The sequence below is a fragment of the Chenopodium quinoa genome, unplaced genomic scaffold (genome assembly GCF_001683475.1).
Source record: "Chenopodium quinoa cultivar QQ74 unplaced genomic scaffold, ASM168347v1, whole genome shotgun sequence".
NCBI classification, from domain to species: domain Eukaryota; kingdom Viridiplantae; phylum Streptophyta; class Magnoliopsida; order Caryophyllales; family Amaranthaceae; genus Chenopodium; species Chenopodium quinoa.
Window position 1 is genome coordinate 2,074,454 of NW_018744821.1, and position 72,089 is coordinate 2,146,542.

At 35.9% G+C, this 72,089-nt stretch overlaps 5 protein-coding genes across 5 annotated transcripts; 3 read left to right on the plus strand and 2 right to left on the minus strand.

The window, feature by feature from the left end:
- Window positions 1–6,256: 6,256 nt before the first annotated feature.
- Window positions 6,257–7,465, minus strand: LOC110704128. The gene has a single exon (XM_021881906.1). It carries the CDS (start codon window positions 7,463–7,465, stop codon window positions 6,257–6,259), a length of 1,209 nt encoding a protein of 402 aa, XP_021737598.1.
- A 5,723-nt stretch (window positions 7,466–13,188) lies between these two features.
- Window positions 13,189–19,885, plus strand: LOC110704168. Its single transcript, XM_021881952.1, has 3 exons — window positions 13,189–13,502; window positions 15,126–15,206; window positions 18,846–19,885. The coding sequence occupies exons 1-3, from the start codon at window positions 13,344–13,346 to the stop codon at window positions 19,239–19,241; spliced, it is 636 nt and encodes a 211-aa protein (XP_021737644.1). The 5' UTR covers window positions 13,189–13,343; the 3' UTR covers window positions 19,242–19,885.
- Window positions 19,886–25,825: 5,940 nt separating this feature from the next.
- Window positions 25,826–32,066, plus strand: LOC110704169. The gene is made up of 3 exons (XM_021881953.1): window positions 25,826–25,997; window positions 27,125–27,785; window positions 31,525–32,066. The coding sequence occupies exons 2-3, from the start codon at window positions 27,226–27,228 to the stop codon at window positions 31,592–31,594; spliced, it is 630 nt and encodes a 209-aa protein (XP_021737645.1). The 5' UTR covers window positions 25,826–25,997; window positions 27,125–27,225; the 3' UTR covers window positions 31,595–32,066.
- Window positions 32,067–32,701: 635 nt separating this feature from the next.
- On the plus strand, window positions 32,702–38,355 carry LOC110704170 (light-harvesting complex-like protein OHP2, chloroplastic). Its single transcript, XM_021881954.1, has 2 exons — window positions 32,702–33,243; window positions 38,023–38,355. Exons 1-2 carry the CDS (start codon window positions 32,825–32,827, stop codon window positions 38,135–38,137), a joined length of 534 nt encoding a protein of 177 aa, XP_021737646.1. The 5' UTR covers window positions 32,702–32,824; the 3' UTR covers window positions 38,138–38,355.
- Window positions 38,356–45,719: 7,364 nt separating this feature from the next.
- On the minus strand, window positions 45,720–47,207 carry LOC110704129. The gene is made up of 2 exons (XM_021881907.1): window positions 46,268–47,207; window positions 45,720–45,967 (listed from the first exon to the last, which is right to left on the minus strand). Exons 1-2 carry the CDS (start codon window positions 47,205–47,207, stop codon window positions 45,720–45,722), a joined length of 1,188 nt encoding a protein of 395 aa, XP_021737599.1.
- Between the last annotated feature and the right edge of the window lie 24,882 nt (window positions 47,208–72,089).

Below are 72,089 nucleotides of genomic sequence, written 5' to 3' on the forward strand. Positions count from 1 at the left end.
AAAAATACGGGTTGCCTCCCGCAAAGCGCTGGTTTATCTCGGTCCCGCACGACCTTATTACCAAGTACAAGAACTAGGACCCTTGGCCTAACGCTTGATCGGGCGGTTTCTCACCCAGTCTAGTGGTGTTTTGGCTACGACGCAGCTTCCTGACATGCCCTGTGGGGCGCCAATTCACTTTGTCTAGTGGATCCTCCTTGACTTGGATTGGGGGTTTTTCAATGCTACGCACCAAAGATCCTTCTTTTATCGAGGGTTGCTTCAAATTGTCATTGCATTCAACACTTGCAACTCAATCTGGCGGAACACTTACCGTGGGCTCAAGTTGCACAACTTGCTTGATTGATTCCACCTTTTCGTCCTCAAAACCAAGACCAACAGTGTAGAGTGCTCTTTCTATTGCATCAACTTCCTTATGCCATTTGTCTATCTCATCTGAAAGGGATGCAACACAAGATACCGCCTCCAAGGGATCTTTTTCAAGAGCTTGGGGCTTGTTAGAATAATTCTCAACCACATTGACACTAAAACATTTCTCCTCAGTCATGGAGCTTTTAGGGGTATTATTAAGATTAAAAATAACTTTATCATCCCCTTCTGATAGTGTTAAATTACCACTTCTCACATCTGTTATAGCTCTTGTAGTGTTAAGGAATGGTCTACCCAAAATAATTGGGGTTTGCATATCCTCAGCCATATCAAGAACAACAAAATCCACAGGTATATAAATTTTACCTACTCTAACGGGAACATCCTCTAAAATGCCTAAAGGGTATTTGAAAGAACGGTCGGCCATTTGTAGAGTAATATTAGTAGCTTTTAATTTACCCATATTCAATTTGGAACACATAGATAATGGCATGACACTAACGCTAGCACCCAAATCACACAATGCATTATCAATCATTAGGTTGCCTATATGACAAGGGATAGAAAAGCTACCCGGATCTTTTAATTTAGGTGGAGATTTATTCTGAAGTACGGCACTACACTCTGCAGTGAAAGCTACTGTCTCTACCTCACTAATAGACCTTTTTCTTGTCAATATTTCTTTCATAAATTTTTCATATGAAGGAATTTGTGTGATTAATTCAGTGAACGGAACTGTTACCTTCAAATCTTTCACCATCTCCAAGAACTTACCAAACTACTTATCCAAATTTGTCTTCAAGTGACGATTGGAGAATGGAAGTTTGATAATTAGCTTTGGAGCATTATTGCTCTTATCTGGAGTGGCCACCTTCTCCGGAGTCGTACCCTGCAATGTAGAATTAGATGTATTAGTACTATGCTTTAGCCCTGCAGGGCTATTAACTACATTGTCAGGTTTAACGGAATCAAGATTAGCATTATTTAATAAAATAGGTTCATCAACTCTGGGCATAGGGGGCCTTTCATAGTTTGAACCATTCCTTAGAGTAATTGCATATGCTTGATCCGTAGGCCTGGTCGGCTGTGCTGGCAGAGCTCCCTGTTGGCGGGCTTGTAGAGTAGCGGAGAGTTGCGCAATCTGATTATCTACAATTTTGTTATGCGCTAGAATTGAATCAATTGTTGCATCTCTAGTCTCCATGTGCTTCTTCATATTAACCAACATCGCTCTAATTTCCACCAAGGAAGGGTCGGAAGATGAGGAAGGTTGTTGTGGTTGGTTTTTCTGGCCAGCATTGGGATGGTAATATTTCTACTGTTGTCGCTGTGGCGCCTGTGGTTCTTGTGGTGATGGATTCTGAACATTAGTACTCCGGTAGGAAAGGTACGGATGATTCCGATACCCAGGATTGTAGGTGTTGGAGTATGGGTTATTCTGCCTATAAGCTTGAAAGGCATTAACTTGCTCCACGCAACTCCTACAATCTTGTTCCCAATGACCTATAATACCATAATTTTCACAGAAAGCCTCATTAGAATTATTAATTGCAGAAACATTAGCTACATTAGCAGTGCTCAGATTATCTAATTTTTGGCAGATAGAGGTCAATTGAGCTTCCAAAAATGATACAGAGTCAACACTATGCTTCCCCTTGTTAGAAAAGCCTCTAGGATTCCCATATTGGGAATTGTGTATCGTCATATCTTCAATAACCTGACCTGCATCATCAACATTAAGATTCATAAATCTCCCACTAGCTGCAGAATCTAAAATTATTCTAGAAGAATTTCCAATGCCATTGTAAAAGGCTTGGATTAACTGCCATTGTGCTAAATTGTGGTGGGGGCATTCTCTTTGTAAGTCCTTGAACCTCTCCCAAGCCTCATATAAGGATTCATCGGCTTCTTTGGCAAAGTTCTGAATCGCACTCTATAGTACGGTTGTTCTCTCTGCAGGATAATACTTATTATAAAAATTCAAAACAAGAGTTTCCCAGTCAGTTAAACCAAGCGCAGTTCTATTTAAGCCATTAAACCACAATTTAGCTTTTCCAGTTAAAGAGAAGGGAAAGAGAATCTCCCTGATTTGGTCTTGAGTGACTCCGGCTTGCCTGATGGTATTACAGTATTGACAATAGTCGGCAATGTGAAGATTCGGGTCTTCACCCTTAGCTCCACTAAATTGCTTCCTCTCTATCATCGTTATAAATTGAGGTTTAATTTCGAATTGTACCCCATCAAGAGCCGGAGTGGGGGTGAGATGTGGAAAATCTGTAAGCTTTGGTTGTGAGTAATCACTAAGCTTCTTTGGAACTGCCATCTCTGATTCTGCGTCTGATGATACCTCTGAATCGCTAGAACCAGTTGGAGGATCGCGGTGATTATTATTATTATCACCAGAATCCGCTAGGATTTGCTTATAGAGATTTTTCTGCCTATGGAAGGAACGTTCGATCTCAGGATCGAATGGGATGTACCCTGATCTGGAACACGTGGGCATAAACAAAAAAACTAAAAGCAAATATGAGATTTGCCTCAAAGAACTAACGTTCTCTGAGACAAAAAAAGAAAATAACCTAGACTACAAAAATAATTAGAAATAAAAATAAGACTGTTTCCCCAGCTACGGCGCCGAAATTTTGACAGGGTAAAGTCGTATCCCCAAATCAAAAGTAATACCTAAATCCTCTAACTAATGCAGATAGGGAAGTAGGGTCGAATCCACAGGGAAACAAGTCTTTCTATTCCTAATTAATTAATATAATCTAGATTATTAGGTAACCAATATATGAGTTGAATGTGAAACTAAACTACGAAGATTAAGAATAGGGAGAAAACAATATATAAAAGGATCTAGGGCATAGGTTCACCAATAAATAATATTCCAGGGTAGAATATAATAATCATTCATCAATGCATATATTAATCAGATTATAAAGGGATTTTGCTACGTATTATAATCACACAATTAATTTACCGGTATTAAATCTCATCTTTCGAATCTCGACCTAACCATTTATAAATAAACCTGCCTATTGAAACAAGACCTAAACATCAATTCTCATCTGTCGAATCTCGAATCAATATTGTCAAACTCATGCATAAAAGATCAGGCCTAATCTAGTCACAGAGCATTAAATCAATCAATAGGAAATTAATCTAGCATTGATAATTAACAACAATAAATTACCCCTTCATATTATTTATGGATCCCCATAAACCCTAGAAATAGAACTACTCACACATAATAAGAACTAAACAAATCAAAGCAATAAAACAAGACATAATTAAGGGAATAAAATAAACAACTAAGATTAAGAGAAGAGAAATAGTGACCAAACGAATCTGGAATTAAGAATGGATTAATAACAAAGGTTTAAGAGAGAGAAAATCTAAGAAAACAATTAAGAGATTAAAGAGAGAGATAGAGAGAGAGAGATCCTAAAATCGTATTACGGAGGAGTATTTATACTCCGTAAAAATCCTAACATAAAACAAACTAAAACGACGCTAATTGTCTCCTAACAATTACACGCGCCCGATCGGGCGAGGCATCGCCCGATCGGGCGCGCCTTTTTGCTCTTCATGTAGACTCTCGCGCCCGGCCGGGCGCGTCACCGGGCGCCGACCTTAGCTTCTCCTGCCCGGCCGGGCGCGCCTCCGGGCGCCAGCCTCTTTGGCCGGGCGGCTCTCCTGGGCCACTAATTGGACTACAATTGGGCTTCAATCCTTCGGGCCAATCTGGGTTTCCTCTTCGGGTCTTGAATACTCGGTCCAACTGCCCCGGTATCACCTATACCGAGCCCTTAATCACCGGTTCGATGGCTCTAACCGGCCCTGGGCTATAAAATCTTATCATGCTTCTCCAATGTTCGTGATTGCTCCAAAATATCTCGGGAAAATACTCCAAAAGTGTAAATCCCTGCAAAAGTCAACCAAATCTATGAAAACACTAGAAAACACCAATTAGTAATAAAAGTGGCTCTAAAGAGCCAAAAACATTACTAAATATGACCAAGGGACGGGGGTAAAATACTATATAAAATAGACATATCACCTTACACATTCTAAGGCCGGCCAAGAGAGCTTCATACTCGGCTTCATTATTAGAGGCTTGGAAATGAAATCTCAGAGCATACTTAAACTTATCTCCCTCGGGAGACTGACATATGATACATGCGCCACACCCGGTAGTTGTTGCACTACCGTCCACGAACACTTTCCAGTCCTAGTCTCCGACCGGCTGAAGATCAGGCCGAGTCATCTCAGCTAAAAAATCTGCAAAGGTTTGTCCCTTGATTGCTTTTCTTGGCTCAAACGTAATGTCAAAACCTCTCATTTCCAAGGCCTACTTGAGCATACGGCCACTTGCCTCTAAGGTTGAGGATGGCTTCTTTAGAGGTTGGTATGTGTAGACCACCATTGAATGTGCCAAGCAGTACGGCCGCAGATTTTTTGATGCCATGTACAATGCCAGGCCAAATTTTTCAATAGGGGGATACCTCTGCTCGGCGTTGTGAAGTACATGGATGATAAAATAGACTGGGATCTGGTGGCCGTCCCGTTCAGTAAGCAGGACGACACTTAGAGAGTGTTCAGAGATGGCGAGATAGATAAATAGCTTCTCATTCTTGAGTAGACTAACAAGCCGAGGCAATGTATGAAGATGGCTCTTTAGCTATACGAACACTTCCTCGGCCTCTTCTGTCCACTCAAACATGGCTTTCTTCTTGATGGTTTGAAAGAAATAACGGCACTTATCCCCTAACCTTGACAGAAATCTACCAAGTGTTGCTAAACAGCCGGTCAGTCTTTGTACTTCCTTAATCGTCCTTAGTGACTTCATGTCCAGGACAGCTTGAATCTTTTCAGGGTTGGCCTCAATTCCACGTTGATCAATAAAAAATCTGAGAAACTTACCGGACTCAACACCAAAGACACATTTCTTTGGATTTAACATCATCTTATGCCGCCTGAGTTCGGTAAAAGTTTCTCACAGATCCTTCAGGTGGTCGGCCGGCTTTTTTTACTTGACAATCATGTCATCAATGTACGCCTCCATATTCTGGCCGAGCTAATCTCTGAAGACTGTATTAACAAGTCATTGAAAGGTAGCTGGGGCAGTCTTGAGACCGAACGACATAACTTTGTAACAGTACAACCCCTGCTCCGTTACGAACGCTGTTTTTTCTTGATCTTCTTCCCATAAGGGAATTTGATGGAATCCGGAGTATGCGTCCATAAAACTCATCAGGCAATGTCCAACCGTTGAATCAACCAGGCGGTCGATTTTGGGCAAAGGAAAGCTATCCTTAGGGCATGCCTTGTTCAGATCAGTGTAATCCACACACATTCTCTAAGTTCCATTCGGCTTCTTCACGAGAACTACATTAGCTACCCAGTCTGGGTAATAACATTGCCAAATGAAACCGGCGTCCAGCAGATTTTTTACCTCAGCTGCGGCCGCCTGATTCCTCTCTTCTCCATGATTTCTTTTCTTCTGGCGGACAGGCTTAACGGCTGGGTTTACAGCCAACTTATGCACGGCCAGGTCAGGGCTTATTTCTGGCATCTCACCAACGTCAAATGCAAATACATCCTTGAATTCTCTCAGCAGTTGAACTAACTCATCCCCAAGCATACCCAAAACTATAGTGCCCACACTAACCGTCCGATCTGGTTGATCGGGGTCAAGCACTATATCTTGGTGACTACTGGCCGGCTGGGGCCGTAACTCTTCTGGCCGGCCGACAGTCATTAGCTTCTATGCTTGCTCTTTCTTGGCCGCCTTACGCTTCTGGTCGACCTGGTATGCTGGGAGTGAGGTTCCTTCTTCTTTTGGCTCGGACGCTTTTGGTCCGCGTGCTGTAGGCTTAACGGCCAATTAATTACATTCCTTAGCCATCTTCTTACTCCCTTGGATTGTCCTAATTTTTCCGTCCGTCCTCTCGAACTTTAGCATCATTAGATGAGGTACAATGACTACTTTGGCTGTATTCAGCGTAGGACGGCCGAGTATGAAATTATATCCAATCAGCTCTTTTACGACCAGGAAGCGGACAACCATATCTCTTCCTTCCCCTTTCTGCCCAAAGCGGACGGGTAGGTCTATCCGTCCCACCGGGTGGATAACATTCCCCCCAAATCCTACCAACGGGTGAGTGATGTCCTGAAGAGCATCCTCTGGGAAGCTTAAATTCTTCAAGGCGGCCAGGCTGATGATGTCAGCCGAACTACCCGTACCAATCAATATTCGTCCGACCTTCAAATTGGCTATCTTCATAATGAATACCATGGGATCATTGTGCAGGGCTTTGACCTCCCCCCGGTCGGCCTCACTGATGATTACTTCGGGAAAGGGTTCGGGCTTTACTGTACCCACTTGCATCACCTTTCCCAAGTTCCAGGCGTCCTGCTTGATCCCTTTCATAGTTAGGCCGCCTGAGGCGAATCCTCCTGATATCAAGGCCACAAAGCCTGAATCAGTGATATTCCCATCATCTTCCTTGTCTTTGTTCTTATCATTTTTCTGTCTTTTCTCGGACGTGTTGTTTGTCCGTGTGTAAGTGAATTTGGACTTCATCACATAAGAGTTCAGCATGCCCTTCTCGGCTAGCTTGTCTAACAGTCTCTTCAAATTGATACAATCGTTTGTGTCATGTCCCACGTCCTTGTGGTAATGACAGTACTTGTTCTTGTTCCTGTATTGAGCCGGGCCTCTCAGCGGCTGTGTCTTTTTGAACTTAAACTTATCCTTGATTTCCATCAAGATAGAATAACAGTCCTTGTTAAACTTATACTGGGGCTCGTACGTCTTGACCTTCTTGGACTTCTGCGGCTGGCCATCGGCCACCCAAACTTCTTTTCTCTTTTTTCCTTCTTTCTTTTGGCCGGCCGAGTCTTGCTGAGAAGATTGTTTCTTCTCAGCCCCCTTGGCCGGTGCTTCTGATTTTGTGAGCGAACAAAATTCCGCCGCTTCAATATAAGCTTCGGCTTCTCGCAAAACACCTGTGTATGTCCGAATCTTTTTCCTTACCAGGTCAAATTTAAAACCATTATGTCTTAATCCCCGGAGAAATTCAGAGTAAGCCATTTCATCTGGCAGATTATGAATTTGGGCTTTTCTTGGTTAAATCGTTGGACATACGACCGTAGGCCCTCATTCTTCCCTTGAACGATTGTTCCCAAATTAAGGCTAGTCTTTCGAGGTGGTATGTTGTATGAAAAATTTCCCACAAATAGCAAACTAAGATTAGTAAAACAATTGATACATCCGGCCGCGAGGCTATTGAACCAATCCTGTGCCACACCTTTCAAAGTGGTCGGAAAGCATTTGCACCAGGTAGCATCATCTACACTTTGCAAGTACATCAGGTTTCTGTACGAGGTGATGTGTTCTTCTAGGTTGCCCGTACCATCATAAGCTCCCACAAGTACACTCTTCACCTTCGGCAGCTGAGGGGCAATTAAAATATCTTGCAAAAATGGAGGCAGCTTATCTCCCAGAGTCAGCAGGTGCATCTGCCAATCAATTGGTTGTGGCTGCACGGACGGTCCAGCCAGGTAGGGAGCCTGACCGTACGTCTGCCCGCATTGCCCATATTGTCCAAAGACTTGAGGATTCGACTGCATCAAGCCATTGAATCCCTGGGGAGGTTGATATTGAAGTGATTGGACTGGAATAGGAGTTGGAGTGCGGACGACTGAAATAGGAGTTGGAGTGCGGACAACTTGACTTCGGCTTGAGATGGCCGTGTTGGTATGCTCGGAGAGAGAATGATTTGAAAAATCATCCGGCATAGTTGGGGTTGAGGCCGTGTCCGAGTAAGCGGCGCGTTCCCGCTGCTTATGCCGAAGGTAATCCCTTGCGTCCTTCCATCGTCTAGACGACTCAGGATCCTCTCTTCGAGGCTGCCTACTCCTCCCCCCAGCCGACTGTGTTTTCCCCAACAGATCAGAGAAATTTGTCCGCGGTACCCTTGGGGACCTTCCAGTCGGCCTATGAAAAGGGGTGTTCCCAGCGTCCGTTGCATTAGCCGCTTTGCTTTGTGCTTTCTTCGGAGCCCTCTCCCCCTCTCTCCTCGGTGGCTGCCTAGAGGTAGAGGCCCCGTTGCTCTCAAACTCCTTCCGTAGCTTGTTGAGTGCGGCCTTCAGAGAGGCTGTGGTAACAGGAGGGTCATCAGCTTCTTGAAATGTGGCAATCAGCGGATCGTTGGTACGGATTGTAGGGATTATATCCTATACATGTCCGTCCTCGCCTGGATTAGGTGTCTGATCATCTATTGCCATAACGGACGAGTATCCCCATAGACGACGCCAAATGTTTCGGGTGTTTTTTGGATTTCCTCATATACTGCTCACGCTCTTCTAGCAACGAGACGGACACACATGCAAAACAACGAATATTCCGTTTGTCAGAATATTCGCCTCCGACGATCAAGTCAGTGATCAGAAACTAGAGTGAGAAAGTAGAGAGAAGTTGGAGCTATTAATGCTCTTTTTCTTGTAATGTCTTAATTCACCCCTCCCATCATAAATGATTGGGGCATTTATAGGGGTGGAGCTTATGTCCTTTTTAGGGTTTGTTCCCTAAAATTGCGTAACGTGATTGGCTGCGCAATCGAAGAACGCCACGTGTCGTTTTGGGGGCGCCGCTTTGCGGCCTTCAATGATATCTCTCGGGATTTGGGCCTTGATGCAATTAAGCCTCTTTTGCGGGCTGATCTGAGGGGTCATGTATGCCCTAAACACGTGGCATCTTCCTGTAACGACGTGTGTCACCCTCTCATTGGGCCACGTGTCGCTACAGGATTGGCCTGATCCCTTTGAGCGCTTTTAAGCTGGACGTGTGGCATCTTCCCATAGTGACACGTGTCGCCCACTAACTGGGCCACATGTCGCTACGGGACTGGTCCACGTGTACGGGGTATTTTTACCCTCAACAATCATAATATCAATAAATAAATTAAAGCACTTACTTGGATGCCTCGTACCTCTTTCTAATAACAAAATACAGGCGTTAGTAACTTCAAGGAAAATAATAAAACAAAACAATTAAATTAATTAATTGAAATGATTTGGGACCAACCCTCAGAAATTAAAACCTTTCACGTCTAGGGCGAAGACAACTTCGAATTTGGCGTGTCTAGATCTTGTGAATGCGGAATTTTGTATGAGAAAAGGTAGTTTAGAAAAGAGAGAGAGAAGATATCAAGAATTTCTTGATGAGAATTGATATTTGTTCGTGATTAAAAACGGAGGTCTAACGACGCTATTTATAATAAAAATCAGCCTGATATGATAAAAAAATGAATCAGAGTTTCAAAAAGAATAAAACATGACCGCAGCGCCAAACACGCCCCTGTCGCCAGGCGCTGCACTCTGTCGCCAGGCGATAGAGCTGTCGTATGGCGCTGGAAATAATTTTCCACGCGTTTTCTTATTTCGATAAAATTTAGTCGTACGAGAGGGCAAAATCGTATTTTCCTTAAAAACACTTCTTTTATTCTGATTAAAACTCTAAAAAGTCAATGAAAGTCAATATATCAATGCTAATTAAATTAGGATTCAAAAGAACATTCTAGAAGACTCTAGAAAACTATAATCAATCCTAATTGCATTAGGAATGATAAATCATAATAGGCCCTCCTCTAGATCATTGGGCCGCATATAAAGATCAAACCGGACCCAGATTAGTAATTTAGCCATAACTTCCTCATTATTCATCGAAATTGGGCTTAAAATATATCGTTGGAAATCTCTTTTCGAACCCTACCCAACTATATCATTATTGGACCCTTGCCATGGACCAAACCAAACTTGATTGGTTGTTTTCATAAAATAGGTTTTCAAAAATAGAGAGAAAGAAAAGAAATAAAACTAACCGCAACACTAGACTTTCCACACTTTTACTTCATTCGATTATGATTCGACGTGAAAGGTACTCATCACTGGGTTTGGTTTTGGGGAGACACAAATGGGTGTCTACAACGGGGAGGGGGGAGGGGTGGCAGTGGCAGTGGCTGGGATTTTTTTTTTTTAAAAAAAAAAAAGTTTTTTCAAAAAAAATAAATTATTAATTATTAGATAATGGGCCCCATTAACGGAAAATTTAACGGAAGTTGGACGGAAGTACCAAAACCTATATTTTGAAATTTTAATGAGTACCAAAATAAAATAAAATTTTAGATGGGTACCAACAGTCAACGACCCCCATTTTTAAGGTATCAAATTCCAAAATTTACTAACAATAAAGCAAATTAACCATTCACCGTCACCAACGATCCAGCCACCTCCACCACCGTACCTCCCCTCAGCCACCTCCCCAACCCAACATCCACCCCGGCCCTACCACAACCAACGTAACATGTGTGCGTCGCAAAAGCCCAAGAACAAGTCATAATAATATTAGCGATCTCCTCGAATCAAGAAACATTATTGACGTGGACAAGGCGACTATAACAAACTCAACGGTGCGGTCAATTAGCCCACCGAGCACGGATCAAGCTGCCATGCCATGGACAAAGCCGACGTTGGGCGGCGTGTGGGAGGGAAACGAAGGAGTGTGCGTCAATGGTGGACGACGGGATTTTAAAGGGTTTCGTGGAGGAGGAAGGTTGGTGGTTCAGATAAAGGGGGGCGACGTGGTGTCGGCTCGTGGGGAGGTAATTTGTGCAAGGCCAAAGTTGGGGTGCAGGGAGTCTAGGCGGAGTAGGCGGCATAAGGGGTGGTCGGGGCTGGTGGGGTAATTTTTTTTAAGAATTTTTTTTTTTAGTTTTTAATTAATAATTTTTAAAAAATTAACTTTTTATGATTTTTTTTATTTCTATTTTTTTCACCAACCAGGTGTTGACACGTGCCATCTAACTTGTTATAACAAGTTAAATGACTGGTTGAGATCAATTTAAGCAAATTCATATCAAAGTTCGGATTATTTAAAAATAATCCAAAGTTGGGATTATTTTGGGCGAATGAGACAAAGTTGAGATTATTTTTATCAGATTTTCCTTTTGAACGCCCCTAAATGTTTGTCACATTTTCATAATTATTATCATACATAAAAATATTTTTATACCCTCATTTTTTTTTGTCCAAGTCTTGTTCCTATTTTACCCTAACATATGGTATAAAATTTGTGCTAACTTTTGACTAATTTAATGTTTTACATTCTTGAATCTAACAATTTCTATAGCAGATGTACTTTAATTGAAAATGTCTTTTTCCTATGCACTTTTATTACTTTATTGGTTGAAAATTTCACTTTCCTATATAATTTCGGAAAAATTGACAAGAATAATCCCAACTTTGCCTCATTCGCCCAAAATAATCCCAACTTTGGATTATTGTTTAATAATCCGAACTTTGATGTGAGTTTGCTTCCAATAGTCTCAACCGGTCTTCTGACTTGTTATCACAAGTTACCTGACACGTGTCAATATATGACTGGTTCAAAAAAATAAAATTAAAATAAAATTAAAAAAATTGAAAGAGTATTTAATTAATTAACTAAAAAAATCTCACCACCCTTTCTCACCAGCCAAACCACCCTCCCCGTCCCCACCCCTGAAAGTGACCGGCCACGCCGGCGCCCAACCTCCCAATTAACCTCTAACGCCGGCTGACCAATCCCCTTCCTCTCTCCTTACCCCAACCCTCCTCCTTCCCCCGCTGCTTGACCACCTAGCCAAAACCTTGCTCCGGGAGTTGGTTCATTTTATACATTGGTGTTTTTAATCATTGAACGAATGTGGCATGTAGTGTGTATTTTTTTAATAATGAAGTTAGTATAAATAAATTTATTTTAGAAGTCATGGTAGTAATAATGGTCTCAACCACTGTGATTTGGATCACTATGATTTCAAAAAAATTAAAAATTAATCACTGTGATTTGGTTTGGATGGGCGGTCACTCGATAGGGAAGAGGGGGGGTCGGGGTAAGGGGGAAGGGAGGAGGTAGGTCGGCTAATGATAGACCTGGTGAAGCTGGGCACGCCGACGCCGATAGGAGGCCTAGGGGTGGGGCGAGAGCGGGGGGCAGGGATGATTGGGACTAGTGGTGGTGGAGGAATGGTGGAGGTGGTGTTTTTTTTTTTTGTTGTTGTTGTGGAAATAGTTTAAAAATTATTAGTTAAATGCTAACTAGTAATTAATAATCATTTTTTTTAAAAAAAATTAAAATTAAAATATATTTTTTGATAAATCACATGGTGATACGTGTAAATTAAACTATTTTTTTCCTATTAACCAAGTTACAGGTCACTTATTGAGACCATTAAAAGCAAATTAACATTAGAGTTCGGATTAAAGTTGAGATTATTTTGGGCGAATGAGGCAAAGTTGAGATTATTCTTGTTAATTTTTTCTATAATTTCATTACTTCTCATTTTTCTCCATAATTCCCTTGATTTTCCTTTGAAGTGACAAACAAAAGGGGACGAAAGAGAGTATATATTTCGATATGCACAATAATACACCATTTGATATATTTTTTTTTCCTAAATGGGAAAAGATATTTTCAATAAATATTCAAACACAATTTTGTTTTCTCATGTATTACCAATAACTTAATTTTGATTACTTCCAAAATTAAATTTCCAAAAGAGCAAAAAGTATCTACACCCCTCTCATAGGTTTGCTATCTTTCTTCCCCTTTCCTCTTTTCTCTCATATATACATCCAAACACTTTACCTTTACCTCTTCCAATCACATCTCCCCAACCTTGAACCTAAATCCAATAAAAATAATTATAATTATAATTATAATTACAATACAATTATAATTCTAATTAAATTATAATTATAATTATTTTCATCCCTTATATATATACTCTCACACACACCCTTATATAATTTTCCTTCTTATTTTTTCATAATTTGCCGACGCCGCAAAACTAATTATATAAAACTCCGGCCACCGTGCACCGCCCGTGCGATTGTTAATATATAGGAATCGGTCGTGCGAGATAAAAACGATGGCGAAAAAGAGGAAGTCGATAGCAACAAGCCTTGATGAGGTGGATCGAACCATGTATACATCGTTTTGTAGTGCGGCTAATTCTCTTTCACAGCTTTATACCCAAGCCATGAACCATCAGAAGCTCTCCTTTCAAGCCGGTGAACGTCATGGACTTGTATGAATTTCTCTCTCAATTTTTTTGAATTGGGTTTTTTGTATTTTGGTTGAATTGATTAGGGTTTTTTCTTTATTTAATTTGATTGATTAATTAATTATTTTGTTGGATATGAGGGTTTTCTGATTTGGGTTTTTTTTAATTTGTAATGTTTTATGGATTTATTTTGTCGGTATGATTTTTTAAATTAATTTTTAAATTTGTGAATTTTAATGATGAGGGTTTTTTTATTTTGTGTAGGTTTTTTAATTTTTAGTTTGAGTGTGTGACAACGGTGTTTTTTCAATTTGTTAAAATGTTTTTTTTTTTTTTTTTTTTTTTTTTTTTTTTTTAACATGTTTTTAAATTTCAAATATAAGATTCTTGTTTGGAATGTAGTATTTGTTTCATCCAAATTTTGCCTTTTAAAAATTTACTTTCTTGTTGTACTTTCTGGGGCTGTAATTTGGTTTAGGATTGTAATCTGATTGTTTTATGAACTTTAGTATTGGAGAAATGTATTGAATTGGATATACTGGGATAGCTTTTGTTGTCCATGTTTTGAAGGTGGTGAACAATTTTTTGGGATATTGTTTACTTGATGTTGGAGCAAAGAATATCTTCTTGTTGAGGTTATATGGTTAATTGTTAGTGATGGCGTATAGGTGTCATGTGTCGTAATGGATGATGGTGAATGATTATGTGCTACGGTGGGCATTCGGTTTATGGAAACATGTTATTTGAGGATTTTGTTGAGGAGAGTAAATTGAGGGCATTGTTGATTGGCAATTTCAATGTTGGAAAATTGGAAGTTGACGATGATTTATTCATATTTTCATTTGTTTTGAGGAAAGTTTAGCAACACTTCTCAACTTATTTGGGGAATTTGTCTGCTTCAATTATTAGGATGGAACCGTAAAGTTGTCGTTTTTTGTTCTAGGTCACGAGTTAATTCACAGCATTAAATGATGCATGAACGTGATTTGAGAGGATGCTATGTATTATGTAGTCAGTAATGATGAGAGCTTGATGACTTAGGGCTTCAAAAAGGCAATTGTGTTATTTTGTGACACAATAGTAGTTTTAGTACTTTGATCTATTGGTCAGTAATTGTTTAAAATGAACCGTGTGATAGTGGGTTACAGTCGCTGTTTTCATGTTCAGATAGCAATGATGTGTATCTGCAAGTGCATTAATCGTCTATTGATGTATGAACACTCATTTGCACGAGAAGCCCCTTCATTTCTGTCAATTTTGGTATAAAAAAATTGTGTACACCGGGTTTACATTGAACACTTTTGTGCAACTTTGGGGGTAAAACCTAACCTGATGATTTGAAATGATTTTAATGTCAATAGGCCATGGGATAAGTTCTATACAAATAATAAGTTTACATTCACACACTGGGATTTGATTTTTACTCTTTTAAAGAGAGCAAGTTTATCGATAAACACAAGGTTACATATATTTTATATCGGGGTAACTTTTACTCATTTTACAGTAACTTTACAAGTTGGTCAGATATTATTTCCTAGTGCATAGATAGTAATTTTTATCTGATTTACTTTGTTGGTTTGTTGATATTCTTTTCTTTGCAAGTCTACATAAGATACAATCATCATAGTATTGCTTTCACTTCTTTAGGAAAAGCTTTACCAGTGGATTTTGAGACAGCAAGAGGCAGGAGGGAGAGCAGGAACAGTTGACATTCTAACTTACATCCAGGTTTATATATGAATCTATTTTTCTTTTTCACTCTATTTTGCTTTCCATAATCTCTTTATCTTTGTTTTGTAATGGAAGCGACCATCATTGTTAGTAGAAATATAGACACTTTGAAATTGCCTGAGTTTTCTTCTATAACTCGATTACTTTGTCGCTCTCACTGTGCAACTGTGCAAGCTTTCTTGAATGGCTGCAACCTGCAGTGATCTTTGAAATTTATGCTAGCTTTTCATGCTTATTTCCACATGATCCATTAATTTTAAAATGTTTGTTAGACTTTTTGTTGCTTTGCCACTTTAAGTTTCTGAAGTTTCATTTATGATCGCAGGCTGCAATATCTTTGTCTTACATAATAATTATATTGTTTGCTAAGGGTGTCTTGGCATGACAAACTCAAATGTTAGGGTTTTTTATTTTTTCTAAAAAGTGGTAAAGCCTTTGCGAGAGTTTATGTTATGGAAATTTCACCAAAAATTTCACCAAATGTCCCTGAGTTATTTTTTTATTCATCATATACCCATGAAAATTTTCAAATTCACCGTATACACTTGAGTTTCACAAAAATGTCACCAAATGCCCTTAATGACTAGCAACAGTTAATTCCGTTAGTCATTAAGTTAATTATGCCACATGGCAGCATTTGGTTGGTTGTTTTTTTTAATAGATTAAATTACTTAATTAATTTAACAAACTTAAAAAAAAACCCACCCTAGCCCCCCCTCCCCCACCAAACCAACCACCTGCTAGGGTCCACCGATTGCCGGCGCCGCCGGCCCCCCCTCCACCCTCGACACCCTGGCCTCAATTCCCAAACCCCACAACAACCTTTCTCCTCCCCTAAAACCACCCCCATCCGCCTACTTCTTCCTCGAAACAACCCTCGTTCCCTATCCCCCACCCTAAATCGACCCCTCTCCCTTTCCCCCACCCTTAATTGGCCTACCTGATGCGCCCTTAACCCTGGAAACACATTTCGGAAAATCTAACCCCCAAATCAAAACCCTAAATTTTCGATTTGGGGTATTTAGGGTTTCTAGGTGGCTGATTAAGGGTGGGGGAAGGGAGGTGGATCGATTTAGGGTGGGGGTATGGGACGAGGGTTGTTTTCGAGAAGACGTCGGTGGATAGGGGTGGTTTTAAGGGAGGAGAAAGGGTGCGGGGGGTTAGGGAATTGAGGAGGGGTGTTGAGGGTGGGGGCTAGCCTCGCCGGCAGATAGGGACCACCGGCGCCGGTTCCGACTTGGGATGGGGGACCACCGTCGCGGGAAAGGGGTTGGTTTGGTAGGGGAAGGGGTGAGTTTAATTTTTTTTATATTAATTAAATTAATTAAGTAATTAATTTAAGAGAACCAATTGCAGCATGCCACGTGACACAATTAAGCTTAATGACTAACGGAGTTAACCGCCGTAAGTCATTAAGGGAATTTGGTGACATTTTTGTGAAACTCAAGTGTATACGTTGAATTTGAAAATTTTCATGGGTATATGGCGGATAAAAAAATAACTTAGGGCCATTTGGTGAAATTTCCGTTTATTTTATAACAACATAATTTTTGTGCTTGATAATATTTTACTGCTTACCTATTAAAAGTCATGGTTGATTTAGATATATAAGTATCATGTTTTTGGATTGGATCATGTAGATCTAAATGACACTAGTTGGGATTCATTGTCTTGGGGTTTGTGAGTGTTGATGGGAATAGTAAAACGTTAGTCCCAAAGTGATTTGGGGTTGGCTAACATGAATCATCTTAAGGAACCGCCCGAAAAGGATAAGGGGCATAGCAAGACACTCGATTGAATAAAAAAATAAATAACAAAAAAAAAGGTGTGTAAAGAAAGAAACAAAAAGAGCATCCTAATAGTATTTAAGAGAGTTTAAAAAAGAGGTAAGGGGATAAAAAGGAGAGGAAAGACGTGTAAAAATAAATAAATAATTAAATGTTTGAAAAAGCTTTAGCAAAGGTAATAACTAAAATAACTTTTCAAGTCTCCTTACCGAAGCCTTACTTGGTCGCCTTTTTACATGGCCAAATTTTTTTAGGTGACTCTCCCTCATTTTGTATTCAATAGATGTAACCCTTATGTTCTTCTTAATTATCTTATTTTGTGACTGATCCTTTCCTGTATAGCCACAAATCCATTGCAACATATGCATCTGCGTCACATTCAGCTTATGTGCGTGACAATGCTTCATAACCCAACATTCTGTACCATATAACAATGCAGGCCTAATTGCCTTTCGGTAGAATTTATCCTAGAAGACATAAAACTCTGTCACACACTTCCACCTCAACCAACCTTTTTAAATCCTATGAGATACACCTCAAGCAGAGAGAATGTAGGAGATGATTCCCATAACGGTGCGGTAGGGTAGCCAACCAAGAGGTCTAATATTTTGTGAAGAGAGAAGAGAGTTATTGGTTGTTTGGATGACAATCAATGCTCTGTTTACCCAAATAGTTGTGCTTATCTTGCTGGGATTTTGGAATGAGAAGCATAAATTGTTTCGTTCTATTGCATTGTTTTAGCATCTGTTTCTAGTTTTATTTTATTTATTTTATTTGTCCGTCTGTGTGTCACTTTAACTTTTCCTTGTGATACGTGAAGTTGATTGTATTGGCATTTTTTTTGCTTGATCAAATGTGGAAGTAATATTTGAGGAAGCTTATGCATGCAGTTAAAGATCTGATGATTCTAATTAACTGTGGGATAAATAACTTAATTGGCTTCCTCATGGGCTACAGTGTTGGGTTGTTTTTTTAAAAAAAATTTAAAAAAAATTTATATGCTTTCTCTGTTAGAACATATTGTCCACTTAATGTATTTTTTCTTGTGAAGTTTCAATAAAATTATTCCTTCTAAAAAAGTATGATGTTTATAGAATGTGTGGCCAAACTGTTGCAGTGTGTAGGGTTTTTTCTTTTTTAATTTTTACGTTATTAGCCGACAGATTATGCAAAACTGAAAAGTTTGTATGACCGTAAAGTTTGTAGGATTTCCTGTACGCCATTTGTTACTGGTGATATTAGTTAGAAAGTTACATCGTGGGCTTGTGGCTATGATATAACACCAATTCCTGTAACACTATCTTCTAGCTGTATCCGTTCAAAAAAAAAAAAAAAAAAAAAAAAAAAAAAAAAAACAAAACAAAAACTGTGAAGTTGAATTTCTAATCCTTGTCTCACACTCTCAGCTTGACTGCTTTGAAAAGCAACGGTACTGCCAAATGCTGTGCTTGCCTTATGGGACTTCTTGTGCTTCTTACTTTTCTTTTCTTTTGTCTTTCTTGATGTGTTTACCTGTCTTCATGCATCTTATAAATATTTCCTGCTGCTTTATGTTAAACATATGGATTAGGGTGTGTGCAGTTGTTATTAATGGCTTAAATTTACAATGATCATAGATTATGCTTAGTTTTGTGTGAATATGCTGTTTTCTAACTTGGCATGCAGTTTCTTTGGTAAACTGATGTCTATCCCAGTTGCTCTAGTGTAAATGTTATTCCCTTGATCCCACAACAATGAAGAGAAGAAAGAAAAAGAACTGTGTTTCAGGAATTTGATTATTTTTAAATTTTAAATTGTTTGCTATCATGACTTTCTTATTACTTACTCACTAGTCACTGGTATCATGTAGAACGAGCTTGATTATTGTGGAGATGAATCGTCTATGTCCCCACGAGCTCCGGTCCCGCATCACAATTCCCAAGCTCCGGCAAATTTTGCAAATACAGGATTCCTTGTTTCTGGGCCATCAGCTCAAACACCTGCTCAGTCAACTAGATCTGAGCAATTTGATAATCAGACTAAGAATTCAGTCTTCTCCAATGCTTTGGCAAGTCCTGTCCGCAGGACTCTACAGCACTATCATCTTGCCCAAGGAGGATATTGCCCCAGTGGTGGACCCCCATCTGGTAATGGTGCAAGAAGTAATGAAAACAATTATGCAAATAACCAGGTCAGGGATTCAAATTCAAATGATTCGTCAATGGACATGCATCAAGATAGCCCAGGTCCAGAATCTAACTACTGATTGTTCTTTATCTGTCCCATAAGATGCTTGTCATGGCTGAATATTTTATTCCTTGTGGGATAGTTTGGGGTCGTTGTTTGTTGTTCTGATGCAACATAGTTTCCCTGGTGAAGAGAGCAACAGATTGGGTGAATATGGTTTCGGGACAAAAAATAAACATTTGTGCTATTCACTGGCTTGAGGTGTGTGAATAGGATGGAAGGGTTGTGTGTTTGTATGTCGGACGCATGACTGAGGTTGTCAGTGCAGTCCAATGAATTTAGTGTTTTGTCTATGAAATGGAGGTGTTAAAGTAGTATACAGTTTTTTTTTTTTTGTTTTTTTTTTCCTTTTTTTGCTCAAGTAGTTTATTGATGTCGAATTGTCTAATTTGGTAATGTTTACTGTTGATTAATCAAGGGTGAATGTATTTACTGCTCTCTTTTAGTTTGTTTATCTGTACATCATTCATGTTAACTAGGGGGTATAGTACTATAGTGTGTGTTTTTCACTGCAGAGCCACATTCATAATTCTGAGTGGCTTTTTTGCTTTTGGATTTTCACAACATTGTATTTGGCTGATAGATGATTGCCTGATAACATTGTATTTGGCTGATAGATGATTGCCTGATATAGGTATTTAAGAATAGCATTTGAAATTTCTGATCCTCGTTTGAGGTTATTAAAAATACCTCTACTTATATTCAAATGAAGTTTTACTTATATTGGTTTCACTTGAGCTCATAATGTTATTTATATTTATGTTCAGTTTTGTCAATCCTGCTGCTTTCTATTAAATTTAGTTCAAATTTTCAGTTGATTATTAGGGAAAATTTGCAAATTGCAACAATTTAAAGTTAGTATTTTGCAAATTGCAGACATTTAAAAAAAAAATTGTAAATCGCATCCCAAAAGTTCATCTAAATTGTAAATTATAGTCTGATTTAACTTTTTCATCGATTTATGTGTCAAAAAATATTCGGTTAAGGTTTTAGGAGCCATTTTAGTCCTTAAGGTTCTGAATTGAGCTCGGAATTAGCCAAAAAATAAGGTGACACAATTCACACAAACACCTCCCCCCCCCCCCCCACACTCCACACCACACACTCACATACACAATTTGGTCAAGACGGGAGAAATCAAGTTCATACTCGAGTTGAAAAAAACCTTTAGAATTGCACTTTTTATGGATTGGAATGGACTTATTTGGTCCATTCTAATTTAAATCAAGTTTAGTTTTTATCCATGTTTATTTTTGTACATCTGTAGCAACATCTTTACCCAATTCTCTTTACATCAATTCGTGTTTCTTAATTTCTCACCCATCCAAAAAAAATTCAATTTATTTTTTTTTTTACAAAAAATTCCAACTCAAGAATATCTCGAATTATACTCCTTTAGCAATAAGTTTCTTGCATTTTGTCCATATTAGCAGGTGACTTACGCAATAACTTTTATTAATGGATCAACACCGATCCGTTAATTGAACTGAAATTTTTATGAAAAGTGATATCCCTAACTTAATTAAGGACTTGACTTGAATCAATAAAGAAACCATAAGTATAATATCATAACATTCAGGATGTATAATATTAATTTTGATCAATCGAAATTTCTAAATAGATTCAATTAGCAATTTTATATATACAATCGTACATAAATTAAAAAACCAAAATTTAAGGTAACCTTGTGGTTGTGAAGACTCTAACCTCCACTACTGCTTTGCTAGTAGGGGAGCCGTCATTGGTATGGAGGAATTGGAGGGAAAGAAGATGGAGAGTGGCAGCAATGGACGTTAGTTGCTCACCGGGGGGAGGGGGTCAAGTACTAAAACTCTAACCTCCATCCCCCCCGGCCAACCACCCCTAACCCCGGCGACGCCCCAGATCTCTTCCCGTTGCCGGCGCACCACCTAACCCCTTCTCGTGACACCGCTAGGGCCGTCCCAACCTTTTTGGAGGTCCTGTGCAAAAATAGAATATAAAATTTGGCTTATAAATTTTCTCTACTCGCGATATTTTTTTAATACAAGAAACAAAATCGTTGTTCTTCACAAATATGGAATATATAAAATTTGTAATTACTCCCTCCGTTTCATATTACTCGCAACAAACGGAGGGAGTGCGGACTCCTAGGCAAAAGATTGGAGGAGGATTAATTAAAGGAAGGGCTTTGTAATTAAAGAGAGAGAAAGTGGAGGGAAAGTTAGTGGTCCCCAAAAAAGAAGTGGGAACATGTGATTATTTGAAAAAAGGGATTAATGTTCCCTCCCTTTTTTTTTCCTAACTTTGGTGGCTGAATAAAATTGGACAGCCACTTAAGGGATTAAAAAATTTTCCCTCCAAACTTTTCATGAAAATTTTAAAAAAGTTTTGAACTTTAACAATTTTTGAAACATGCCAATTTTCAACCAAAAGCCCCATATAAAAGGCACAAATCTGATTCATTCCCCCCTATTCATTCATAGCAAATGTTTGGGAATTAGGGGGGGGGAGGGAAATTGAAATCCACCATTAATTACATAAATCCAAGCCAAACTGTTTCCAAAATTACAAAATCCTTCATCGACCTAAATTAATCCTAATTCCTAAATGTTGAGTTAGTTGCAGCAGTTGATCTTTGTACAGAATTGGGCTCCACTGAAAGCTTCCAAAAAAAAAAACTAGGCACCTCCACTTCATCACCTACCACCAGATCTGAAAAAAAAAAATAGGGGACTCATGGAAGAAATCTTTGATGATTTTTTCGATATCAACCAACTGTTAATGGAAGACAGAGATATGGCATCACAGTACAGCAACACAGTATCAGGGTCAGATTCAAACGAATCAAATCATCAACACAACAATGAAGGCAGTGATGTTGAGGAATCACAGTCAGAATCAGAAGATGAACAGGAGCATGCAATGAATGGCAGGCAGAGCAGAGAACTCAACATAGAAGAAAAAAGGCAAATAGTAGATGACATATTGCTGAATATGGAAGGGGACTCACTTCCAAGAGGCATGCTTACATCATTGGCAATCAAGCACCAAGTACACAGATCAACCACAAGCAGGTGGTTCAAAGAAATCAAAAAACAGATTCAATTAGGCAACTTAGTGGATGTAAGGAGTAAGAAGTTAGGGAAGACAGGACCCAAGCCTAAACAATACTCAGATGAGTGGCTGATGTCTGTCCCAATGTACAAGAGAACCACAAATAAGAGTTATGCTGCAGCATTGAAGGTTCCACATGTTCTCATACGTGAATTGAATGTCTTCCCCCTTCCCTTCGTTTACTAACTGTAACTAAATGCCGGTTAAAAAAAAGGGAAGACTCAGGGCTGTGACAGCAACAAATCACCCTGCACTCAGTGATAACCACAAAGTGGCAAGGCTGAAATGGGTCCTTAACCATGTGAACCCCCTGCCTAGTGAAGGTGACCCTAGTTTTAGGGATTTTAGCCCCAAAATGCCGTCGAAGATACCTGGTGAACACCAGAGAGCAGCGACGAACTGGTTTAATTTCTCCAGTTCCTCGCCGCGCTGTGTACAGTGAGAAGGGAGGGTCAGTATCCTCCTTCTTCTGGGCAGGAGAATCGTTCTCATTTGGAGGGGAACTCATTTAGGAATTTTTTAGGGTTTCAGAGAGAGAACGACGTAGAGATGAAAGAGTGTAGAGGAGAGAGAAGACAAACTGTGAAGGTAGATCTAGGGTTTATAAAGGAATTCTGGAGAATTCCATCCAATTTGTTCAAACTGGGCAGCATAATCAAGACGAATTGAATGAGAAGTAATGAATGAGTTAGTTGGGGAGATGAATGATCTCTGATGAAATAAGTAGAGGGGGGATTAATTTTGGTGGGAATGGTTACACTTAATTGATTAGATTTAGGATTAACTGAATGTGTTTAATTTCTGTTAAAACAAATTAAACAAAATAAGTAAGGGCAATATAGACATTTCCCCCCTAGAAACTTACTAAAAAAGGAAAAAAAAAACTTGTTGCGGGTAATGTGAAACACCCATATTTAGTAATTGTTGCGAGTAATATGAAACGGAGGGAGTATAAAAAATGAAATACTTTGTAAATAGAGTTTAGTCATTTATTATATATTGCAGAAAAAGAAATGCATCAATGGTTTTGGAAATAGTAAACATTAAATAAGCATAGGCATTAAATACATTTTGTAAAAAAGAAAAAAAAATACATTTTGTAAAAAAAAGACTTTAGCGAGAATTGAACCAAGGACCGCTTGCAAGTGAAGATGGTAGAGCTCATGAAACCATTAAGCCATTATTAATATACATGAATAATTTTACAACATATATCAGTTATACATTTTTAATGATCTGAGGCTCCAACTAAAGTTGGGCCCTGTGCGGCAGCTCATGCTGCACACCCTAATGGTCGGCCATGGATACCGCCCTTCTCCTCTAGCCCCCGCGGCACCACCCTTCTCCCCTAGCCCCTAACCACGATCCCCTGGACCGAAACCCCTTTCCCTCCTATGAAAACCCTAGAAAAAACCCTCCCCTAAGCTTAAATTAAACCTCTCAATCGCTCCTCGCCCAGCCCCGAAACCCTAGTGACTAGGGTTTTCGAGGGTGGAGGAGGAACGATTTGGGGGTTTCAAGGGTAGAAGATGGGTTTTTCTAGGGTTTCGTGGGAAGGAAAGGGGCTTCGGGTAGGGGATTGTGTTCCAAGGGCAAGGAGAGCTAGTCGCCGACGAGGAGAATGGGTTGGCCGGTGAGGGGAGGGGGTGGCGTCGAGGTTTCGGCCTTCGGGGGCAGTGTTGATAGGGAAAGACAGGTGGCTAGAAGGTGGCAGTGAGGTGTCTGGGGATGAAGAGGTGGTTAGGCCCCACTAACGGAAATAGTAACGACATAAGTCATCTGATAGTGAGATATATATTTTTAGGATTTAGGTGGTACTCCATCCGTCCCTAAATTACATTCCTGTTTGGAAATTTACACGGGAATTAAGGAGGAAAGAATAAGACAAATAACAATAATTAGATAATGAAATGGGAAGTACAAAACATTTAATAATGTTTTTGAGTAAAACAAAGATAGATTAGTGATTACTCATGACATGTCATCAATCCTTTGCAAAAAAAAAGGACCAATCACATGCTCCCAATTGAAAATTTTTAACCAATTATATTCATTGTAATTTGGCACAAGGATTCTGAAAAATTAAAGGCTGAAAAAGTACATCAGCCAACCAAACATTAAAAATGGAATGTAAATACATTAATTATACTCCGTACATTAAAAGTACAACTGAAAAAGAGAGTGTATTTGGGATATTTAGAAAAAACTTACTAAAAATAGAATGGTGGAATGTAATTTTGAAATACCCAAAATATAAAGAGAAATATAATTTAGGGACAGAAGGAGTAGTAAAGTAAAATCTAATATATATATATATAAATAATTATTTTTTTTACATTTATGGATGCAAATTTTTAATCGCAAATATCTTTAATCTCTCCCTAGACAATATTGTAAAAGTTTGATTTTAATAATGTACTCATCGAGACGAATAAAACTAAATCTCATATGACTAATTTCCCATGATATTTTATAGTTAAACGATTATAAATGAGACTAAATTTTAAATAGAACGAGTATATTAAATAAACGCATAGGCAAAAGACTTATTTTGATCAATAAAAAAAATGAGATTTGTTATTTCTTTTTTGAATTAAAAATATAAATTGTCACATTAGCAAAATTAGTGAATAAGGTTTGAGATTTTAAATTCAAGCGTCATATAAAATAAATAAATAAAACAACAAAAGATAACTTTAGTGTTAAAATTAAAAAATTATCTTATGATATTAGGAATTTTAGGATGATTTACAAAAATATAGCTTTTAAGAAACTTATTTACGTTGCATTGGAATGAAACTTATTTACGAAAATATATTCCACATAGGCTTGGAGATACATTTGGGGTAATTTTTTTCTTTAGAGACAAACCGCTACCTTAAGTAGCGGTTATAGTCTAAAACCGCTACTTGAGGTAGCAGTTTGTCATTAGTACTCTAAGTAAAGAGACATTTAATCAATCTATGAAGGGTAAAACCGCTACCTCAAGTAGCGGTTTTAGTACATAAACCGCTACTTGAGGTAGCGGTTTTACTTTGAAAAATAAAAAAATAAAATAAAAACTTATCCGAGCCTACGTGGATAGTAATTTCGTAATTAAGTTTCATTCCGACGCAAAAGTGTAAATAAGTTTTAAAATAACCATACTTTCGTAAATCATCCGGAATTTTATCCATATATTTAATGAATGATCTTCATAAATATACTTAATTTTAAATTAAATAAAATAATTACTAGAACGGGCTTATATCTAGTAAAATATTAAATAGGTAACAAATACTATGACACAAATTTCGTTTGCTTGTGGGAAATGTGACACAAAGTTTTTTCAATGATAGTAAATATCAATTTTTTTTTTTTTTTTTTTTTAAATAGTAACGTTCAGAAATGAAACCCGAAAAAGATTATATAAAAAAAAAAAAAAAAAAAAAAAGGCAGCAGCCCCCACAGGCACACCGAGTCTCCCCCACACTCCACTTTGATTATAATCAATCGTATAGCTGTGTCTCGTTTTTTAGAGTGTTCATCAATCTCCATCTTTCTCTCTCCTCTTTTTCTTCATCTCTCTCTTTCTTTTTTCCCCTTTTCTCTTTCAACTCAAATCTCTTCGCAAATCCCACCATCAATTTACTCGCCGGAGATCTCTCTGCTTCAGATCTACTTTCTTCTCTCTCCTCAGGTATAGTTAATTTCTCTACTCCATTTTGACTCATTACACTTTCAATTTCTATTTGCTATTTCTGGGTTTTTTATTTGATTTTTTTTTTAATTAGTATTCATCTGCATTTCTTTTGAACTTTTGACAATTTAATCAACTTGGGATTTTAATCATCGGTAATGGGTACTAAACCCATTTTTGGGTTTTTAATGTTATTTTACTTTAACTTGAATCGCTGCATGTTCTCAATTTTTTTGATTTATTTCTGATTATTATTTTTAAAATTTTTGAACTTATTTATTGTTTAGTTTGTTTGCTAAATTTCTCATTTTATAGTTGATTGTAATTTTTTCAGTGATCAACCCAAAAAGGTTCATGATTTTTGTGTTGGATTACTTTTTCTGCAATTAAAATTAAGTGTACGATCTCTTATATTTGTTTCCCAAAATGAGAATATCACTTTTTTTTGGGGGGTTCTTTTTCTTTTATACTTATGATTTGTTTAGAGTAAGCTTTTGTGCTTTTTTTGATTTTTTATTTAGTGAAGAGTGTTCTGATATAAGTTTACTGGACTGAGACTTTAATTTTCAGTTTAGGGTTAGTTGCATTGATGGGTTGCTATAATTTTGGATAAGAACATGCTTATCGGGTGGCGTACAATGAGTTTGTATAGTGATTTATGCCAATTTTTGCTGAGTATTAGACTTTGGAAAAAAAATTAAAGGAGCACTTTACATTTGATGTTGTATTTTACACTTAAAGGTATATGTATGATCATACACTTATTGGCATAGAAGCTAAACGATTGTGGGGAGGCGGGAATGATCTGTTTTTGTCAATTGTAGTGGGTTTAAAGCAATCCTAAAATTATAGGAAGGGGCTGTTGCTTGTTGCTGAAATTTTGTTTGTGTGGACTAGGCCACTAGGGAGCTAGACAAAATCTACCAAAGAGATATAAAGGCTTAGAATTATAAAGTATACGACTTCATGCTGATAACTAGGCAGATAATTAGTCAAGCTTATAATAGTCACAAGCTGGACATTTAAGCTTGTAGTTAGTGCTTCAATAGCTATATTGACTTTTTCAATTTTGTGAATTTACAAACTGTAGTTCTTTTTCCCTGATACCTTTTTACTACACTTTTCAGTTGATTGGGTGACAATTTGGATCGGAAATTTGCAGAATCAGACTTTGATGGGTCTGGAACTAAAACTGTAAATAGTTCTGGTGCCCAGATGAGAAGAACTGATGTTATTAGCAGTCGAAGGAGGGGGGTTTTTCTCTTCTTCAGCTACTGGGTATAGCAAGGGTCTGACCCTTTTACTCTTGGGTCAGAAGAGTGATGATAAGCACATGAAAGTTGCACCTTGGAATCAATACCAGTTGGTGGACCAGGAAACTGAAAGTAACCTCCAGCTGGCTTCTGGAAAGAATAGACTTTCCCGCGGGTGCGCTACCTTTGTCTGTTTTGGTCGCGCTTCCGCAGGACTTGATGGGCAGTCGCCTCTTAAAGTAGGTCCTACCCAGCCACAGGATATTTTGCCGAGTGGTCTGGCAAACGATAGGGAAAAGGAACAGACTCAACAGAGCACTGTTGTTGACGATGATAACAATGCTAGAAATATCACCCTCAAGAGTAGCCTGAAGAAACCATTGCATAATACTTCACAAACTACTAAAAATGATGATGAGCAGAAGCCCCTGGCTGAAGAGGATAGTGATCTCTCTGGACACACAGAAACGAGAAAAGTGCAGTGGACAGATGCATGTGGGAAAGAGCTTGCAGAGATCAGGGAATTTGAGCTCAGGTATATAACTGTAAAGGCTATTAAATTTGATGTCTCTTACTAATTTTGTGTTGTGTAGAAATGCTGGATATAGAATGTTACTTTCTTGCTATCACTGTCTTCTATGTACTTACAATATTTAAGAGTATCCTGCAACAAGAAATTTTTGGTTTGGTATTTGTCCTGGTCTACATTTGTTGGTGCCTTAAGTGATTATAATATGATGTAATTTTATAAGGACCACATGTCATAAGTTTTGTTTTTAATCACTCTTATCACACTTCGGTATTATACTGACTTCACGCAGAGACAATGCTAGGCACTGTTACTTGTGTCTATGTGGTGATTTTTGCTGCACGTACTGAAAGATAGTACTATATTACCTACTAGTCCTACTTCATCAAAGATTTGGAAATTATGAAACTGGATTTGATATTAACTTAAGCTAACATACTTCTTTGACCAAGTTGGAAATTGTACTCAAGTTAAACTTGAACAGAGTCCTTATGATCCTCTGGCAATGCAGCATAAGGACTTTAGTTTATAGTTTTATTAACAAAAGACATTCTTTTTGTATTTTAGAATGAGCTTCAACTATTTTATTCCTTCAAATCCTGATCCAGATAGGTTTTTTCAACTTAATGAGTTATCATTGTATCATAGTCAAAATGGAGTAATTTTAGCTTAGTTTGATTGGAGGGAATCAGGTTCATGGACTCTGTCTCATCTCCAAAATATTTTAGAGCTGAATGTATGTTTGATAGTTCTTAGCTTTACATTGGTTGTTACCTAGCTAATACCACCCCCCCTTAAATGTTCCCGCTAAAATCATAAATGTTCACAATAACTGATGTTTTGTGTCCTGCAATGTGTTTGATAGAATTTCTTAGGATGGTATTGGTTGATTGATGAAACTTCTGGTGACATGTACGGACCAACATTTGGCATTGAACATATTTAATCCTATGCTTGGTTCTCTCTCTGCATGAAGTCAACAGAAGTGCTATTAAGCTCAATGTGTGCTCCCTCTATCCCATCCAGTTAGTGAAATTATATATCATATACTGTCTCAGTATCTGGTAAAAGTTGCATTGGCATTAATCCTATAGCAAGTAATGTATATATGAGCTGTAAATGTGGTAGCCAAAGTTATATCTGCATTTACTTGCTGCCAACCTTCGTAGGACGTAGTAGTATTCATTATTAAACAATTCTTATTGTATTTGTGTTTATTGATTTATTGTAAGGGAGGGTTGGTGTTTGGATGCTGGGAGTCTAACCTGTATGAGTTTGAGGCTCTTTTAGCCTAGTACTATAGCAAAAGAGTTGTTCCTCTTGATCACAAAGACCAACTGGCTTACAGTCTTGTAGGAAGATAAGCATTGTTAAGTAACACATTTATGTAAATTTAAGCAGAGCTTAGAAAATTTATGCTTAATTGATATAGTAAAACCTATTATTACATTGAATGTTTTCTGTTTAACATCTGATATTTCAGACAGGATATAAACTTGTCATCTGTGATGCTTAGGAAACTCTTTGTCTTGATTCAGGGATGCCTTATAAGTGCATGTGAACAAGTTTGATTATCCGTGGAAAATAATTTTTAACATAATACTGCAAAAGTGCAAATGCTATTTTAGCATTAGTAATTTGACAAAATTGTAATAAGTTGCTAGTGTTCATACTGGCTATGGACTTGGGAGGATTGTGGGCAAAACAGTGATGACTAGTGTCTGATTTCTCTGTAGATATCCTTTGTAATGTTTAAGGAATAAGTTGGCATGGTATTGATTATGCACTACGTTTGATTACTTTCTGATAAGGAGAATCTATGATTTCATTCTGGGAATTTGCATGGCCCAATTTGATTCTAAATATGATTTATGATATAAAAATGGGTTCTACCACTTTATAAAGACAAGCATGGGTGGATAAAAATGTCACACACATCCTTGCAAAGTTTTAGATTTGTAAAGCTGGTCAGAATTCGCAGCCATCATCAATAAGAATGTCTCTTTCCAGCTAATCTCAAAGACCTCCTCAATACTTGCTTTGGTTTTCATGCTAATGCAGCTGATTTGAAATATGCTTTAAGTATAGATTGTATCTTCCTTACTTTACCTTTCTGGCAATACCCTATACAAAGTGGTCATATAGATTGTATCATCAGTGTGCCTGTTCTGTGCCATATTCTTCATGGAGATTTTTTATTAGGAAACAGGTGAAACCTATCTTTGAAGTATTTCATCTCACGACTCTACTTAATAAGACAGCCTTTCTTATTTAGATAAAAGACCATAAGGCATGGGAGTATGGGATCACTTAGACAGTCAGCTTTTACATTTATGCACCGTGTAAGATATCTCAACTGTCACTGGAAACTGTCTCTGGAAGAACAGTGATATTCTGATAGGGGAACCATAGATATCCCAATCTACAAAGAAACTGAGAATTTATCAAAAGGAAACCACAACACTGGCACCAAACCATGAGGTTGGGAGACGATAATCAAACCCACAACCCCTTGGTTTGGATCCCAATTGACTCTTTGAAGTAGTTGAACAGTATTTTTCCCACCTTGAAAATCTCACAGATTGTTCATGTGTGTTCAAAAGTGGCCATCTATATTTCTAAAACTGAAATTACTGTGCTTGTGGTATCTCTGTTACAGAACAGTTGTAAAGAATTCGATAACCATTAGCTTATCACATTCACCTGTACAAGCCTACTAATTGAAAAGGAGAAAAGAATAACTAACATTTATTGGATAGAGATTCATGCAAGAATCGCTTACTTGTAGTTTGTGTGAAGTACTTACAATTTTTGTCGAGGCAGAGTTTAGTGAAATATATGAGCTGATTCCCTTTGACTCTTTTAATTAATCTATCTTTTTTAGTTCTTTTCCTTCTTCTTCTTCTTCCATTTTTTTTTTCTCCCTGTGCATTCTCTCTCTTTCTCTCTTTGGGGCCATGGGGTTAGGGTTGTTGCGTTTGTCTAAGCATTTTGTGCAAAAAAGAATCAAGCCCAAACAATGCACACCATTTCTAGATTTAATTCAGAAGTCTCAAATTAATATGATTTGTCCACTTCTTTCATTGATATTATTACCTAATTCACTTTATAAAAAGAGACTCATGAAGCTGTTGATGCAGAGCTTCCCTGAGAGCTTTGAATATAAGGGTTACACAATCTGCTGATGGTCATTTCTTTCAATTATAACTGCTACATGCTTGCTGTGCTGGAGCTTGAGCACTTCTATGCCCCATTAACTTGCATAACCATTGTCTAAGCCCTTTAAGGCTATCACTTGCCATACTAGTATATGGTACTCACCAAGAATTGCATCTGCCTTTCCTAGAAGTATTAGTTTCGGCAGTCTAGATGGCTTTCATTGTAACATTTAGCACCAGTGGTAGTGCCTTATGAAGGTGATGTGTGGATACTGGATAGATTTGATTGGCTTGATTTTGCTTTTGATCATGTATGTCTTACTGACAGCAGCAATATATTTGTCTCTCTTGTTCAAACTTTTATCTTTTCTTGCACCCTGTTGATATTACATTTTTTTTTATTCCAATTAAAGTTATTTATTTTATAATGAGTATACTTTTGTGGAGTTTCCATTTATCTTGTAATGCATCTGTTTTATAGACCGACAATGGAAACATATCTTCATCGATGTTACTAACTTCTGTTGTGTGCACAATAATGTCCTATCCCATTACTTTCTACTTACATCTACCAAATTAAATTGCAGTGAACATGGCGAATCAGATGACGAGTTTGTCAATGGAAATGGGAAGACTTGTTCTTGCAGGATAATGTAATTTGGGCTTGTAAAAGCCACACTTGATTGAATCAAAATCAAGCATTGTGGAAGGGCATTAGATTGGGCTATTTTTGTGTGCTTAGCTGCTGTGAATCAAGCATATTTGGATTTACTGAGTGCTGTTGCCCATTTTTCGCCAGCTGAGTGAGTGGAAAACTAGAGCGAGGTGCTTGAGGTTTCGAGTGTGTTTTGATAGGAGTACAGCCATCTGCTAAGATCCGGCATTCGGATGCCTCTACTGGCTGATTCACTTTGTTAATATCTTGTCAATTTTGTTTCATTGAGTGGACCGTCAGATTGAATTTTTAGTCATCTCTTTCAATCATTTTTTCTTCCCTCTTCACCTCTACTGCTTCTCCCCCCATTACCCATTCTTTTTTTGTTTGGGTTACTAGATCATGTCCTTTTTCTTTTTCATAACTGAGTGTGTATTTGTTGCCGTAATTAAAGTGTTCTTGCATTCAATCATATTTATGCTGCTTACAAGCCTTTGTATTTAGCAATCAAGTCACCCTGGCCCCTAGTTATATTCAGTCACAATTCATATGCAGATCCGAGCAGATGAGTCGTTTGATTTAGTTCCGGTTTGATTGATGTATTCAATCTGATATCTGTAGCAATGGAAGAGGTTGTATAGTGAACTTAAAACTAGACAAATCTTTACTAATCATGTTGATTCTGATTGCTTAATTAGGTAGAAAAATAAAAAAATTGAAACCTTTACTGTTCAGTTTTCTTAATTATCTGTGAACAGAGAATGATCACGAACAAGTCTTAATTTCACGCAGTTGGAATCCATTTTACTTCATTTTAAGGAACCATAGATATCTTACTTCCAAATAATCGTTACTTATTAGCGTCTTTGTTAACAGTTAGCCATTTAATTTTACTCTTAATACGTCCCCCTAATGACTCTTATCTATAGTTTCAAATTCCTGTTCTCAGAAAAGTACTTATTATTCTGGGTTCCAAACAGCCAAGTGGAGTAAGACTCAGCCTCAGACTCGAAAGCGGTGCGACTCACACGCGCCTCTCCCTGCAAGTAGGCATTATCCACTTGCACATAAACAATCAAAATCCTCAACACCCAATAAACCATAGCCACATTTCATCTACCCATTAACAAATTTCCTCTGATTCTGATAACACTTCAAATTCCATCCTCTGCCTTCTCCTCTCTTTCTCTCTCCTCCCCAATTCAGACAAAAACACTTGGATTCAGAGAAATATGTCAGTAGCAGCTTCAATCCCAAGTATCAGACTACCAACAACAACATCTTCTTCTTCATCATCATCATGCTCTTCTTCTTCATCAACTACCTTGAGCTTAAGGCTATCACAAACTAAGCCCTGTATGTCATTTACTGTCAGGAGTTCACAGACTGAAGGTCCTATCAGAAGACCTACTGCTCCTTCTCCTGCTCCTCCTCTGCAGCCGCCTTCGCCACCTTCTTCATCTCCTCCTCCATCGCCTCCGAAGCCGGCCTCGGCCTCTAAAGTGGTTGAGGATAAGAGTGCGATCACATTGGAGTTTCAGAGGGCTAAGGCTAAAGAGCTGCAGGATTATTTTAAGCAGAAGAAGCTTGAAGAAGCTGATCAAGGCCCTGCTTTTGGTTTTGTTCCTAAAAATGAGATTGGCAATGGCAGGTATGTTTGGTAACACATTTTTATTGTTAAATTAATTAATTGGAATATGTGTTTTTCTTCGTAAATTTTATTTGCAATTTCTCTGCCATCATGATTCATGAACATTTACATCAATCACATGTAATTTTAGACATTGATGTACTCGCTTTATTTCAATTCACTATTACTTGTCAGTTTTGAATACCAATGTATTGACTAGTACTTTCGTAACACTTACTAGTGCATAGCCTTGAAAAACAGTTAATCAGGAACATAGTAGTTCAATATAGGAGCAAATGAAAATTTTCACATGAAGTTATTGTCAATTATCCAATGGTGACCTTGTACCAAAAAATAAATGTAAGATCTATAAGCTGATGATTATTATTAAATGTGTCGCAATGTGACTATTGTATCGGTGAATTACTTAATGGCTCAAATGTTGATGTTCTAATAGGAAAGTTGCTAATTTGAAAGTGATTTTTGTTAATTTGCTAGGTAGGCTTATTCAATTGAAAGTTAAGATGTGAAAATGTAACATGTTTTTATAATGTGTTTTACTTGGACCTTTAGAATTGTTAAAACTATTCGACTCACACTTAGGTATGAGAGACAATTAGTGCTGTCAAATTTCAAACCGAAACCGTTTAACTGCCCGAAACCGACCGACCCAAATGAGAACCGAACCGATTAAAAACCGATTTTTTTGAAACCGAAAACTGACCCGAACCGTATTTTAGTAAACCCAAAACCGAATCGACCCGAGTAATGGTAAACCGTTTAAGAACCGAACCCGTTAACAAACCAAACCGAATATAAACCGAACTGAAAGAAAACCGAACCGAAAAAGAACCGAACTGTATCTAACCCGAAACCGTTTAAACTGGCAAAAAAACCGCTTACACCGAACCATTAGCAAACTACTACCCGTTTGCACCGAACCATTTAAAAACCGAACTGATTGTAAACCGAACTGGTTATAAACCGAACCATTTATGAACCAAACCGCTTCTAAATCGAATCGTTTACAAACTGTTTTATTTTTTTTATTTTGAATAGTACAAACTTTTTTATATAATTAAATGGATTAAATATTAGAAATCTTAGAATATATTTAGCATATATTCCAAACTTATCAATTTTTCTAAAGAGCCACACACAATATTCCAAACTTATCATTAAACCTGCAGACTACCGGTTTCTCAAGAACAGTCAAAGATGGAAATTTTGGAACTTGGATAGGACAAATTCAAGTGTCTCAAACTGTTAGCATACTTCGTACCAAAATAAGATAGAGTTGGCATAATAAGGCTTTAGCAATTCATGCCTCCACACATCTTATGTTCGTTGACGCTTACTACCACTAGTGTTAGTGACTTGTTGTTGAGAAGAATCTTGATTCTGAACAGTGTCTTGAGAATCTATAGTGTGCTCATCATAATTTCCAAACCCTTGCTCCATTACTAAAAAAATAGAAACAAAACAACAAATTTCATCATAAGTGGATGTAGTTGAGCAAACCATATTTGAAACAAAATCAATACTAGGCCACATATTCAACACTTTCAGGAATCAAGAAATGTAACAAAATCAGAGAAGACAAATTGTCCTTGAAACAGCAAAATAAGACTATATAGTATATACTAGTCCAATTCTGTAATTGGGAGTTAGAATCAAGAAATGTAACAAAATCAGATAGGTAATAATCATCCAAGATTATGCTAGTTTCACATGATCAAGCTCATAAGTTATTGATAGCAAAATTAAAAGCATAATGGTACAGGCATTGCCTCAATCAGATTCAGGAAATCATTCTTTCATGATTTCATTTTCCAAATTCAATTTTCGTTTTATTATTAACATAAAATACATATATATAGAAGCTATCTTTGGCTACCCTCTTATCCATGCAAGGAATACATTTTGCTCTCCAGTAGACAAATCGATATTGCTCGAGCAGTGGAAACAAAGAAGTCAAAATATTAACAAAAAGTTGATGAAAATGGATTTACCCTGAAGCTTCTAATTTTCCTCTAAATATAATATTTCCTTCTTTCATTAGGTATTAAGCTTTAAAAGAGACTAGATAAATTTACAATTACATTACTGCAGAATCAGTAAACAAAACCAATATATCCTTAATTCCTTATAAACAAAACCCCATTCTTCAACACTTTCAGTCAATTCATCCATTCATCCCCAAATTTACATTTTCAATTGCCATGCATTACAAGAAATACATATACAAAATATAAATAATAATAAATAAAAAAAAAAAAAAAACCAATTCATACCATGATACCAACAAAACATATCAATTAAAATCTAGAAAGAGAGAGTGGTTACCTGAATTTGGAGCATTTAGGGCAGCAAACACCAATGACTCAATGAGAGAGAGGCAGAATCAGGACAGCTTCAGAATCAGCAAACACCGTGAATGAATGTATGTGAGAATGAGAGGCGCCGTGAGACGGAGAGGCGCTTAGCCGTGAGAAGGAGAGGCGCCGTGAGAATGAGTGGTAAAGTGAGAGTGAGAGTGAAAGGGTTTCAAAAGGGTGGGAGTGGTTTCATGTAAATCTAACCATTGATTTTTTAATCTATGGTTCAGATTGGTGATCCGTGTGTGTTGTGGGAGAAAGAATCTAACCATTGATTTTTTTAATCTATGGTTGAGAGTGGTGATCCGTGTGTGTTGTGGGAGAAAGAATCTAACCATTGATTTTTTAATCTATGGTTGAGAGTGGTGATCCGTGTGTGTTTGTGTGTTGTACATTCATCTACAAAAATATTATTCCCTCAATTCTTTAGTATTTTTTTGCCCCATTTGATCGGGATCAGTGCCCAAGACACATATTAAAACATCTACTAGTATATCTTTATTTTCATACACGTAAAAATTATAAAAACGTTATATTAATAAAATGTATAAATAGATAAATTTAAAAAGATCACTAATGAGTCTATAACTTTGTACTAATACATACGAATAACGATGATACGAATATTTATCTATGAGATAGTTAGATGCCATGTGTTAATAATATGTACATATGATCGATTGAACTAATCAATATTACCTTGTTAATTAGTCATTAGTGTTTTCTTTCATTATACAAATCAAAGCACTTTGTAATATCTTCATAATTTCATGAAAATATATAATGATAAACGAGTCATAATTATCAGTCTTGTTGACTAATCAAGTATCGAATTACCAAATTGCAAATTTCCATTTCACAAGAAGTCAAGAACTCATCAAATCATGATTATATATGATAGTATGCGTAGTATATAAATGATTAAATAAGAAGCATATAATAACCTAATTGTATAACAATAATACATTAATACACTAACTCTTATAATCTACTTCGTAATAAACTAGTAAAATCAGTATGACTAAACTTGAAACAGAACATAATATGTATTTATAAAATCAATGAGAATTTGTTTATAATATGATGCCTAAATATGAAATGATTCGCGACTTGCCAACTTTATATAAAACTTGTGAACGCAAAAGGTTAGCAAGTACTATCAAATTTCAAACCAAAGCCATTTAACTGCCCGAATCCAAACAACTCGATAAACAATTTATTTTTTGAAACCGAAAACCGACCCGAACCGTAATTTAGTAAACTTGAAATGGAACCGATATGAATAACGTTAAAGTGTTTAAACGATCGAAGAACCGAACCAGTTATAAACTGAACCGAAAAAGAACCGAACCAGTTAAAAACCGAACCGAAAAAGATCCGAACCAGTTATAAACTGAACCAAAAAAGAACTGAACTGTTTCTAACCCGAAACCGTTTCCAACCCGAAACTGTTTGAACCGGGAAAAAAACCGTTTACACCGCACCGTTAACAAACCGCAACCCGCCTGCACCGAACCGTTTACTACCCGGACTGTTTACAACCCGAACCGAATTAAAACCGCTTAAAAATAAACCGAAACCGAATCGAACCGATAACTATTTAAACTGAACCAAAACCGACCCGCGAGACAATTAAACCGATTCCAAACCGACCCGATTAACTACCGAACCGATTTCAAACCGAACCGAAACCGAACTGTCAAACCGTTTTGACAGTGCTAGAGACAGTAATCGACATTGTGCTTCCCATCACTCTATCTCTTTGATTAGATAAGCTTGAGGATATTGTGGAGGACCATATAGAAGGGCTTTGATCACGAGGATCATGATTCAATCATTGTTTAAGATTACAATTACACTAGTTTATAGTATGCTTTGGTGGCGGTTGAAGAAAAACATGTTTATAGTATGCTATGGTGGCGCTTGAAGAAACACATGTGTAACATTTACTTTATAACTCATACTTCCACTTTTCGATACTGTTTGTTCACTTCAGTCTTTGTAACTCATATTGGCGTGGGTTATATGAATTGAACAATTTTTTTCCAAACACCTAATAACAGATTCTCCTTGTTTGTCAATGAAAAAGAACGTGTAGAATTTGATGCATGTTTAGTTTGTCAATGTGACTATGCTTTAAGATTACAAGGACTAAATATTAGCATTTTGATACAAAATTTCGATTTTCTGTGTGTTTTGACATGATGTTTTGTATATAAAAGACATCAACTACGGAATAGATGGTCTCATATATGGTTTTTTTTATTCTTGATGCCTGTTCTATGTTATATAAACTTCATTTCAGTTATAAAATAAGCTTATCTGATGTGTTAAATTTGGTAAGTATGTGGTAATGCTATGATGTTTGTGATATGATAAGTAAACCATAAAGTTCGCCTTTCTGACGTGCTAATATCAACAGATGGGCTATGTTTGGATTTGCTGTTGGGATGCTGACTGAGTATGCAACCGGATCTGACTTCGTGGATCAAGTAAAACTCATTCTCTCCAATTTGGGGATTGTAGATTTAGAATGAGCTAAATAACACCATATCTTTAATTTCATTTTCTACTTTTTACAGTTTATACACCCCTTTGTGATTTCTCTCATCAAAATCCAGAAATTTCCCCTTCTTTTGTGTGTTGTGACCATTTAATTCAACTGTTTGTTGCTATCACCTGTATTTATGTACTTGGATTCTGCATTTTTGCTCACAATACCTATGAGGTTCAAATTACAACATTTTTTTTTTAATTTTTTTTTTTATTTTTATAGTATAAATTACTCATTCATATGTTTTTCTTGTTTCTGTTTTTTCCTTGTTTGGTTATACGAAAATTTGAACCTAACTACTCCAAACTATCAGTCTATCACCAGTAGAACAAAGATAATCTCAATTATAATATGTAAAGATGCCAATGATTTCAGAGTTTTGAGTGTGCGAAGGTGAATATGCTAGAAAGAGTCCTAGGCTTCCAAGGTGTGAGGATGGTGCTGGTTCAAGCATCATATTGTGGCTGACCGGTTAACCAGGTCAGAGCAAGCTAAGAATAGGGCAGTACAATTCATCAGCTAAACCGAGTCTTCATGGAGTCTGTTTTGTAGAAGAGGTTTCCTAGAATGATGCAAAATTTACATGTAGCATCAGCATTAGTTCCAACTTCCAAGTTCCAACTAGCCTATAGGCCAGATGCAATATCCTCAGGTTTAGTACTTGGATTCGGAAACAGCCAGTTACCGAAAAACACAACTATGTTGGCTGTTGAGGTCGTAGTAAAAAGTACTTATTGGCGTTGTGCTGCTGCAACTTGTGCAGGTCGTGCTAGTTAGTACAAATGTACAATGCATGATAGTTGGTTTAGCTTGTTTATACAATGCAGGTGAAGCTTGTTGGTACCAAATTTAGCTTTTTAAGTACAATGCAGGTCGTGCTTGTTAGTACCAAATTTAGCAATTACAATCTTGTAAAATGAAAATTGTTACAAGTAAATTAGTATTAGTAATTGGTGATTACCAATGATAATCCAAAATTTTGCATTCTACCATTGAGAAAAATCAAAAGTTGGGTGTTACCGGTGAGAATTTCCCTAAATCTAATATATATATATATATATATATATATATATATATATATATATATATATATATATAAAGGGGAGTTTTTTCCCGAGTTTTTAGAGAGCCACGTAGGATCTAATCTTCTCAGCGCGCCATGTAGGATTATAAATCTTAATAGTAGCCAATTAAATAAGAGATTATTAATTTCTTTTAGAATTAAATAATTCAAATGCCATGTAAGCAAAATTGGCGAATGAGATTTTAAAGTTTAAATTAATTAAATATTATATATTATCTTTTAATATTAGGAATTTTATCTAAATATATAACAAATTTTAGGCTCATAAATACAAAAAAAAAAAAACATTATTTAAAAAAAAAATCAACAAACCGTGCATCGCACGGGCTTCATCTAGTATTTAAATAATTCTGCCCTTGGATTTGTTCAAAATGAAGGGTCTGTTCAAACTGAACTGAACTGAACTGATTGGAGATGAACTGAACTGAACTGATTGGTGCTGAGTTGAACAGAATTGAAGTGAGCTGAAATGAATATTTTATGAGAGAGGGAAATTAGAAGATGAATTGAACTGAACTGATTGGAGCTGAACTGAACTCAACTGAACTGATTGGAGCTGATTGAACTGAACTGAAATTAAGTAAATGTGAACAGACTCTAAATTCCTTTTGACTTACAATTTTTAAATATCTAAATATATTCTACCCTTTGATTTGTTAAAAAAAAATATCAACAATTTATTATATTTTTAAATTTTGAGAAATTCTATAAGAGCATTATTTTCTCATCAAATAAATAAGTGGAATGGAATATAAAGGTCTCTATTTAAAAGGATGCGAAAAACATATAAAATAACTACTTATGCAAGGCTTAAAACATTAGAATATAAAATTATAGTTTTCTTAAATAACTATATAATATTTTGAATAATTTGCTTGTTGGAATAATTTATTTTATTTTATTTTTATTATCTTTATGCAACTTATAATGTGACCTCCCTCAAAAAAAAAAAAAAAAAAAAAAAAAAGCTTTTAATATGACCTTAAAACTTATAATTGCTTGCCACTAAATTTGTGTTCCTCATCTCCCCTCTTCAAATCGAATGGCGCTTTTATAAATGTTGGGCAATTTTAATTAGGGATGGCAAACAAATCAGGTCGGATCACTTTCGTGTTTGGGTCATTTCGGTTCCGGGTCAAAAACCCCCAACCCTAACGTGATCCATTTAGTTTTTCGGGTTGAAAAGTATGACCCAACCTGATTTGCTTAGTTTTCGGGTCAACCTGACACTACAAGAAAAAGGTCAAATACCGACGGAAAATTTCCCTTGCAAAAAGGCCAATTTCCGTCGCAAACAACATTTCCGACGGAATTCCGTCGTAAAACCTTTCGTAGGAAAAAATAGAATTTCCGAGGAAAATTCCGTCGGAAACACCTTTTACGACGGAAATACCAACGGAATATCTTCTGTCGATACAAAATCTGACTTTCAAGTATAATCCGTCGCAGTTTTACGACGGGAAATTCCGTCGCTGAAGAATCACTAACGACGGAAAATTCCCTCGCAAAAGTTCAAAATTTGCGACGGAATTGTATTTCGTCGGAGGTTTGCGACGGATAAATCCCTTGCAAAAAGATTATTTGTGACGGAAAAATCCCTCGCAATATTCCAACGGAATTAAATTCCCTCGCAAACTTTCAACTTTTGCGAGGGCAGTTTCCATCGTTAAGGATTCTTCCATCGACGGATTGTTCTTCATTTTTCCGTCGCAAAACAATTCCGACAAACTTAATATTAATTATTTCCGTCGCAGAATATAATTCACAAAGCCAAAATTCTAGTTGTCCAGCATTAATAACCTATATTCCTGCACCTAATACCTGTGAAAATTAAAATCATAAACCAATTTCGGAAATATAAATATATATATTTCCACAAAAGCTATGCTTAAGTTAAACATATCCAAAAGCTACATAATATATAGTAATTCTACAAAAGCGGGAAAATAATCAAACGCTACATAAATTCTAATTAACTACTTGTCCGTATTACTACATAAACCTAAGCTAGGCTAAAAAACTGCAGGGGTACCCTGGCTTGCTCCTCCACTACCCGGGTCATCCCTAGGGTCTCGACGCTAAGGCTGAATGGTGGAACATGTGTCGATGTTGCCAAATCGTCTCATGAAGTCATTCCACCTCTCCTCGGCTCTCCTTTCCATTTGGGCCACTTCAGCTTGAATTTGAGCTTGCATCTCAACTTCCATTTCACTCCGAAGTTCACTCCGTATTTCACTCCGGAGTTCATTGCGGATCTCACTACGAAGAGCCTCCACCCTATGGTCCATCTGGTCCTGCATCTGAGAAACAACGGACGGTGTGTACTGTTGTGAAGGCCTAGAACCTCGACCCGTCCGGTTGCCAAAGTACAGCTCTGCACTTTGGCCAAGTCTCCTCACTCGACCCTTCTTGTTGCGACCACCCACACTCTCCCAATACAACTCGTTCGGACTCTTTTTAATCCCTTGAGTGGTGGCTTCTTCAACATTCTTCTGGTAGTTCTCCTACAAGAAAGACATTATACAATAATATATAGTTTAAACAATTAACCAAAAACATAAGTTACAAGTAAAGCAAATAAACATATAAGTGATGACTTGAAATCACGTAAAAGAAGCAAATTTCTAAGTTTATGGGTCCATATCCTCAAAATGAAGCCATTTCAAGCCAAAATGGGTTTTTAATTGCCTATTTTCTTTAAATCTTAACTTTTGGACTCATTCTTTCTCAAACCATCACATATTTACATAGTTATAAGAGTTTATGACTTGAAATCACGTAAAAGAAGCAAATTTCGAAGATTAAGGGTCCAAATCCTCAAAATGAAGCCATTTCAAGCCAAAATGGGTTCTTACATGCCTATTTTCTATATTTCTTAATTTTTGGACTCATTCTTTCTCAAACCATCCTATATTTACATAGTTATAAGAGTTTATGACTTGAAATGACATAAAAGAAGTAAATTTCTAAGTTTAAGGGTCCATATTCTCAAAATGAAGCCATTTCAAGCCAAAATGGGTTCTTCCATGCCTATTTTCTTTATTTCTTAACTTATGAACTCATTCTTTCTCAAAACATCCCATATTTGCATAGTTATAAGAGTTTATGACTTGAAATCACATAAAAGAAACAAATTTACTAAGTTTATGGGTCCATATTCTCAAAATGAAGCCATTTCAAGCCAAAATGGGTTCTTACATGCCTATTTTCTATATTTCTTAGTTTTTGGACTCATTCTTTCTCAAACCATCCCATATTTACATAGTTATAAGAGTTTATGACTTGAAATGACATAAAATAAGCAAATTTCTAAGTTTAAGGGTCCATATTCTCAAAATGAAGACATTTCAAGCAAAAATGGGTTCTTACATGCCTATTTTCTATATTTCTTAATTTTTGGACTCATTCTTTCTCAAACCATCCCATATTTACATAGTTATAAGAATATTTGACTTGAAATCACATAAAACAAGCAAATTTACTAAGTTTAATGGTCCATATCCTTAAAATGAAGCCATTTCAAGCCGAAGTAATAAGTTTAAATACAAAATTATATTAAAGTTGTACGTTACCGCAATGCTCTTGACTTTGGCATTTGCTGGCACCTTTCCTTTCCCAGGGATCTCCTTGAAGTGTGTCTTCATGAAAAGATCATGTGCAGTTGGTAACTGGCCATTATTTTTCGCCGCCTTTGAACGTACATGCACCAAACCAAATTAGGCTTATCATTTCAATGTAACCATAATTGTTGTCTTTTTCAATTTCCTAAAAAACAAACTCACCATCCTTTTAGCATGATGTACATATGAAATTGAACCCTGATAATGGGTTGGCTCAAACACATTGTCCATCGATCCGCCTCTTCTGTTCTTCTTGTTTTGTTCGGACCTCTTCTTATACGTATCATCATTGACCAAAACGTCCATCATTTCAGTGGCAGAGTCTAATACCACCAACTTAGAAGACTGTGAGGCTTGTTGCCCCTGAAGCCGTTGCTCATGATGATGTATCTGCATCTGTGTTTGAGGATCCTCATTGTCACCCAAATCTGCTGCGTCCTCTGCGTCCACCATTTCCTCGCCGTCCTCAAAAATGAGAACTTGCCTTTTCTCCTTTCCCTTATTTTTCTTTGATGTTTCTCCTTTTTTCCCTCCCACCATTTCCACCTGAAAAAGATGTTAGTCACATGCCATGATATTATTAACATTATAAAAATTACAAGTATAATGAGATGTAACAAGATTAACAATAAAACGACAAACTCTTTAATTGATTTTACAGTGACAATCAAATTCAACCAACAATTACACAACTACAAGCAAATTTAACTATTCATTTTACAGTAACAAGCGAATTCGATCTCCTAGTCATGACTTTCATCGCTACTATCACTACTGGTATCGTCACTACTATCATCTAAAACCACATCGATCTCATCATCCTCGTCACTATCACTAGAGTCGACGCTTGATTCATCATCTTCATCGCTTGAGATTATTAAGCCGCCATCATCATCTTCGTCGTCATCCTCAACTAGGTCATAGTCAGGAATGTCATTCGGTGGACAAAGCGTTGCATGGACTTGTGGCGACGGTGCATGCATAAAATCAAGGTCCAATGGAGCATCAACCATTGACCTTGCTTGTGTTTTAAACACAGCCCACCATTGAACTCGATCCCTTTTTAGGCTTGGGTAGGATGTGTAGTACACTTGGCTCACTTGATAAGATAATACAAAGGGATCATACTTAGGGTATTTCTTAGTGTGATTCACTTCGACTAGCTTGTATTGTTCATGTATTTTCATACCCCTACCACAATCCATCCAACTACACTTAAACAAAATAGTCTTGTACTCTTTTTTTGGACCAGTGTAGACAAGTTCAATTATATCGTCTAGAATGCCAAAGTACTCTCCACCGTCCTCACTAGACACACACACACCATAATTCATCGTAGACTTGTGTTTGCCATGGGAATGTGTATGGAAATTAAATCCACCAACAAAAATCTGCCTCCAAGTTCGAACACGCTTGAAAGGACGCATGCACAATGCTTGGAGGACATCTGAATTTGGTTTCTCTTCAACCACCTATTTACGTCACAATTAAATAATTAATTAAAGTGAATTGCAAGATCTAAAAAGCATATTTAAAGACCTAGAACATTTCTATCACCTTATGGTGAAACTAATCAGAGAATTCGGTGTTACATTTCTCCATAACTTCTTCTCTACGCAAAAACGGTCGGGAACTAAGAACGTAATCCTCAAACTTCCTATTAGGTCAATGATACAAGAGAAATTAGTAATTCAACCATTTTAATTCTTCAGAACTATGAATAAAATTCATTCCTTAACACATATACCTTTTGTATTCACCAAGAATGTCGCAATTTCGTAAAACGAACAAATGAGCACACTCGAGTTCTTTTTCATCTAAATACCGAGTTTTACTCTCAGTTGAGACACGACCGGTATCCACCAAGAACAACTCTGGTAAGTCAGCGTTGTCCACTGTGGATTCCACGTCTACATTTACATTTCGACCGAGATCCCGAGTTTTTGTGTCAACTGACGCCTGAAAGTAATTTGAGCAAAAGTTTGCTATCTCTTCGGTGAGATAAGCATTACATATGGAACCTTTAACTCGAGCCTTGTTCCCAATTTTACGTTTCAAGTGATTAAGGAACTTACAATTAAATTAGTATAAATAATTGTGTAAATAGGTCATGACTATGAAGGTTTTGTATGAAAGAGGAAGTGAAGGGGACTTTGATTTACCTTTCAAAGGGATACATCCATCTATATTGAACAGGACCACATAACTTGCCCTCATATGGAAAATGAATAGGTAAATGCTCCATGGAGTTGAAGAATGCCGGAGGGATCACCTTCTCAAGCTTGCAAAGGATTTCAGCTATGTTTTTCTCTAATCGCTCCATGTCACTAACGGTGATTGTGTAATAACACAAATCACGGAAGAATTGACTGATCTCTGTAACCGCATTCCAAATATGGGTAGGGAGCAATTCCCTCAAAGCAGTAGGCAACAACCTCTCCATGAACACATGACAGTCGTGGCTTTTCATACCATGAAGCTTACAACCTTGTAATTCTACGCATCTGCTCAAATTAGAGGCATATCCATCAGGAAAACGCAACTGTTTAACCCATTCACACAACACTTTTCTTTGAGCCTTATCAAGAGCAAATGGGGCTTTTGGCATGTACCCTTTTCCACTACCGTCCTCCTGCAGATGAAGTTGTGGCCTTTTACAATATTTAGCTATGTCATTTCGAGCCGATGGCGTGTCACATGTCTGTTTTTTCACATCCATAATGGTGTGGATTAACTGATCAAAGAAGTTCTTTTCAATGTGCATGACATCCAAGTTGTGACGGATGAGCAGATGCTTCCAATAAGGAAGCTCCTACAACGAGGTTTGCTTGAACCACCTTTTTTTGCTCTTTTGAGGTGTTTCAATGCCTCTGGCCCATCGTTGCCTTTGGAAGGTGTCTCACACATTCCCACAATTCCTCACCTGACATGATGTGTGGCGGTGAACCTTTTTCGACTTTGTTTTTACAAAATGCAGTTTTACTATTTCGAAAAGGGTGATCTGTTGGAAGGAATTGGCGATGGCAATCAAACCAAGAAACTTTGCCACCGTGTTCAAGCCAAAATGCTTTGCTTTTATCCATACAATAAGGACAAGCCTTCTTACCCGCTGTGGTCCAACCAGACAACATAATGTAAGCTGGGAAGTCACTAACAGTCCAAAGGATGGCTGCTCGAAGATTGAAATTTTGTTTCCTCGAAATGTCATAAGTATTTGCGCCTACTTCCCATAATTGTTTCAACTCTTGTACCAACGGTTGCATATACATATCCAAATTGCCCTTAGGGTTCTTAGGACCAGGAACGAGAAACGGAAGGAACATGAATTGTCTTTTCATACACATTGAGGGAGGCAAGTTATAAGGGGTCAAAATGACAGGCCAACAGGAATATTGTCCCCCAAACTTACCATGAGGAGCAAAACCATCTGTACACAAGCCAAGTCGAACATTACGAGGCTTATTGGAAAATTCTGGAAAGCATCTATTGACGTGTTTCCAAGCTTCACTATCACTAGGGTGCGCCATTGTGCCATGAACTCGAGGATTTTTCGAATGCCATGTCATTTCTTCCGATATGTTCTTGGTTGCATAGAGCCTTTGCAATCTCGGTGTGATCGGAAAATAAATTAAAACATTCAAAGGCACTAAGCTACCTTTAGAAGTATTTATGTATCGGTCGCTACCACACACCCTACATGTAGATAGCTGAACATCATCCTTCCAAAACAACATACATCCTTTCGGGCATGCATGAATCTTTTCATGAGGCAACTCCAACCCCTTCACAATCTTCTTCACCTCATAGAATGTGTCGGCCATATTATTATTGTTAGGAATCGCCTCATTGACCAAAGAAGAAAACCCATCAACACATCTATGGGGCAAATTATACTCACACTTAAGACTAGTAATTCGGGCAGCCATCTCTAACACAGACAATAAACTTCCTTCGTATAATGGTCTTTCAGAAGCCTTTAACAAATCTAGGAAATGCTTAGCTTGTGCATTAGGCTCCTCCTCTGCCTCTTCTGAATGCCCTTGATCTTCATTATGACCAAAAGCATCGAAAACCATTTCACGATATTCATTTGACGGTCCTTCAGGAGCTCCCGGAAAGCCTTCCTCATGACACCTCCACTCATAGTAATTAGGTATGAAACCCTTGCGGTACAAATGAATTTTAATAGTTTCCGCATCCCAAAGCCGTTTGTTCTTACATTTAAAACATGGACACCTAACTTCATTCGGGTTGCTACTCTCGGGATGATCTTCCACGTATTTAAGGAATTCATCTACCTCTTTCACAAATTCCGGATTAATAGAATGCCCAACCTTCCTTTCATACATCCAGCTATGTTCTGTTCATTTCATGATTACAACTTCTACACAAACTCACGAATATGTATAATCACATTAGTCACAATGCGTATTGAATATTCATTAACCATCAAAATGTGAAAAATATGCCAATAAGATTGTACATGATGTCCAAAGGTCCTTATCACTCCAACCTAACCCATCATTGGACATTTAATCTCACTAGCGAATGTATACCAGGTTATCAATTCTATGGAAAACCCGACAGCATTTCCCTTATGTTCTCCAAGTACACGATGTAGGCTATTAGATAACCCGTCATATGTACCCAGAGAACATTGTAGAGAAATGATAAGCCAGGATATTCCCTAGAATCAATAACAAGACATACATTCACCACCTAAGTGAGAATAAACGTCCAAGGACAGTCCCAACCGGGGACTATCCAAGACTACATACTCCTAATGAGTATGCCTTGAACGGGTATCTAGGTGTAGACACTCATTTGTGTCTCCCCAAAACCAAACCCAGTGATGAGTACCTTTCACATCATTTGATTATTGAACAAAGTGAAAGTGCGAAAAGTCTAGTGATGAGGATGTTTTTATTAAAATATCTCTTCTTTCTGTTTTTGAAAATATTTCTTTTCTTACCTTATTTATGAAAAACGTGAATTCCAGTTCAGTTTGGTCCATGATAAGGGTCCAATAATGGTGTAGTTGGATAGGGTTTGAAAAGACCTTTCCAACGATATATTATAAGCCCAATTCCGATGAATAATGAGGAAGTTATGGCCAAAATACTAAACTGGGCCCAAACCGGATTTTACCTGCGGCCCAATGATCTAGAGGAGGGCCTATTATTAATTATCATTTCTAAAACTATTAGGATTGATTATAGTGTTCTAGAATACTCTAGAAGGTTCTTTTAAATCATAATGGAGTTAGGATTGATAATTATGTTTTAAAGAGTTTGAATTGAATAAAACTACTCCTTTTTAGAATCCTTGTTTTGTACGAAGTGGAATATATTTAGATTTTATTTTCGTGCCTCATAATCTTTATCCAAATTTTATATGGTTGGATAGATCTTGAAATTATATTTCCAATGATATATTATAATATTTAATCCCAGCTATAACGAAAAAGATATGAATGAGATATGAAACTCTATCCAAAACTGACACCCTTCCACTATTTTATCCATATTTTTTTATCTACAAAATATTTTAATCTGATTCTAATTGGGTTGGAAAGTAGACTTCAAGATCTTTCCAACGACATATTATATTCCTTATTTGGACTTCCGGATCAAAAGATATGATAAAAAAAAAATGCGTGAAACTGATTATTAGCGCGTGACGTTAAGTATTAGCGCCTGGCGCTAAGTTTTGGCGCCTGGCGCTAACCTTCAGCGCCTGGTGCTTATGTCCAGCGTCTGGCGCTAATCGAGTTTTATTCTCGTCGAAACTCTGATTCATTTTTTTATCCATCCGACTGATTTTCTCTATAAATAGCCACTTAAAATTCTGTTTTCAATCATCAATTCTCATCAATCCTTCTTATCTAATTCTCATCAACTCTCACCAAGAATTTCTTGATTCTCTCTCTCTCTTTTCTAATCCAACCCTTTTACAAACACAATTCCTCATACATTAGCACTAGACATACCTAGCATAGTTCGAAGTTGCCTTCGCCCTAGACATGAAAGGTTTTAATTTCTGAGGGTTTGGTCCCAAATCTCTCTTTCAATTATTATTTAATTTAATTGTTTAATTTTATATTTCCACTAGTAGAAAAAGGCTCATTTGCGTCGCTCATTTATAGTGTATTTGCGTCGACACAACTGCTCGCGACGCAAATGATTTAAAAGTCATTTGCGTCGCTCCTAGGCAAATGATAGAAAGCTGAAATGCACTTGAGTTTTAATAAGATTATTAATTGCGTCGCCTTAATAAATAAGAGCGACGCAAATGATAGAAAGCTGAAATGCACTTGAGTTTTGCGTCGCTTCTTGAATAACATGCGACGCAAATAACTTAAAAGGAAGGTAAAAATAAACATTTGCTTTGTTCTTTAGAATGAGTGACACAAATATGGCGACGCAAATGTACATTTTTCTACTAGTGTTCCCTTGAAGTTACTAACGTGTGTATTTTGTTATTAGAAAGAGGTACGAGGCATCCAAGTAAGTGCTTTAATTGATTTATTGATATTATGATATAGAAATCATGTCTAGGTTGTTATTTTGATTCCTAGTATCATGTTAGGATGCTTGATGTTTTGAATGACAATAATGATTCCTAGTATTATGTTTAGGGAAATGGTTATAATATTAAATATGCTTATTATGATTCCTGCGATGCTTCCTATTCTCTTCCTAATATTCATGTTAGTATCATTTTAGGGCTAAAGCTTTGATCTTTATTGTTTAGTGACATGCTAGAGTTTGTTATTAATCTTGTTAGTATCATGCCTAGGATCTTGCTATTATTATGCTTTAACATGATTTATGATTATAATTTTATTATTATTATTATTATTATTATTATTATCATGTTGCTTGATTTATTGTTATTGCTTGATCATGCCTTTTATGCATGTTTAAAGGGAATTGGTACTTGTAATCACGCTTAATAAGATAATTAATAATCTTGTTAGGGTTAATTTAATTATAATTCAAGAGATCGCTAATAATAGATTTATTTGTGCATTAATATTCAACCAACATAGATAAACAGGTTTAGGGTAAACCTATTGATTGCATGTTAATCAGAAAGCGCACATGAATACAATCAGAATAAAGTAGAGGCCTATTATTAGGGCAGGTTTAATCTCTTTTAGGTTGGATTTGTACCTTCATCCCCGAACCCTATTTGGTTCAAGACCTTATGGAGTTAACGATCTCTTGGATCGTTAAGGGGTGTAACCTTCACCCTGTGAACGGTTTACAAGTTCCTAAAACTTGTTGGCGACTCTTTTGCTCTATCTTCTTTACCTTTGGACGCCACCGTACTTTAGTGTATGATCACAGTGGAGTTCAAGTTTGGGGTAATGCTTGAAATATTCCCTACACTAGGCAAATGATTATGCAAATGATTCATTAAAAAATATATCAAGTAATTATAACACACTCATTTAAAAATATGCCAAGAAAATTACATAACACAACCATTATAAAGTAAAGAACACTCATCATTAAATTATAATAATCATTATAAGTAAACCAAATATATCATAATCATAATTAAATTGATATAAACAATCATATATAAACAACTAGTATTCATAATTAAATTGATATAAACAATTATATAGTAATCATTACATTTAACATTATATAAAACAAATATTTTTTACTAAATTAACTAACATACATTAAATTAAACTAACATACAATATATTAAACTAAACAAAAAAAACTAACATACATTATTAAATAATAATAAATTAAACTAAACTAACATACATTATTATAATAAACTAAATCAATGTAAACTAACATATCATGCGGTACATTATTATAATAAAATATCAACCTAAACTAACATATCATGTCATATATTATTGTACTAAACCAAACAAAATTAACATGTCATGTCTTACATTATTATAAAAAACCAAACCAAATTAAAATTAACTAACATATCAACCATTATTATTTATCATAATAAAATCAAAGCAAACTAAACTAACATTTATCTAAGTCACTAACATGCCATGTATAAACTAAAATAACAATTTTAGAAATTAGAATGTCACGAACCTATAGATCTGCACTTTTTATTGAGATTCAAAGCAAGGAAAATATACAAATCCTACAAATAATAACAATTAAACATTATTTAAGGTGTAAAATGTCAATTTTTATTTAAAAAAATGAAAAAACAAAGGTAAAATAATGTTTAATAATTTACCGGTGGGAGGATGAAGGTGGTGGTGGTTCTGGTAGGAGCAAGGACGGTGGAGGAACCTGAAAAAAGGGGGGGGGGGGTGGTGGTGGTCAGGGTTAAATCAAAAAAATAAAAATTAAAACATAAAAATAAAAAAAATAAAAAAAAACCTCATCGGCGCTGCAGCCGGAATTCTTGGAATGCCGCCGACGGGATACAGGTGTGACGGCGGCTGCTACAAGCCGGTGGTGGCTATTCACAAGCCCCGGTGGTTAGTGGTGGCCTTTTGCGAATTTTAAAAATATAAAAAAAAGCTAACAGCGGCTTACCGTCGGGGATAACAGCGGCAGCGGGATCCGGTTGTCGCGGTGGCGGAGGCGCGCTCAGGCGGCGGCGACGTTCTCCTCTCTTCTTCCTCTTTCTCTTTCTTTCTCTCTCTTTCTCCCTTTATTTCTTTCTCTCTCTAGCCCCGTTTTTTTCCTGGTTCTTTCTGGGTTAGAATACCTAATTTCTAGTTCTAATTTTTGCGACGGAATTTAATTTTGTCGGTAAATTTTTTTCCGACGGAAAATTCCGTCGGAAATAAATTTGCTACGGAATTTTCTGTCGGAAATATAATTTTCCGACATAAATAAATTTCGTCGCAAAATTAGCGAGGGAATTTCCGTTGCAAAACATAAATTCCAACGCATTTTAGCGACAAACTAAATTCCGTCGTTGAATTTAAAGTTTGCGACGAAAATAGGTCCGTCGTAAAAATTCCGTCGGTATTAAGCGGTTTTCTAGTAGTGTGAAATGACCCATTTAACTTTTTTCTTTCAAATGATATGTGTAACCCAATATATTTTGTTACTTTGGGTGTAAAGTGGGTCAACCCAAACATATTAATTAGAATATGAAGTTAGCGATGTGTATATATAATCATTGATTCAAGAATCATTGGCAAATAACAACACACAACCAATTAATAAAATAAAAAAAGAATTAATATTTTGTTAGATTGATAGACGGCGACCAGGTTGAGACTTGGAATTGACTTAATTTTTACCAGCAGACGGAAGTGGAGGTAAATTTGTGGTGGCCAGTGTTTTTTTTGTGGAGTATGGAGCAAACAGTAAAGTGATGAAATGTAAAAAGGAGATGGGATTTGAGGCAGCCACAACATTTGAAGTTTGAGGAAGTGAGAACACTGGAAAAAGGGAAAGGTTATATATACTTAGGGTAACGTCGAGAGTTTATTTTGGCCTGAATTTATTGGCAGGTTGGATTAGCTTTACACTTGATTTTGTCCCATGATTTTTTTCGGGTTTTATGGGTCGTTTTCAGGTTGAAATTTTCAACCTTAACCTAACCCATTTAATTATTAAGCCAGGTAGGGTTCGTGTCAACCCATTTAAGTTTTCGGGTCAAAAACCTCAACCCAAACCCGTTATTTCCAGGTTGGGTTCGAGTCGGGTTTTCGGGCCGTGTCCTCTTTTTACCAACCCTAATTTTAATCTTCCCTTGAATAATCCAAACTTTGTCAACCGTTTATCGAATCATTTCAAGACCAAGAACAACAATTTCACTTATGTTAGACCAACACAAAGGGATACGACATTTGCGTCGTCCGTACAAAGCCTCCAATGGTGCCATGCTAATACTATGGTATTTATTGTTGTATGAAAACTTAATCAAATCAAGGTTATCTTCCCATGATCCTTGAAATTCCAACGCACAAGACCTCAACATGTCCTCCAAAGTTTGTATAATACTCTCTGTTAGATAGTTAGTCGCATGATGAAACGATTACTCATGAACAACTTGGTTCCCAAATTTGTTTGCATTATGTTCTAAAAGTTTGAAATAATATTCGTATCATGATCAGAAACAATATTTTTCAGAACTCCATGATGTTTCACTACATTTTTTTTTACAAAGGCAGATTTGAAGAAATTATTGGAAAGAAATCAGACTTTGTATTCAATTGTTTGAAGAGGAAGAAAGAAAATTCTAGAGAGAAATACATCATGCTAAACTTGTGTTTGATATTATGAGTGAATGATATGTAAGAATATCTAATTACAGCTATTTATACTAGATTCTATTGCAATAGAAATAAGCTGAAAACAATCTTCAGAAGCTTCTGGAACTTAGCTGAGCTGGAAGTTTGTTGTAACAAATTTTGCTGACTTGGCAATTCGGTTATAAAAACTTATGTTGTAGGCTAGTTACGTTGCTGTGACTTGATGAACACTCTTCAATGCATCTTGTATATTTAGCATTCCCCTCAAACTAGGCATGATATCAATCATGCCAAGTTTGGTAAGCAGCTTTTCATGTTGAGCTGAAGGCAAAATTTTAGTGAACACATCAGCCAACTGCTCACCAGTAGGAACATAGGCTAACTGAATCAGACCTTCCAAAACCTTTTCTCTAGTAAAGTGACAATCAATCTCGATGTGCTTAGTCCTTTCATGGAACATAGGGTTCTTTGCAATGTAAATTGAACTTTGATTATCATAGTCACTACAAAAATAGGGAAATTTAGCTACCAAAAATAGCTTCGTTTATATAATTGGTAGCTAAAATAGCTACAACTATAATACATTGGTTGCTATTCTACAAATCCCAATTTGTCCATTCAAATTTTGGTTGCTAACATATATAGAGACAAAAATTTATCATATTGGTTGCTAAAGTTAGACAACTAAAATCTATTCATTGAACACATTGTTAAAAAGAAAAGGAAAAAAAAAGAAAATTTTAAAAAAATTGGTAACTAAATTTTTATTATGGCGCAAAAATAAAAATTTTGGCGGAGCCCAAAATTTATTTTTAGAATGAAAATTTTACTTTTTGAAATAACAAAAGGACCAAAAGCATTTTATGAGTACTGAGTAGCTTCTCCCTCCAACATTACAAACCCTTTACATTCTATTGTGCATAGTTGCTAGTTGCTACCTCTTTCTATCTCAATTTCTCCCTAATTTTTTTTTTTTTTTTTTTTTTTTTTTTTTTTGCAAAATTCGTGGTCAGACCATCCCAATTCAGCAAAAGACTTACAATTTGATCAGCATTACAGTTGCTTTGACGAAAGGATTTATGCTTAAGATGGAGAATTAGGGTTAACGTCGTCGTCTTAATTTCACCGTCCATTAGTAGAAATTTCAGGTATTCCAGCCTCTCTATTTATTTGAATTTTGATAAAATTAAACAATTTAGCAATTGTTTGTGATATAGTATCTTAATTATTCTGGGCTAATCTTATTTAGTTGTACACAACAATTGTGCTTTATTGGTTGATTGTGCGTAATTTTTGTTGTGATATATCATATGAAAGTAGTTTTGCTTGTTAATTTACAATACTGAGTGAAATACTTTTGGTCACAATCTATCTTTAAATTTGCTATTCAAGTGTTGCTATTAATTTAATTGCTACAGATTTTATGCGATTGTATTTTGTTAATTTACAAAGATAAATGGCTTATAGATAGTCTCTGCTTTGTTCTGATCATACATGAACCTGCTTAGTTATAAGAAAATATCTTACTTTTCAATTGGGTGTTTCAGATATTTAGCTTGCTATTTATACACCATAAGTCAAAATGTTATTTATTTCTTAATATATAATTGGAATATAGCAAGTCAAAGTTTGATTTCTATAATGAGGTGGTTTCCACATGATTCTAGATGTGTTTAGTGAGCTTACTTTATTATACACCATTAGAATGATCCAATCATTGACATAATGCGTAAGACTACTATGTCAGAACTCACAAGGCACTAATTTGCAAGTTCTTTATAATAATCCTATCTATTTCAATATACAAATCATAACTTTGCAACAAGTTTAATCTTTTCACCACTTTATGTTGGATAACGAGTAAACATTTATATACTACAGTACCTATTATATAAGTCAATGATATACTTTGTTAGTAGAAGTATAGTTTTAGTTTCTAGTTTACTTCAATAAACATGAGTAAACAATTATAACACTTAAAATAAAAAAGAACAAACTAACAAAATTAATTTGCAGCAGTATGAGTTCAGATTGAGGTTGGATGTATAAGAGACTTGATGATGGAAAATTTCTTAGTTCAATTTTTGTTAACAAAGTTGATGAATTCATTGATTTTGCTAGTATCCAAGAAAATGTATTGATAGATGGCTTAATGAAATGCCCTTGTTCAAAATGTGAAAATATCCCATATCAAAGTGTAGACACCATCAAGTTACATCTTTACAAGAATGGCTTTCAACCTGATTACTATCGTTGGACATGTCATGGGGAAGACTACTTTCAAAATATAACTTTTAGTAGTCGTTTCACCACTACACCAGAAGAGTCTAACCCCTACAAGGACATGGTAATGGATGCATTTGGACATAAATATGTGGTAGAAGATGTTGTAGATGAGGACCCACCTCTAGAGTAAAGAAAGTTCTTTGACATGTTGGCAGCTGCTGAGAAACCTCTATACAATGGATCTAACATGTCTTTGCTTTCTGTTGCGGCAAGAATCACAAATATCAAATGTGAATATAACATCCCCCATAGAGCTGTTGATAGTGTTACATCTTTAATGAAAGATATGTGTCCAGAGGAGAACAAGATGACTGATAATTTTTATAAGACTCGGAGACTACTTGATGGATTTGAACTACCCCATCACAAGATAGATGTATGTCCCAATGGATGTATGTTATTTTGGAAGGAACACAAAGATCTTGTAGAATGTGTTGTTTGCAAAGAAGGTCGTTTCAAGCCTTCAAGGGCAAATGGTAAGAAAAGTCCTAAAAGTGTGCTTCATTATTTACCAATTGCTCCAAGATTGCAAAGGTTGTACGCTACCAAATCTATGGCAAAGCAAATGAGGTGGCATGCAGAGTTTAAGCGACCAGAAGGTGTAATGGCTCATCCGTGTGATGGAGAGGCATGGATTGATTTTGACAAAACATTTCAATATTTTGCAAAAGAATCAAGAAATGTTCGACTTGGCCTTTGTACTGATGGGTTTTAACCTTTTGGTAAGTCAGAAAAACAATATTCTTGTTGACCTGTGATTGTAACTCCTTATAATTTGCCACCATGGTTGTGCTTGAAAAATCCTTTCATGTTTTTAAGTTTGCTCATTCCTGGCCCAAAAAGCCCTAAGGGAAATCTCGATCTCCTCTTGCAACCTCTAATTGATGAGCTAAAGATGCTCTGGAATGTAGGGGTGCCAACTTATGACATCTCTAAAAAACAAAATTTTCAAATGAAAGTTGCATTGCTGTGGACAATTAGATTTCCCCGCTTATGGTATGTTGTCCGGATGGAGTGCGGCCGGTCGACTAGCATGCCCATATTGCATGGAGAAGACAAAAACATACACTCTTACTCATGGCAATAAGCAAAGATGGTTTGATTGTCATCAACAATTCTTAACCTATGATCACGTTTTCAGAAAAAATAAAAGTGGGTTCTACAAAAATAGAATTGAGTGTTCTTCCCCTCCACCAAGATTGAGTGGAGAGCAAATTAAGGAGAGATTGTCATCTTTTCCAAAAGTTGAAGGTTATTCATGTGGAAATGTTAAGATTCAAGCAAATGGAGTGAGCTTGATGAAAGAGACCCAAGAAGAAGTTTTTCAAAGATATGGCAAAGAGCATCATTGGACAAAGGAAAGTATTTTTTGGAAGCTCCCATATTGGAGCAAGCTCTTGATACGTCACAATCTTGATGTCATGCATATTGAAAAGAATGTTTTTGATAGCTTGTTCCACACTATCATGGATGTTAAGGGGAAGAGTAAAGATAACATGGAATCAAGAAAAGATCTAAAAAAGTTTTGTAAGCGGCGGAAGTTAGAAGTTCAAGATGTGATTTCTCGTGATGGAAAGTCAAAGAAGCATGTGATGCCAAATGCTTCATATGTCTTGCCTAAGGAGAAGAGAAAACTTGTATGTGAATGGGTGAAGAAGTTGAAGTTTCCTGATGGTTATGCATCTAATTTAAGTAGATGTGTTGATACCAAGGAATGCAAGTTATCAGGAATGAAAAGTCATGATTGTCATGTCTTTATGCAGCGTTTATTGCCGATTTCCTTTAAGGATCTTCTGCCTATCAATGTATGGAATGTTGTGACTGAATTAAGTCAATTCTTTAGAGATTTATGCTCAGCCACTTTGAAAGTTGATGAGATGGTACGATTGGAGAACAATATTGCTGAGATTCTTTGTAAGTTAGAGAGAGTACTTCCACCTAGTTTCTCCAATTCCATGGAGCATCTTCCTGTCCATTTACCTTATGAGGCAAAAGTTGGAGGACCAGTACAGTTTAGATGGATGTACCCTTTTGAAAGGTAAATATACATTCATCTTTACTTCCCTTATATTTTTTATGCCGACATATTTTCCTTCTACTTCAATATATGTTAAAAAAATCAAGTAAAAAAAATCTTATTTTTGTTTGTTAGGTTTTTATATCATTTGAAGAAAAAGGTAGGAAATAAATCTCGGGTTGAAGGTTCATTTGTAATGCCTACCTAACTGAAAAAATTTCAAACTTTTGCTCTCTGTATTTTGAGAAAGATGTTGACACAAAGGCTAACACTCAAGAATTAGTTGATCCATATGTTCAAGAACACTTAGACCTACCTGAGATTTTCTCAAGCATTGATGGGCATATATATATATATATATATATATATATATATATATGAAGTAATGATTTTGGTTTGTCTATACATAATTTTTTTCTACAAAACTTATTTTAATTAAAGTTGTTCCCGTGTGTTGCTTACCTATCAAACTTGGTAAATATTATGATTATTTCTAAAACTATGTATGTATGTTATATCTGTTTTATTAGGCTGATTTTGAGAACAAAAAAGCTGCTAACTTTGAAAGTGAGGATAAACGATCAGAAGATGAGTTGTTGTTGGAGGCTTTAGGAGGGTGGAAGCAAGGGAGGATATATAGTCTTGGTTTGGCAGCAACTATATTTTTTGATAAGTCTCAAAAAGATAACAATGCAAAGAAAGCACGAATTGATCATGTTAATCAATTGGAAAGCCACGTTGAGCAACTAAACTCGGAGAATGTGCAACTAAGAAAAGAGCTCGATGCTGCTAATGAGAAGCTTGATGCAACAACTTAAAAGCTAGATGTTACAACCGAGAAGCTTGATGCAACAAACCAGAATGTAAAGACTCTACAGGAACAGTTCCAGCTTATTATAAGTGGCCGTTATACTTTAAATGATCTTGGTTCGTCCTCATCACAACCCTGTCAGTCTTAATATTTGCTCCATCTAAACTATAAACATTGGTATCTGACTTGAGGGCTAATTTTGGTGGAATCATGGGAACATTATTTCAAAGGGGTCATTTTGGCATACAATTGTAGTGCTGAATATGCACATATATGATGTAGTTGGGGCTTTTTTTTGCACATGATACATGATCTTTAGTTTGAACATGTTCATTATAGGCAGGTACTTTAGAATTGAAGTTTGTGGGTATGCTTTTTATAGTGAGCATATAATTATGCTATGAAGTTTTTACAATTGTAATGTGCCACTAACGCTACATTTTGTTAAGTAATGAAGTATATTTTGCAAATGTTTGTACATTTTTACAATTGTATTATTAGTTAGTAGGTTGGAGTGTAATGATACACAAACCATAATCCAATTGAAGTATTATTAATAGTACTATTTCTAATTTAAGTGGAGCAACAAAATTTCATTTTTGGTAGCTAGATAACTTTAGATACAAAAAATTAATTTTGGTCGCTAATGTTAACAACAAAATTTCATTTTTGGTAGCTAATTTTACCAACAAAATATTAATTTTGGTCACTATACCACTAAATTAATTATATAATCATCTTTTTGTGTAGCAACGAAATATAATTTTATGGTTTTTATTTTACCAACGAAAATTAGTTTTTTGGTCGCTAAAATATAGTGACGAATTTTAAAACCGGCTCTAAATTAGCAACAAAAAAATGAAATAGTTAGTCTCTATTTAAGGCTAACGACCAGCTATTTTATGACCAATGTGATTGGTAGGCAAATTGGTTGCTAACTATTTAGCAACCAATAATTGTGGTTTAGCAACGAATTATTGTGGTAGCTAAATTCCTTATTTTTTGTAGTGAGTGGAGAGTCACTGGCCTTTGATTATCCATGTCAAGCTCTTCAAGCAAACGAACCATCCAAGTAACCTCACTTGCAGCAAAAGCAAGTGCTCTGTATTCTGACTCACTTGAAGATTTAGACACATTATTTTGTTTCTTGGATTTCCAGCTAATAGGTGAAGTTCCTAGCATCAGAACCCATCTAGTTATAGACCTCCTGCTATCAAGGCAAGCACCCCAATCTGAATCTGAATATGCTTGTAAAACTGAAGGAATAGAACTATTGAGTAGATACCCTTTCTTAAGCTACTAGAAATATACCTCAGAACATGTCTTAGAGCTTGCAAATGAAGTTCTCTTGGAGACTGCAAAAACTGGCTGAGAGTTTGAATTGTATAAGACAGATCATATCTAGTGTTACATAAAAAATTCAGCTTCCCAACTATTTTCCTGAGTACTCGGGATCACTAATCAAGGCTCCATCATCAGCATTCAACTTTAGATTAATTGGTAATGGTACGGTGTCACTACAGACCTGAAATATATAATACCTGAATCCCTTAATAGCTCAATAGTGTATTTCTTCTGAGATAGAGAAATCCCTAAAGGAATATACCTAACTTCAGTGCCAAGAAAATAGGAAAGTTTTCCCAAATCCTTAATAGTGAAGGTGTGATGCAGATGAGCTTTGAGGGAACTGATTGAAGTTAATCATCACCAGTGATGATTATATCATCTACATACACTACAACCAAGGTGATTAAACATTTTTCCTCAAGATGAACTGGCTGCTATCATAGTGAGACTAACAAAACCAAGCACCCTAAGTTCAATCAATAATTTGGCAAAACATATCCTGGAAGTCTGCTTAAGCTAAGGCTATACAAGGATTTCTAAAGTAAGCAGACTTTATTCTCAGGATTTGGCATGCCTTCAGGAACTTTCATATATACCACTTCATCTAAATCCCCATGCAGAAAAGCATTATTGACATCAAGCTAAAACAAATCCCAAGATTTATCAGCTGCAATAGAAATCAAAGTTCTGACTGTAGCCATCTTCGTACAACAGGTGAAAATGTTTCCTGATAGTCAATCCCAAGTTTCTGATTGTAATATTTTGTAATAACCTGACTTTTAGAAAATATTTTGGAAAGTTATTAAATTATTTAATTTGGAGCCAAAATGAATTTTAAATTTTGGCGCCAAATATAAGTATTTAATCATTTGAATAATTAATTATTTTTGGATTTCTAAATTAATAATATAGGCTTATTTATCTTTTAAAGGTCGGTTTATATTTTATACTAGCAATTTCAAGAGTTTTTTTTAAGCTAATATCTAAAATGATTTACAACTAATTTAGTTTAATATTATCTAAAATATATTTTTGTTAATTACTTATTTAAGTATTATTTTCATTTATTTAAAAAAAAAAAAAAAAAAATTTGGCCGTGAGAATTGGGTGATGCTTATCTCCAACAACCTTTGTTAAGCTAAGTATCTTAATCTATATTACTTCCTACTTATCTCCCTAACCAATTAACACCTATCTTATTTTTTTTTCTCTAATATCTTTCATTAGTTTCTTTTCCACATAAATTAACCTAGACTAAATTTCACTCATATTCATTTAACAAACTTACATTCATCATGTTCCCATGTTAATCTCAATCCTCCTTTAACTCTATCTTACTACCCCTTAAACACTATAAATAGACCCTCAACACTTCACAATTCCTCACACCAAAAATCAGAAATCCTCTTCTCTACTCTCTATCCCATCACCCCTTCTTCTTACTCTATCTAGCTTAAATAAACTCTGCAACCCATAACCAAGTTGTTGCCACCGAACAACTACCTCTTCCGCCACCAACGACCACCCAACTATACTAATAGCACTATTTTGATAAAGGTTAATATTCAGGTAGTTCATGCACAATAGAATGGTGTTTTTGGTTTTGTGTTATTTTGTTAACCTTATATTAATTAAGGTTATTTTATTTGTGTAGGAAGAGTCTCCCGATCGTGGTCAAGTTTAGTAGTCGTACCTTTTTGTTCTCGTGATCGAGGTATGTATAGGTGGCTAGGTCCTTGATACAATTTTTGAATGCGTGTTTTAATGATTGTTTGAATAAATGTTGCGTATGAATATTTAAGTTAACAATTTTCATGACAAGTTAAAGTATATAATTTTATGATTTGAAGGTTTGATCTCTAAATGTTGATCGATTTAATAAAAGTTGTTTGAGTTATAAATCGCTTGGTTTAATTAATTTGTAGCTCATTGTGAGCCTGAGTATTTGATATTTTAATTGTCCCTCTACCCGGGACTGGTTAAGTAAGACCATGAGCTTTGTATGATCTGGTCTTTCCTCGAGTATAATATAACTTTCTTGGGGGATGTGCACACTTAGGTGAGGAAAATTGATTTGGAAATATATCAAAAATTGAGAAGTTTATAAATTGGAAATCTATTGGTTTGGAAAGCTTTTATTGATGGATATTACTACCCTTGGAAGGTTTAATTATTTTTGGAAAGTTTAATTTTGGAAAGTGACTCGTGACAGGTTTAAATTTAAATGGTTATTTCGAAAGCATGTTTGCCTAATAAAAGTATTTACATGCCTTGCACTTATACGTACTTAGCGTTTTTGCTAATCTGTTTTCCTTTTTGTTTTGGATCGCCCTATTTACCATTTTGGTAAGCAGTCTTGATTTCAGGTGTGAAGTTGTTCGTACGCATACTAGAGTCGGGATTGGGATCACATAGATAGGAGTTAATTTTATTTATGTATGGACAAGTTTTTATTGGTTTATTTTGAAACAGTTATTATGGTTATTCATATTATTAATAAAAGTTATTTATTTTTCCGCTGCAATTTGAGTAATTAATTAAGCCTTACGTTTTCACGTGGCGGTAATACGCCCAACTCTATCTCTATGGTATTTGTATACGTATAAATATAGTATTCACGTAGAGGGAGATTTGGGGGTGTTACATATTTTCCCACCAAACTAGCCTTATACCTTTATATAGTACCATCAGCTTTTAATTTGACCTTAAAAACCCACATAGACCATTGGCTTTCTTATCCTTGGGAAAGTTAACTAGAACCCAAGTTTTGTTTGACTACAAGTCTGAGATTTCCTTTTCCATAGCTTGTACCCAATTAGGATCTTTAGTAGCTTCCTTGTAAGTACTAGGCTCAATAATGTGATGCAAAGAACCCACAAAAGCTCTATGCTTAGAAGCCAACTCTTTAAAAAACACCATGTTACACCAATGCTGCTGCTAATAATTAACATTAGGTTTGTTTCTGGTAGAAATGGTAGGTATATAATCTTTGTGGTGTTTAGGTCTTGATGATCTTCTGAGTTAAACATAATCTGTATTCTCATCACAAAGGGGAACAGGAAATACAGGTTGTGTTTGGGAATGTGAAATTGGCTGGATTTGTGAGATTAGAGTAGGATTACAAGGTTAAGGTTGTAAAATATCCGGTAAATCATCAAATATAAAGTCTGATATAGGAGTAGAAACAGGTAGAAAATTTTTGAAAGGTAGGTCTGGGACAGAATTTGGTTCATGGGAAGGTAAGGTGTATGGGAAATTCTTTTCATAGAAAACTATATTTTGTTATTAGTGAGACCAGGAACTCTATATCCTTTCGGAGCAGCAGGATAGCCAATAAAGACACAAGGATCGGATTTGCCCTGGGATCAAACTTTGTTCTGCCTTGTTTGACAGTTGACATATAGAAAAGGCAACCAAAGATTCTTAGGTGATCAGTTGAGGGTTTTACACCTAAGAATTTCTGATAGGGAGAGACAAACTATAAGAATTATAGGGCATCCTATTAATGATATGAGCTGCAGTTTTTTTATGGAGGTGGTAAAAGCAAATAAGTGATTTTTTGGAGGTGTTAAAAATCAAAATTTCCCAAACTAAAACTAGATAGTGAAATTGAAGCAAACTTACTAATTTAGAAGATGACATTGTGACAAATTATTAAAACTTTAAAAGATTAATAAATAGATTTTGCATACTATTCTTATTAGTGAAGAAGAAGGTATTATTATTACTACTCATGTGTAGGTAAGCATTGTTAAAAATTACGAACTCCCATAAGTCCCATTTAGTAAGAGTTACCACGGAGTAGTCATATTGATAATGTAATTAACATAGCAGCATAATGTAAAAATCAAACTTTTCAGGTAGACATACATAATCCTTGATGCATAGATGGAAAATTTTGCAAATGATTAGTGCCAAAAGAAACTGTTACTGATGTAATTTATTTATTATTTTTTTGAGGGAAATGTAGTTTAAATAAGTGCAAAGTAATGATGGATTTTTTTTTCGTTTAATTTTTTCTTTAGAGATTAGAATGAATATCTAGTCAATTAAAAAAAAAAAAAATCTTACTTGTAATTAAAAATTTAGGAAAATTTATAAATTGCAGCCATTTAAAGTTCGTACTTTGCAAATTGCAACCATTTAAGATTTTTTTTTTTTTTTTTTTTTTTTTTTTGCAAATTACAGCCCAAAAGTTCATATAAATTGTAAATTGCAGTCAAATTCAACTTTTTCATCGATTTACATGTCGAAAAATCTTCGTTTAAGGTTTTAGGGGCCATTTTAGTCTTAAGGATTCGAATTAAGCTCGGAATTAGCAAAAAAATAACGTAGGTGTCTCTTTTTTTTTTTACAGTTTTCCACAAATTGATATATTTTTGTTACGCAAAACGAGGCACTTACATTATATTTTTGCTAATTTCGAGCTCAATTCGAATTCTTAAGGGCTAAAATGGCCCTTAAAACCTTAACTGAAGATTTTTCGACAAGTTAATCGATATAAAAGTTGAATTGGGGTGCAATTTACAATTTATACGAACTTTTGGGCTGCAATTTGCAAAAAAAAAAAATTTAATGGCTGCTATTTGCAAATTTTCCAAAAAATTAATGAATGAATTTCAAGAAACTTTTTTAAATAAGGATTGAGAAAAGGGTATTTCAGTTACTTGATAACCGATTTAAAAACGGCCTAACTAACTAAAAGCTAACCCACGAAGAAGATAAATCTGTTACTTAGATTACAACTAACAACTTACAATTACAGTTACAACTTACAACTATAAATATATTAAGATCTAAGAAGATAAATCTCATTTATCAACAATCTTTCAAGTATTCTGTTTTTTTTTTCATCTTAAGAGCATTCTACAAAACTACTTTCATCAACACAAACACAAATCTCAAGAAATCTCTCTGTTTTTTTTCCCCTGCAAAACTAGCCTAAGTTCACAGCATACCAAAGCAGCAACGTAGCAGTCAAGCCTAGCCATGCTCTCTGCCAACTCAGATTGTCCTAGTCAGCAATTCTGTTATGATTAGAAAAGTTTGTTAGAACAACTTGTAACAAACTCTAGTATAAATGCTCATTTCTCTTGTTGTAATAATACAATTCTCATAATAAAACTTTCTCTGATTCTTCTTCTCCAACTTCTCTTCTATTTCCAGAGTTCTCTGTTGATTAGTAATGGCTTTGAGTTCTCGAAACGATAATGAGATTGAGGAGATCCTAAACAATCCTGATGATTTGGAGAGGGATCCGACAGGGCAATTCATAAGGTTCAATAATGTGATCGGAATCGAGACCTCGAAGAAAGTATACGAAGGGTTAGACACATACAATGATGTTAAAATTGCTTGGAGTAAAATCGAGGTCGGACAAATTGGTGAAGCAGGGCTAAAGAAATGCTGTCAAGAAGCTGAATTGTGGAAGTCGTTAAATCATCAGAACATAAGTGTTACACTTACTGGTATGATGGAATAAACACCATCAATGGTATTACTGATCTTTTTACTTCGGGAAATCTGAGGGATTACATTCTTGAACATGATCTTGTTCATAGTACTGCTGTAGTCAAGGAATGGTGTCTGACAGATTCTAAGCGCGTTACATCATCTTCACAGTCAGAACATTATACACCTTGATGTTAATGTTGATAATATTTTTGTTGACGAGGACTCAGGCATGGTTAAGCTAGCAGATTTTGGTGTCGCGGTGTATAAAGAACCGAGTAATTTTACAATACTACTGCTGGTGCACCAGAGTACAGGGCACCTGAGGTTTTTAGCTGTAAGTTTAATCATTTCGCTGATATACACTCTTTTGGGATGACTGTACTACAGATGGTGAGTTGCGAAAATATATACAGCGAATACAAGAATTTGGCTGACATTGATGATGCTGTTAAGTCCGGTGTTATGCCTGTTGCACTGGAACAAGTGTATGACCCTCAACTCAAGAGGTTCATTGAAAGGTGTTTGGTGCCTTCATCTCAAAGACCCGTGGCAAGTGAGCTATTGAAGGACCCATTTTTGACTGATCGAAAAAGTGGTCATACTATTTCTGTTTTTGTATTTTTTGTGGGTTTTGATGATATTTGTTTTACTTGATTTTAATGGGTCGGATTGGGATAATGTTGAAATCACCCCATTTTGTTTTAACCTCATCCTGAAATATAAGGTTGGTGAGCGAAGCTAAGACAAGGCATACCAATTCCAAGCCGGTTGGTGTCCTTAAGGAAGCTGTCATTAACTCGCAAGACCATAGGCTCGATTTGATTCAATTCTTTGGTACGAATTTCAAATTTTTTTTAGATAAAATGTATCGTTAATTCAAGGTATGTCAAGGAGTTTATAGCGCGTAGTGTTTGAATAATCAAGTGTATGATTACACACTCAACTTTAGATTAATGTTGAGGTTCTAGTCACACATGGTATGTGCATTGTTTAGTTTGTTATTAGATTTAAGTGTTTGTTTGATTTGTATAGTTGTATGAATGAGCATTAATTGCTGAATTAGTTTACTGTAATGGTTGTAGAGCTGAAGTACTACCCAATGTATTATATTTTCAATTTATAAATGTGTTCAAACAATATTTTTGCCTTTGATAAATTAGTGAAATTCAATCGCAATTTAATTGATCAAACTAATGATATTGTACAATGCCTAGATTAGGTAGTCCAATTGCAAATTCCTACAGTATAAAATACCATGCTCAATTAAAATAAATGAATTCAATTGCAATCAATGTGTAACAGGGAAAAAAAAATGGAGGGAATTATGTTAATAGATTTCTTAGGAATGTAAAAAATATCAATGTTGTAAGTTGCTACCATGTGCTTAATTTAATAATGAAAGATAAGAGGAATCTATCTATACTATATCTTAAAAAACGTGTTTAAGAATGTCGTTGTACCACGTACTCTCTTTTGTGTTCACGTCATCTTTCCATCAATTCATGATGCCACGTCACCACTCAAACAACCAACTTTATTCCATATAAAAACGTTAAGATAAGGAGTATCGATCCCTCAGCCTCTTATAAGAAAAATAATTATTTCACAATCTAAGCAAAATAATAAGTATGTTATTAATATGTACAAAAATTTTATATAAGTGTAAACCATAAGGTTTAATTTTTATTTTTGTTTAAAAAAAATTCTCAAAAAAAAAAACTCAATTTGGGTTTGACAATGACAATTAAAATTTTGAAAAGTCTTTAAAAAAATTTATCGATTGTATGTCTACAACAGTAGCAACTCGGGGCAACGCCCGAGCTACTCACTAGTTAAGGGTTATAAGGGAGCTATGAAGAAATTGGGTGAAAAAAAGAAGAAAATATGATAGAAATTGGGTCATTAAACGTCTTTTATTCAATGCAATAATTTGACAAAAGGCAGCTTTTTAGAACATTAATTGTTTTATAATGTAGTTTCTTACAACATCTATTGTTTAAAAGGTATTTTTATACAACATTTTGTTAATAAGGTACTTTTTTTTTACAAAATGTGACATGTATAAGGTAGTTCCTTATAAAAAGTCCTTTTTTATAAAATAATATTGCATAATTGGCTTAGGTGAATATGTTTATTGATTTTCTCATTAAGCTTAATGTTGTTGCTTATAATGTGCTTGATTATGGATAGATTTGGAAATGTCGAAATTTGTTAAGCGGGAGGGGAACACCTTAGCTCACCTCATAGCGAGGTGGGATAGGGGGGGGGGGGTAATGTTGAGTATGTAACTTTTGGTCCGTTTCCTAGAGGCTCACAAGTTTGGTGGAAATTGATCTCTATTACTCCGTAATGAATTCCCGTATTTGTGCTTTCAAAAAAAAAAAAAAAAATCACTAAAAATATCAAGAAAAAGGGGATTTTGTTTCATAATAACTGACTTACATAATTGCCGCAACAAACTAAAGCTAAGCCAATCCAGAAGATAAATTTGTTTCTTGGAATATAACTGACAACTTATAATTACAGTTATAAAAATCGATCTTCCATCAAATAAATCATTCATCAACAATTTCCAAAGCATTCTGTTTTCTCTTAAGAACATTCTACAAATTACAAATCTACTTTCATCAAAGTATTCTCATTTTTCTACAAAACTAGTTTCAGCATAAAAAAAATCATAAGAAAGTATATGAAAGTTAGTTAATTGTAAGACTTTCTTAATTTTAATTTTTGTCTAAGAGTACAATGCAAATTACGTATTTGATTCAAGTTATGTTACTAATTTTACTTTGTGTGTCAATATATAAATGTATGAATATTGCTGTTAAGCATGTATGCGTGTGTGTTGCCGTGTTGGAGAGGTTGGGGTTCACTTCCGTTTAATTTTCATCACTTATTTTGTTATAATGGTTTGATTTGAATCATATAACATTATTGCTTAATTGTAAATACGATTGCTTAATTGGAGTAATTCTTATTCTACATAACTATTGAATTCACAACTTTGTTCATATTGTCAGCACAAATTAAACAAGATTATATAACCCTGGAATAACCCGATTGAAACAACTTGAGGCCGTTGAATAAATTGTTGACATAAGGGTTTAGAATATTAGGCCGTTTAGATAAATGAGCAAAGATAGTAGCCAGGAACAAAAATTAAATTGTAAATTTCAAAAACTTTAATGTGACATAGAATATAAATAGATTTTTAATGAAGATGCTACTAAATCTGATAAGCCTTCCTTCAAAAAATTTGATATTAGTATAGCTGCTACATTGACATTATTTTAATGTTGGATAACAACTTAAGTTATTTACTTGCATCTTGTCATCTAGAGCGAAATATTTATATATTCCTCTCATTTCAAAATAATTGTAATGTTATTATGGTGAGGATCAAAATGAGTAATGTCAAGTATTTATACAAGCCTTATATGGAATACATATAATTGTTAGTCACATATCGACTAGAGGCATACTAATCAAATTAAAAGTAGTGCAAGAATTGTTCCTATATCATCAAATTAAACCAGACTGGACAAAAGACTGAAAATTTGAAAGTCGAGATTTGGAGATCAAATTTGCACATTTCCTCCCCAAAAAAATAAAATAAAATAAAATAAAATATTAAAGACTAATTTACTCACTGAAAAAATTATAGATCAGAGGAGGTTGAGTAATTCTGATTAAAAAGTGCATTACATGTATTACCTTAGGTTTAGTTAATTGATGTTTCAATAACATGACATATGGCGTGAGACAACTCAATTCCTATTTTTAGAATAAAAATATCTTGAATTAAAATTTAAGAAATTTTCCAAAAAAAAAACCTCTTGAATAAAAGTTGAAGGAAAGAAAAAATAGAATATTAAGAAATGTTATTTCTATTCCTTGATAACCGTTTTAACTGCCACAACAGACTAGTTAGTTACATTAAAGATTAAACAGCTATAAATATCTACTAAGTGCCTACCCATTCCAAAAATCAAGAAAGGGTGATTTTGTTTCTTGATAACCGACTAAACTGCCATAACTAACTAGATATTTACCTCAAGCCGTTATAGATATTCAGTAACCCATTCCAAATTTCCAATTATTCTGTTCTACAAAATTATATTCATCAATATAATCCGTCCTTTCTCTTAAACAAACCCTTGTATAAATCATCATTAGAGTTCTGTTTTTACATTCTCCTTTTGATCCAAAATTTCTCTGTTTCATCAGCAACACAAATTATAAGCAAACTTTCTCTATTTTTCCTCAAAAAACAGAAAACAACCTTCCTTAGTCATCATTTCAATCCCAAACCATATGTTTGTTTAACAAATTCAGTAATGGCTGCTTCGAGCTCGTCAGGATCATCACCGAAAGACGAATACAGAGTTGAGGAGGTGAGTCCGGATGGCCGATATGTAAGGTACGACAAAATCATAGCAAGAAGTGGCACCAGAACAGTTTACAATGGGTTCGATAGGTTCGATGGTAAAGAAATTGCTTGGTGTAAGACAACCAAGTTGTCAGACGAATTCAATCGAATAATGTCTTATCCGACTTTCCCAGAAGATAATATGTTGACATTGTACCATTCTTGGACACCTGGTAATACCCCTGGAGCTCGTAACACGGTTACTAACACGATTACTGAGCATTTTAGTTCAGGAAATCTGAAAGAGTACATCAGCAAACATACTCTCGATGACAGTAATACCGCGATCAAGAACTGGTGTCGACAGATTCTAACCGCGTTGCATCATCTTCACACGAAGCATAATGTACCGGTTGTTCATCGTGATTTGAAGATTGAAAACATCTATGTTAATGGAAATGTTGGAAGAGTTAAGCTCGGGTATTTCGGATTCGCGTTGCATCTTGATGATGAAAAAAGGTACACTGGCTATGATGGTATTCCAGAAACACTGTCGCCGGATATCTTAAGCAAGTCAGATTATCTCGAGGCTGCTGATATATTCTCTTTTGGGCTGACCATATTACAGATACTGTCTAAGGAAGTGCTGTACAGCGAATGCGAGAGCAGAAAACTCGTTTTCGACAAGATTAAGAAACGTGAACCACCTGCTGTGCTATACAGTGTGAAAGACTCTGAGATTAGGCGGTTCATTGATAAGTGTCTGCGTCATAAATCTGACAGACCTAAGGCAAATGACCTTCTGATGGACTCGTTTCTTGCAGACGACGATGTTTCAGAAACATCGACAGCAGTAGGTATTAGTGCTGCTACAGTTCAGACTCTCAGAGAGACTGTGCGCGATCAGGTGGCAAGATTACAAGGGGAAAAATCTGATGTTACGACATCTGGGTCGCAGGGAGGTAACAGCAGTGACAGTAGGATCGTCGAGAGTGATTTGAGTAGGCGGTATGTTAGGTACGATGGGATGATTGGAGAAGGTAAATCGATTATCTATTATGATGGAGATTACATAAGGGTCAATGAGATAATTCCAGGAGGTGATTCGACGTATGAGACTTATGGCTCGAATCGGAAACACATATGGTATGATAGAAAATCGAAATGTAGTACGCAGAAAGTTTACAAGGGATTCGACAACGTTGCTGGTATCGAAATTGCTTGGACTAAGACAGAGCTAACAGAGAATTTGCTACAGAATAAGGAAATTCTTGAGATGTTATGTGCAGAAGCTGGTCTGATGAAGTTATTAGATCATAAAAATGTGGTGAAATGCTACGATTCTTGGATTGATTACGAGGCAAAAACCATAAACATGATTACTGAGTATTTTCCTTCAGGAAACTTGTTACAGTATCTCAGAAATCATAAGATATCAGGTCATAATGCAATTCAGAATTGGTCGGATCAGATTCTGCGTGGAATTGGTTATCTGCACAACCAAACACCGCAAATTGTGCACCGTGACATTATCTGCGAGAACATTTATGTGAATGGAGAGACAGGAGATGTAAAAATCGGAGGTTTCGGGTTTGCGTGTTTTCTTGAAGAGGGGTTGTGTAATCAGACATTGGTTGGGTCACGTTACAAGTCTACTGAGTTTACCCAAGGACGTTACAACGAGCTGGTGGACATTTACTCATTCGGAACGTGCGTGCTAGAGATGGTCTGGGCAAACAAATGTAGTGCGAAGGAAACGATGGAATTACATAGACATGTGCGTTTAGGCGGCCTTGATTTTGTTGAAATACAGAAAGTGGCAGAAGACAATGCTGAAGTTCATCAGTTTACTCAAAGGTGTTTATTGGCTTATCATAGACCCTCGGCACATGATCTCTTGAAGGACCCGTTTGTTGCACCATTACCGAGTTATTTGACTGAGCCAATTACCCTCAGAGCAAGATTGCACAGGGTATGTTCCTGCATCTTCTGAATTGAAAGTGCTCTTCAAATGCCGGCCTCAACTTACTGTTTGAAATTTGCTACTTAGTTTGTTCTTTTATCATTTTTCTTCAATAAAACTTAGTGTTGGAATAATAAAATGTATGATTTCTCAGTTGTTAGAGTAACTGCTGAGGGTGTAATCATGTATGGTGTGTGTGTAGGGTGTAGGGGAGGGGTTGATTCTTTCGTTTGTTGATTGATTTTCATCAGTTGTAATAAGTGTTTGATTTGAATAAATGAACATTATTGAGTTAGTTGATTGCATATAATACTTGGTATACACAAATTGTTTTTCTTCCTAGCCTTACTTTGGTTTTCAATTCTGTATCTAATATGACTACCATAATATGATTGAATTGGAGCATAAACTATACATCATCTCTAAATATATCAAATAAGATGTTTGAGACAGATAATGATACGAAATTAAGACTCTTTTTGATTTAATTCTTTTGTCAAGAATACGAATTATGTTTTTGATTCGAGTTATGTTAAGGGCTGCATTCTAGCTTCTATAGATTATTTTTCACAACTTTCCTTAGAGCTTAATGATTTATTTCTATACCTTAGATGTTTATCAATGCCCTTGTAAACACTTCCTATGCCACTATTGTAGATTTATGTATTGCCTAATCAGGTCTGTCTCCATAGCCACGCGTTTGGATCATGAACTCAAATCTGCCATGAGTGACTAATTAAATTACCAACAGAAAAGAAACTAAAGAAA

Excerpts from the sequence above, each read along its gene's own strand:
- LOC110704169 (XM_021881953.1), top strand. The coding sequence starts at position 27,226 with ATGTTATTAGCAGTCGAAGGAGGGGGGTTTTTCTCTTCTTCAGCTACT. Across the intron at positions 27,786-31,524 it reads ATCAGGGAATTTGAGCTCAG|TGAACATGGCGAATCAGATG; the intron begins GTATATAACTGT and ends ATTAAATTGCAG.
- LOC110704170 (XM_021881954.1), top strand. The coding sequence starts at position 32,825 with ATGTCAGTAGCAGCTTCAATCCCAAGTATCAGACTACCAACAACAACA. Across the intron at positions 33,244-38,022 it reads AATGAGATTGGCAATGGCAG|ATGGGCTATGTTTGGATTTG; the intron begins GTATGTTTGGTA and ends TAATATCAACAG.
- LOC110704128 (XM_021881906.1), bottom strand. The coding sequence starts at position 7,465 with ATGGCTTACTCTGAATTTCTCCGGGGATTAAGACATAATGGTTTTAAA.
- LOC110704129 (XM_021881907.1), bottom strand. The coding sequence starts at position 47,207 with ATGTATGAAAGGAAGGTTGGGCATTCTATTAATCCGGAATTTGTGAAA. Across the intron at positions 45,968-46,267 it reads AGATGGTTTTGCTCCTCATG|CGGGTAAGAAGGCTTGTCCT; the intron begins GTAAGTTTGGGG and ends GTTGGACCACAG.
- LOC110704168 (XM_021881952.1), top strand. The coding sequence starts at position 13,344 with ATGGCGAAAAAGAGGAAGTCGATAGCAACAAGCCTTGATGAGGTGGAT. Across the intron at positions 13,503-15,125 it reads CCGGTGAACGTCATGGACTT|GAAAAGCTTTACCAGTGGAT; the intron begins GTATGAATTTCT and ends TCACTTCTTTAG. Across the intron at positions 15,207-18,845 it reads ACATTCTAACTTACATCCAG|AACGAGCTTGATTATTGTGG; the intron begins GTTTATATATGA and ends GGTATCATGTAG.